Source organism: Equus caballus, chromosome 7 (assembly GCF_041296265.1).
Source record: "Equus caballus isolate H_3958 breed thoroughbred chromosome 7, TB-T2T, whole genome shotgun sequence".
Taxonomy (NCBI): domain Eukaryota; kingdom Metazoa; phylum Chordata; class Mammalia; order Perissodactyla; family Equidae; genus Equus; species Equus caballus.
The window spans coordinates 76,370,067-76,441,757 of record NC_091690.1 but is presented as its reverse complement, the minus strand read 5'-3'; the positions used below and the strand labels follow the sequence as shown (position 1 = coordinate 76,441,757).

Here is a 71,691-nt window from a genome sequence, read left to right as displayed (position 1 = left end):
TCTTGCTTGCCATGGCCTATGACCGTTTCATTGCCATCTGCACCCCTCTAAGGTACAACTCCATTCTTACTAATTCCCGGATAATGAAGGTAGGACTAGGGGTACTTCTGAGGGGCTTTTTGTCTATTGTGCCCCCAATTCTTCCCCTTTATTGGTTCCCATATTGCCATTCCCATGTTCTTTCCCACGCCTTTTGCCTCCACCAAGATGTCATGAAACTTGCCTGTGCTGATATTACATTTAATCGTGTGTACCCTGTTATTCTGGTGGCTTTGACTTTCTTCCTAGATGCTCTGATTATCCTCTTCTCTTATATCCTAATCCTTAAAACAGTTATGGGCATTGCCTCTAGAGAGGAGCGAACTAAGGCCCTCAACACTTGTGTCTCCCACATTAGCTGTGTCCTAGTCTTTTACATCACTGTGATTGGCTTGACTTTCATCCACAGGTACCACATGTGGTCCATATAACCATGAGCTATGTCTACTTTCTCTTTCCTCCATTCATGAACCCCATTATCTACAGCATCAAGACCAAGCAGATTCGAAGAAGCATTGTTTACCTGTTTTCTGTGTGTAGCAGGGCTTGAGCCTTTATTTCCAAATCTTGAGAGCCCCAGGATTGCTGAGTCTTTCTCATTACTGGAAGAGAACCTTGTTTTTAAACTCAGTCTCTTTTTTCAGACTTAGATAAGATTTTAATTATTACATAAAGCTAGAAGTTGACTTGAGGAGATATATATATACATTCTAATATTACACCTGTGTTAGGATATATATATTACAATAGAATATATAGAGAATTTTGAACACATATTATAATTTATGTAATATGTCATTTTTTCTAATATATATTCTATTATATATTATATATATGTCACATATTCTAATATATATGCCCTATTCTAACCTCACATTTTTTCCTATTGATATTTGAAAAATCCTCCTATTTAGGACAATGTTGCCTCAATTGCATCTACCAAATATTTGACTACTCCTGGCAACTAGATGAATGGCCTTGGGGGATTGGAGCACGAGGCAAAAACACGAGGCAAAAAAAGTCTAATTATTATTTCTTTGCTGAATAAGATTTGCCTTGAGCTAACGTCTGTGCCAATCTTCCTCTGTTTTGTATGTGGGTTGCCACCACAACATGGTCGCTGACAAATAGTATATATACATGCCCAGGAATTGAATTTGGGCCACTGAAGTGGAACAATTCTTTTATATATATACTCTATTCCAATATATTCTAATATACATCTCTATGTATTCTATTCTAATAAAGAAGGAATGCCAGTGATCTTGGGGAAAAGGGATAGAGGAAACGAATAAGATGAGGCTTTTCAGGGGCTGGCCCCGTGGCCGAGTGGTTAAGTTCGCGCGCTCCGCTGCAGGCAGCCCAGTGTTTCGTCAGTTCGAATCCTGGGCGCGGACATGGCACTGCTCATCAGACCACGCTGAGGCAGCGTCCCACATGCCACAACTAGAAGAACCCACAACGAAGAATACACAACTATGTACCGGGGGGCTTTGGGGAGAAAAAGGAAAAAATAAAATCTTAAAAAAAAAAAAAAAGATGAGGCTTTTCAGGTCCTGTGTATAAAGGAAGAATATGTACTACTTTAGAATATGTCAAGATAAGTGGACTCAACAGCCTGATTCAAATGCAGTTCATCTGAAGAAAGACATGCAGTTGGAGGTACATTTTATGTATTATATGAAAGGCAATTAGTGAGATATATTTATCATCTTCCCATCTCTATGTTTTGAGTAGAACTGTATTGGAAATGATGTTGCTTTATAAGTAAACAAATCTTGGTGAGGAAAATAAGCAAAATGTGTAGAACTCAAGAAAGCTGACTCCTGAAAATTCAGTTTCCCTTAGTAAATCAAGGTAGTTTATTATTAAAGGGAAACTGATGCAGATTAAAAGCCCAATGGCAACCAATCAATTTCCTATCAGCCAGTTGAAGCCAGATCCCCTGGCAATTCTTTCCTTCTTCCCAATGGCTGCTGAACACCAACATGCTAATTTTTCCTCTTTCCAGCTTTCAATTTTACCTCTTGATGTTTTTCTTCTGCAAAGACTGACTATAGAGTTAGATATCATCTCCTGTTTCTGTCTCCCCTCTCTTGCTTCTCACATAAAAGAACTCAGGGTTTATTCTTTCCATGAAATTTTTCTGCCAATCAGGGCATAAAACCTAATATTCTGCTGTGATGGATTAGTTTCTTCCTTTAACTTTCTTCAGTATCTTGTAAGTCTTTATGGTGTTCATTTTGACTGAACCATAGGCTACTATCTGTTATTAATGTTATAAGTAATGGTAATTAACTTACTCATCTGCTGTTAGTTCTGTGTTACTGTATGGAGCTACTCTAGGTATGGACTTGTGACCTAAAAAGCTATATTCATTGCTCCTTGAAGACTGCTGTTTCTTCCTATTTCTAAGTTGGTTCTTCTAGTTGGACCTCCTTCCAACAACCTATTTTCTGATTGAAAGCTTATGTGCAGAGCCTAGGAAAGAATTAGTCCAGTCTAGATTTTCTCTGCCTCACTTAAGAAACTTTCCATACTGATATCATGTCCAGTCAGTGAGCACTCTAAGAATATTCCAACATGGATGTTGAGTAGCAATGAAAAGCCAGAGAATCTGCGATGTGAAAATGCCATTTATAAGATTTACTGTATTATTTAGAAATATATATAAGAAACAGAATTTTCAAGTTAGAGAAACTGATCTTTGTTCTTTTAAGTTAATTAAGAATATTGGAATAATATTGGGGTGACATTCAGAATTATTTGCAAAGTATCAGGAAATAAAGCATCTCCCGTGGAACAAGTAGTAGATGTCCATCAATTCTCTCTTGGCAGAAACAGGAATGGGATCTATTGCTACAGCTATGAATCCTAGTGCTAAGGACACCACTGTCACAACTTCCATTCTTTACATTTTATTCTTTACTTTTTATATCACTTTTTAACCAAGCTATAGAATTCAATTTACTTTTTTTATTGTTCTTGAATCAAGTTATAGAATCTAAATGTTGGAGCCTGGATAACACCGTGCCCTGGATTTGGGACTTGGGGTGAGCAAAAATTCATCCTTTTAGCCTCTGTAGCAGGAAAGAACTAATAAAAAACTAAATGTAAATAATGAAGTGTTCCTTTAAATTAAGAGGGATATTTGGATACTGGACAGCTCAAAACTAACAAATGTCTACCCTTGAAGGATTCAGTCATTGTGCAACCGGTTAGTGATGGTTATTGGGAAGTTGGGCCTGAGAGTTCCATTCGTTGTCATTTTGGTTGTCTTTCTCAATGTACTGCTTATTTTATGTTTCTAAAGTTGGCATATTGAGTGTACTTCATTTTGGGACATTATAATTAACTTTGCCCTTTGGTTTGAAATGCACATCATTCTAGAATATGAACTACATACAGGGAGCTTGCATCCCTACTGACAACTACACGGATGTCAATAAACATAAAAAAATAAAAGAGAAGAAAAAATTGGTTATCTTAAAATTTTAAGCAAGCAGTGCAACGTATTACTTTATTTCCCAAGAAATCTTTAGAAGGGGATTTCAGTGCTATTCACTGATTGTTACAGGAAGACAGACCACAACATTAAATGTATCGTGCAAGTTTAGAGGCAATGTGCTAAAAAAGAAATTCAGGCAAAAACTCAGGTATGATACAGAATTCAGAAAAAGAAATAGAGGTATCTAAATGTAAAAAAGAAGAAGTAATGGGATCAAGTTGAGAACCCAAATTTATTCACGCAGTGGCAAGGGATTCTAGAATATGCTATTACACTGTATTGATCTTTAGACAGCCTGTGTCAATTCTCAAAAATAGATGAAAAAAATAGAATCCATACTGAAAATTGCTAGTTTTTTAAAATAAATGCACATGTATAGATTTTAATTTGAAATAAAATTCGTAACATGAGCATTCTTTTTTATAATTCCTTGCTTTGAAAATCTTTTCAACTAGTAAACTAATATTTACCCACTGATCTAGTTATAAATAAGGATATTTACAGTGCAATTTAACAGTGTTTGCCCAAACATGTGCAGCTTCCAGACAAGTCGCTTAGTCTTCATTCTCACCATGAGCTCTACCATCCAGTTTGCCAAACCTAAGACCTTCCTATACAGAACACCCTGAGTCAGAACTTACACAAATGAAGGAATCATGCCTATGTTTTCCTCCTGAGGAATTATCAAGTGAGAACAGTTCATTATCATGAGTTCAGCCATGGCAGTAACTGGGTTTCCCCACCAGCTTATGATCTTGCCAAGGATGACTGCCTGCCATTCTATAAACCTCCAAAGCTGTTAATGCAGTTGTTGAAAAAAAAAATAAACAATTTTATTTGTGTGATGCAGCTAGGGCTGACATTTAATTCATGACAAACTTTAATTTCTCACAGTCATTGCAAACATCCTATCTCTGTGTTATTCCAAGAACTTTATGTCGATTAATTTGTTGCATTGTCATGCCTACTCAGCAGTTCTTGAGAAGGGACAAAAAACTTTATGCAACACACAGCTTTCAAGCATCCTGTTTACGCACAGAGAATTTGGCAATTATTTGACAATTCTGATTTACAAGTGAAAAGTGATAGTTTTAGACATTTAATAATTTAAACACGGCCATGAAGAAGTTGCAGTTTTTCTTTCTTTTCCTTTTATTTTTTCCCCAAATCTGAAAAATATACTTTTACCCCCACATATTCAAACATTTTGTTAAACCTCTCAAAAGCTCTTTTCTCTGAGTCTCTTCCCCTTCTCCTTCCTTCATGGATGGTTTGTGGGCATGGGCATCACTCTGCGTGCACGTGTGTATATGTAGGTGTTGGGGTGGGGTGTACCCAGAAACACTCTCTAGCTATGTGATCCTCTCCAGGCCTCATCTCTCCTTTTGGTTAGCATACTGTACAATTGACTTGTTCAGGATGCAGAACAGTTCCAAACTTCTTCATACTACCTTTTATATTTGTACATCCTACCCCAACCCCTGTCAATCAAAGGTCTGTTTTTTATCATTATAGTTCTGTCTTTTCACAAATGTCATACAATAAAAATCAAACACTTTGTAACGTTTTGTGATTAACTTCTTTCACATAACATAATGACTTTAAGATTCATCTAAGTTGTTGTGTTTATCTATTGTTCATTCCTCTTTAATGGTTGAGTTGTATTTCTCATACGGATGTTCCATTACATGGATGAGAGTTGTTTTCCTGCCATTTCCTAATAATTTTCAGTTGGTTCCTGTTAGCCTCCACTTATGTTCCACTTTGACGTCCCTATATTACATCTATCATTCTCCCTTTTTCTTTATTCTCTGTCCATCTTGTGAACACTCCCTCATGAGACATTCTCCTCAACCACTCTCTTTATCTGACTTTTTACTGATTCTCCTTGTTGCATTCGCCGGCGTTGACTCCTCTGATAGCCCACCCAAGTCTCTTGACATCATTATCAAATGTTGTCACTGTTAAACAGCTGGATCCAAAAGTATTGTGGACAGATGGGTCCGGGGAACAAAAACAGCAAGATGAATTGTCATAGGGGTAATCACATAAGATTCAACTCCATAACTTCAAGCAGGAGATACAGATCTTTCTCTAAGGTGGCTTGAAAAGCAAGAAAATGCAGCATATTTATCAGAAGCATTTGGGAACATAGAAAAGATGGTCAATTCACACTGCCAGGGACAGACAAGAGAGAGTTAACTAATATGAAGGGACTTTAAAGGAGAAAATATACCAGAAATTCCCTTTCCATATCACCTTATTGTGTTGTCATGATGGACTAGATGAATGCAACAAATAAATTTTAAAAGATAATTTTTATCTTGGTTATGTTTTAATCTAAATCTGTCTTTGAGTGCTGAAAATGTATCCATTAACCTATTGTTAAATATGAATTAAAGTAGGAATCTATAAATACAAAAGAACTGGAGAGCGTGAAACAGAAAAAAGATGACAAAGAAATCATGATCATAAATAGGAGCTGGGAAGAGATCAGAACAACTGAAATTTATGTAAAGAAAATGAAATGGGTAGAAAACATCTGTATAAAAGTGGTATTTTGAGGAAAAATAATACTTCATATTCTGAGTTTTTTACATAAAATAGCTAAAATCTATTGCAGGAAGTTACAAGGAGGTAAATTTTTAGATCAATATTGGAAGGACATTTTCAACAATCAGAGCTGTACACTAATGGACCAGGCTTTCTTATATATTACTGTCCACTATAAATGCCCCAGAAAAAGTAGCAAAATAATTTATTAGCATTTTAAATACCCAGGTAAAAAGTAGAAGATTGTACAAAGCCTCTAAATTTTCTATGAACTCTAAGACTCAAATTACTCATTACTAACTTACCTGAAAATGTTGTATATAAATGCATATGTCATACTCCAGTCAAAAATCAGTGCATATTACTGGAGATTTCCCATTTGTAACTTTGTTCTTTCTGTTTCTTTTAGCAATAGCCCCTGTTTTTGATCTACCTGATAAAAATCACATCCTTTTCCAAAGTCTATGTCAAATGAATAAGCACAATGTGTTTACTCTTTTAAATTTCCATTAAACTTTATTTCTATCGAAGGCCTTGATTCCTCTTTGTAATGTACATATACTCCAAATGATTATTACAAAGAGTACTTATCCATGAAAACTAGGACCTAGACTTCTGTACACTTCTAGACTAACCACATTTTGGTATATGTGGGAAGAAGAAAGCATTTTCTCACATCCACGGATGAGTTAACCAATAGAACTACATGTCTGCCCACTGGCGCATGGCTCCCACAAGCTCTGGGTCAGAACTCTCCTTGGCATACTGCTGGTCACCACACGGATATAGAAGGGTTGGCTTCTCTTGAAAAGATCTTACTTTTGTCATGCTGCTCTCTGGAAGGGATTAACCTTCTCTCCTTTATCAGGGAAAGACCCAGGTTTAACTCTTGGGGATATAATCTCATTCTTTATTCCCACCTGTACACATAAATGATCATCTTGTCTTTGCTGCAACTCCCCACACCCTCAACATACACACCAGGATAATTCAGAGGTAATACTGATAACACTACTAATAATAGTAATAACGATACAATTATTATGGCTGACACCATGCTCAAGGCACTGCTCATATATTAACTCATTTACTATTCACAGTAACTCTGAGAGTCATGTGCTATTGTACTGCCCTTTTCACAGATCGGAAGACTGAAGCACAGAGACGCAAGGTAATGTCCCAAGATCAAGCACCTAGTAAATAGCAGAAAGGAAAATTCAACCCAGTCTGTTTGGCTTCAGAATATATGCTCTTAACTATTATACAATAATAAGACATGACAAAACATTTTTCAAGCCTAAATTGTTTATTCTGGAATAAGATATAATAGTTTCAGATGAGAGAGGTTAGATTCACCTAAATATTATGGAGTTTGGCAACATTTTGACACTCCAGGGCTTATTTTCACTGCTTAAGTATAATAAATATATGCTCCATTATGCCTTTGATTTTATTATCAAGAGTCCTGCTGTTTTTGGATGTAAGGTTTTGAGGTAATGCTAATTACTACTGACTAGTATGGCAGAAACAATGTGGATCAGGGAAATCTATGTATGAAACCAGGGGCCAACTTGCTTTAACTATACTTACTCAGTTGCCTGTTTGCAAAAGTAGTTGGATAATGCATTACTAACACCCGCCCTGTAGATAACATCTCTGCCACTTGAGTCACCATGGTAACTGGTGCTTGACTTTTTAGGGAACTGAGGGTGGACTCCTTGTCCAGTTCAGGATGGTTAAGGCAACCGACTCACCAACTAGGCCTGCGTGGATGACCGATAGGTGATCCTTTGTTGTCAAGGAGCTGAAAACCCCACTTCCAGATCATGGTAATGCTGCTATTTTATGAACATGCATCCTGTGAAGAGCCATGAAGCTCAACTACGCTTGCGCAGATCATCAACTACCTCACTTCTCCTTACCTCCAATCATCTATTACTACACTTCAGACCACCCTACCCTTTTATCTCATTCTCCTCACTTGGATGCCTGTGAATTAAGCCCTTTTGCTGCTGCAAACTCGTTGTCTCAGTGATTGGTATAATCGTGCAGTAGGCAAGATGGACCTGGTTCACTTACGTGTGCTCCTCTATCTATTCCCTCAGCCATTGCAATTAAGTTGGCCATGTGACTGGTTCAGGCTAAGAGAATGTGAAGATAATTATATCTCCTTGGCCAAGCCAAGGGTGTCTTCTCATGAGGCTCTCTCTCTCTCCTTCCATGTGGCAGGAAGTAAAGGATTCTGAGATGGTGAATTCAAATGCCAGAAAGAATCTGGATTCCTGTGCCTCTGCTTGGAGGAGAGCACCCAGGAGAACTAACTAAGAACCAGCATCTGACTGTGACATGAGCAATAAATAAACCCAAATTGTATGAGAAACTGCCTAAAATTAATGAAGCACATGTTTCTACTGGTGCACATTTGAGTTTATTGGTGTCTTATTTGTTTACTTCTACTCCAATTCTGTTTTCTGTTACAGTGCCCTTTCAAATTCTCATCTCATGGACTGAGATAAAGTGACTATCAGTTCCAGACCTCCAGAATTTTATAAAGATTTTCTTAATTCACTCTTCCAAATTTGCCCATTTGCTCAAGTTCTCCTAGATTGATCATCAATCAGGAGTTGTATGGAATCATTGAGAATTTTTTAAATCCATGCCTCTGACATTTTAACTATGATCCAGATTTATGAGTTGATTTATGATAAAAGATGTTAGTCTCTGCAATATGCCTTTATCAGTCGTGCTCATGGTGACTAACACCAAGAACCTCTACCTCATCCTCACAGACATCCCTAGCTCTCCCTGCCTTGATCCCTATGCTCTTCCATTATCTCTACACTGTTCCCATGGGCAGCATTGCCATCCTGGCCAACATCTGGAAAGAAAACTTCCTTGGTGAGCTTAGTTTCTCTCCATGTTTGTTCAGATGGATCTGGTCTTTACTGTCACCATCCTTTCCACAGTGATGAGATCCTCTGTTTCAATGCCTCAGAGTTTAGCTTTTAATCTAATGCCCAATTACGCTTCCTCCCTAGATTTTCTTTTATGGAATCCTCTATACTGACAGCCAAATCCTTCGGCTACTATGTGGATATCTGTTACTACCTGTGTTACGCCTCCATCTTCATTAACAAAGTCATCAGCATTGTTGGCTTCATAATAATACTTTTTTATGTGCTACCTGTCCTCTTCTACTATTCCAGATCAAATGGCTTTTAACTTCTTGTTCCCACCATCCCTCTCATTCCTTTGGCCTCCTTCTTGACGTGATCCACTTAGTCTGTGCTTATGGCTGGACTGATAAGTGGTATGGGTTTATGCTAGTGTTGCTCATCATAATATGGGGTCCATTGTTGATTATTCTTCCCTATGCACTGATCTAGAGAAGTGTTCAGTCATTTTACTATTTGTGGAAAATGTCTGTACACTTTCTAGTTCACTCTGCTGTAGCAATTTCAGTTTAGACCTGTAAGCATGAGAATGCCTTCTTCTCTGATTTAGTGTCTCACAGCCTGTTGGCCCACACTCAGTACAATCTGAATGATCACTATGAAAGAGAATGTCAGCGGTGATTACAATGGAAATAAATGAATGACTTCAATCAAAATATTATTTTTTCTTTTATTGCTTTATTATATTCTTGACACATATCTGGAAGAACTCTTTAGAAAAGTAGGCTGCAGCTGTTGCTGTGACCACTAGAGGGAAGGAGATGCCTATGTAGTTAACAGACCAAGATGGGTGGAGCCTCAAATGAGGAAAGTGTTGAAGGGATCTTTTGATTGAAGGTGCGAGCCCCCATCTTACAGAGACAGGGCAACTGGGTACTCTTCCCAGTTTCCCTTTTTCCCAGTTATATCTCCTGAGAAAATATATACACTTTCCCCCCTATTTCTGATAAAGTCAAGGATAGTAAAACATCATCACCTTGGATTTTCAAAATGTCACAGACTTTCAAAATGATTTTAGATATTAGTCTGTCTTTATTCATCCCAAGATTGCAGAAAGTATAATATTAACTTCAATTTAGTGTAATAGAAAGAGTTTTTCAAGAGTAAAGAAGCAACTACTGAATCTCTTTTCCCATCTCTCTGGCCTTCTTTTCTCCCTTCCCTCCTTCCTTCCGTCCGTCTCCACCACCCCCATCCTCATATAGCAGACATATATTCTGGAAGGATTTGCAGCAAATAGCTAAGGCTGGTTTCCTCTAGGAAGGAAAATGAGAGTATGAAGCTAGAGTTACATGGGATTTTTCAATTTTTAGTTTGTATTGTGAGAGTATTCAATAATATAAATCAATTTTCTAGCTATATCATGTTTGGATATTTCCTTAAATATCCAGAGTTGTACTTTACTAACTTGGGAAAGGGAGATAAACACTTGCTGTACAGTGTATTAATGATTAAGTGAGATAATGCATGTGAACCCCGGGTCAGTAACTTACATACAGAAGGTTCTTAAAAATAAATATTAAAAGGTAACATTTATAGGGTTCTTACTTTATGCTAGGCACTATAATAAGTCCAGTGATGCATTGAATCATTAAGGTTTAATTTAAACACTAGAATGCAGATGTTGTTATCCCAAATTCATACTGGAGACCTCCAGACTCATAGAAGTTAATTAAATTGCCCAATGTCAGATGTATGTTCCAAAGACTGAACTCAGACTGCACTTTGTCTAATTTTAGATACTTCTCTCCTAAACTTGACACTATTCTGCTATTTTAGGAATCATTATTCTCTGCGTATTATTAGAGGGCAGGATCTACTCCCCCAAAACAGCCTCTAAATTAAGCTAAGCAATTGATGCAGACTTGCAGGATAGTCTGGAGACCGCAGGGGGGCAGCAGAGTGGTACATCCAGTTTAGTTCCACCAGCAAAAACCCAAACTCACACACACACACAGACATAGCTCTGAGCACTTACATACTATACTACATGCTAGGCTTTTGTTTATATTTATGAATGAATAAATAGATAGATAGATGATTAGATAGATACAGCAAATGCTTGCCTTCATGATTGTCTCCGTATCCTGTTTAAAATGTGCCTCTCCCAGATCTGAGATACCTGGCCTTGTTTAATTCATCAATGGCTACCTTAGATTCTGATGTCAAAGGCAGCCAAAAGATTTGAAGAACAATTTCTGACCCACAACTCATATGTTGTAGATGATTAGGCTAAAAATGTTCAGGAGCATTTTAAAAATATTCAGGGAATGGACACTAAAATCTCCTCTTTTCCCTGAATCTGAGGTCCCAGCTTCTCAACATTTTCAGTCCTTCTCCTACTGCAGGAGGCCTCAGTGGCAGTCAGGAGAGTTGAACTTGGTAGACAAAGGAGAGAAGTATGTCAAGCCCGAAAGTCACAGCCCCAGACTTCTCAACGCTTCTCTCAACATGAAGGTAGGGAGGGGTCACTTCTCTGAGGGCTTCCGGGAACAGGGTAAGGACTTGCTTGCACCTTTTGTAGGAGAACATCCCCATTATGCAGGCAAGATTCACCTCCAAGCAGTGTCCTTTTGGGATCACTAGTTCTCTGTAGAGATTTCCAGCTAAACAGGCCCTGTAGGACCTCAGACTACACACTCCAACCTAGTCCCCACAGCTGGAAAACCCAAGCTCCTGGTTTTGATTTCAGCTCTTTTTGATTACAAAACATTGAATTCCTACCTTAATCCTAACCCTACCCTTGTCACTTGTTTGGAACATTAACTATGCATTGTCAACCATCTACTATCCCTCAGGCGGGGTCAGAAATTAGTAAGTGAAACACTCTGCAATACCTCTTCTTGATTTTCTAGCATGTGTCGGGAATAGGACTAGGTGTTATATATACATTATCGCAACAATTTGGTTAGTTTTATAATATTTATATTATTGCTAAGACACTGAGGCCTAGAGATGATAGCTTTTATTTTCTGAACTGCAATGGCTTTGTCTTTTTTTCACCATAATGTAAGTTTCCCAGACACTAACAATAAAAAGCCATTGTGAATTCACACAAACACAACAGAATTGTTCTGAAGTTAAATCTACTGTCAATGTATGGGAAAAAAAAACACATACATTTTTCCACTGAGCCATTGAAGCAAGAGAGACAGTAAAAAATTGAAAGAGTAAATTTCTCAATGATTCCTTTACTATGATGCAAAGATAAGCATATGAACCAAGAAGGACGCATATTGTCCATAACTGGTGTTTGGGGCAAGATGAGGGTTTGGATGGGATGGTGTATAGTGCAATGAGCTTGCCAACACTTTTAGAGCAGAGAGCTCTCTGGGGCTCAGGCACACAAAAGGGAGTGCAGGGTATACATAGATCTCTGTGTATTGTTCCTTTTCTTCTGAGGAGAATAGTCATAGCCCGAGTTTATGGGCTATGAGCCCTTTCTCCTCTCTCCTACTCAGAATCCAGGTCAGAATGATAATGGTTTGTCCCGCCCCTGTGCAAGGCTGACTCACTCCAAGGCCCAGATGTGGGAGGGGGCCCTGTCAGGGCTCTGATAGCACTATCTGTAAGACCAGGACCCAAGAGGGGCCACCTCTCCTTCCCAGCCCCTGAGCAGAGTTTGCTTATTTATGTATTTGAATGATATATTTATTTTCAAAGAAATAACTAGGCCCCCGCCCAGCTTTTACTGTAGCATGGAAACTACCTAAGGTATTTTAGATTCCTTCTGTTCCTTCTCTCAGCATGAGCACAGTAAGGAGCAAAGGAGCTCAGTGCCAAGTGCACTGGACAACAAGTCAGGAGTTTTGAGTCCTAGTCCGGGCATTTCCATGACAAATTAAATCATACTGAGAAAGTCCCCACCCTGAGCTTCAGTTTCCTGCCCTGTAAACGGTAGTCTAAAAAAAAAGGTCCTTTTTCCAACACAGAGTTTCTGTTGATTAAATTCATGAGCTCTCTCAACTCCTAAACCAGGAATGTCATTGAACCCAATACTCCTCAGCTGACTAGACATCCCCAAGTCCTCTCATTCAGCAATGAAATTCCCTTCTTTAACAGGTCCACTGGATACGGATGAGTGGGTGCTGGCTCATGTGTGGAGAAGCAAGGATGTCCCTCTCCCTTCTGTTCTTATACACCCCTAGGAAAGAACTTGACCCCCTCCCCACATAGCCACTCTACTAACTCATTTCAGAGATTCAAACCCTTTGCTGCAGGGAAGTCTCAGGCAGTAGAGAGCAGTGGTTAAGAGCAAGGAATCTGGAGCCTGACTGCCCAACTGCTGGCAACTCAGCACCTCTTACTAGCTGTGTTACTCAGGTCTCTCATCTGTAAAATGGGGTTTTAACATCCTCATGGGATTGTCGTGGCATTGAGTGAGTTAATATATGCAAAGAGGTTAAAGTAGTGCCTTATATATGCTAAGTACTCTAGAAGTGTGTTCTATTTTTATTACGTCTGACTGCAATCACTCTCGCTAGAGCCAAAAACTATTTTTATTCTGCACTTTCCATCAGTTTACTTATAACAATAATAATAAAAATAACTGACATTTATTGAAGGCTTCTTTATGCACTAGGCACTGTAGTAAGTACTTTACATAACATATGTCATTTAACTTATTTCTCTGTGGTCAGGAGCGAGTACACCAAATGAGAAGTGATCACTATCTTCAGTTCAATGCTTGGCTTTGTGAATTCAAGGACTATGGCTCTATGGGTCACTGTTATGTCTCCAGCACTTGTTACAAAGCATGCAGTTTGTGTTTAATAAACATATGAATGCTCCAATATGAAAAGGTTGTCTTCTGGAACAGAGATTTGAGTTATACTATGTGACAGGGTTAGAAGATTTTCATTTACGTAAGCACTTGGTACATATTAAGCTAACAAAAACAAGGGCTCAGTGGAAAAGCCATAAGCTCCATGTATGAATATGACAGGGGTGTTTCAGAGGAGATTTCCACCCTAAGTAGAAGGTTGGTCTTGAATTCCTAGACTCGCATGGCTCTGCGAAGGCCTGAGCTGTTATATCTTATTATCTGCTCCCCCATCTTTACACAGGGATGAACACATGTGACAGAGGGTCTCCTCATACTTCTTGATTGGATGAATCAGATCATCAAGTGGATGTGTTGAGGTAAATGGGGAAGCAGCGCAAGAAAGAGTTCTGAGTGAAGTGGAAAACACAATGCTCCCTTACCATTCAGGGCTCCAGTAGAAAGGAGTTCAGGGCTTTGTGAAGCCTGGCCTAAAATCAGGAGCACCGTAGGATGTGAAGAGGAAAGAGGCCCAGATCCTACATGGAAGAGTTTTCCTTCATGTGAGAGGAGCCTCTTGCCTCAAACCTCCAGAACCCCTCTCTTTGATGTGCCCTATTAGAATCTCCTCACCTCCCTCCAGAAACTATTCTCCCACAGTCTGTGCCCCTCTTAGTCAAAGCGGTTCCCCATGGGGAAACCCTCCCAGCATCCAGAGTCTAGTCCTCAGATTCCTCAGCTTCCAGGAGGCCCTGGATCCAGTTGTCTGGTGTTCCTTCCTTGGCTCCTGCCATTGACCTTGATCCTCCTTCCCCCCCACCCCCCGAACCTTGCTGAGGTGATCCATTTGGTGAGTGTGGCTCCTTCAAGAAATACCTCACTTTTTAATGGCTTATACCCAAATCCCACTCTAATATCTGGAATCACTGTAAAGAAGTAGGGGAATCACTAAGAGTAAGAGAGAATGAAGAGGAATGAAAAAACTTGGAAGTGAGTAGGAGAGCTGCAGGAGAAGAGGCATGGGATTAATGGGTGATAAAATCCACTAGTATTTATTGAGAACTTTTATATTCTCAAGTTTAATCGATTAAGCTACTGCTTTGCAGATAGGGTGTCATATTTCCTTTCATCCTCATACTAACTCCACAAGATAGATACAATTATTTTTATCCCTGTTTTTGGATTGACAAGACTAAGCTCAGAGAAGTCAAGGCATTTGCCTGAGGTCAGACATGCAAGAGGTGACACTGGTTCTTGGACACAAGTCAGACTCTAAATCTGCTGCTCAGAAGCCCTTGGCTGCACTACTGTAAACATTAGATGGATGGGCCTAGGAAAGCAGGGGAACTGGGCTGTAGATAAAGGAGGCAAGAATGGAGAAGTCAATGACTATAACTTTGGGAGCGGGAGTCTATTAGGGCTTGGACTTCAGTGAACATTGACTCAGCAAACCCGAGGTCCCCAAAGGGACTTTGGGAGCTGGTGTGCAAGATGTGTCTATCAGAGGTCACAGAGAGGGCAGGGCCAGAGCTAGCTGTCAGCTATCAGGGCCCAGAAGTGTTATAGGTCTGTAGACTTAGATACGTGGTCAGGTCAGGCTGTCGGCTCGGGGTGGAGACCATGACTCTTAGGGGAGATAGACTGTGAGTCCAGGGATGAACATGGAAAGGGTAGAGAGACCCAGCACAGCAGCATTTTACATTCTACTACCACGTGAGACCCACCCCCCCCACCTCCTCTACTAGGGGCACATGGCTTGACTCCTCTGAGCTCAGTCTCGTCATCTATAAAATAAGGGTAAAAACTGTATCTATCTCATGGGATCACTATGAGGATCAAAAGAAATGCACACTGTCTGGGCCAGTGACAGCAATTCAGGCCAGAGATCCCTAGGGACCAGAGGTCTCAAAGTAGCAGGTGATTTCTAAAACATAACACCAATCACTCTTAAATATATAGGGGCAGTCTCAAAGCCCAATGTTTAATTTAGCAATGGCCTGGGATGTTGTGCAACAAGATCCTTTCCTCCCTCAGTAAGATCATCTTCCCAGGTACTGTGGTCCAAGGCCAGAGCTCAGCTTTAAGGGCTGAAACACCCACAGATGAAAACAGTTGACAGCAACTTTGCTGTTTAAGAAAATTCCACTTCATTGGGAACTTGCACAATGAAGCATGAGAGCTCTACTAAGAATCAGACCAGGAGTTGAGCAGGAGACAGGATGATTAAGGTACTAGAGACCTCAGGAGATACCCTTGAAGAAAAAGAGGGGATTTGGACTAGAGGAAAATGAAAAGGGCTGGGAATTAATACTTACTGAAATCCTTCCATATGTCAGGTGCCATTTTAGGATGTTTAAATAATCTTATTTAATCTACTAGTTTTATGAAATGTATATTATTGAATATATTGCAATTCATGCCAATGGTAAGTAAGATCTCGAGTATTTAGTATATTCTAAGATATAATTTAACTTCATTATGTAAATTAACTTAGTGTATCCTCATACCAATACTCAGAAGTGGATTCACGTCTCTTACTGATGAGGAGATTAAGGCACAGAAAATATAAGAAAATTTCTCGAAGGCACACATTTAACAAGCAGCCAATTTATGATTTGAGCCCAGGTGGTCTGGGCTATCCTACTGTCTACATTCCACTGTCTCTCTTAAAGTGTGGAGGACTTGATGGTCAAAGAGATTAAATAACCTGTTCAAGCTCACCAAGCTAGTAAGTAGTGACGCTAGGATGTAAGTCCAGTTTGCTGCTGCTGAAGACCGTGCTCTTTCCCCAACAAAACACCAACATAGAAATCCACTGTGGACCCAAGAAATAGAATTAGGTACCCCCACCACCTACTCCCCACTTTCACACCTTGCAGACTGGAAACCAGAGTTCAAGCCACAGTTGCAGACCATATTTCCTTAACATGGTTGCATCTCCTTAGGAAAGTTTGAGAGAGAAAGAAGTAAAGAAAAATTTGGAAACAAGTTCAGAAGAAAAAGAGGATCTAGCCAATTATGGAGATTGTAGGATTACAGATTATAGGTTCTGGATTATGTGTTCCTGAGAACACCGGAGGCCTCTGTGTGCCCAAATAACATCTTAACCCCTTGCCCAAGCTGCAAGTTTGGCTAAGTAAGAGGGTGTTCGTGTATTATATTCTTCAGTTACTCCTCAGGCCTAACCTGCTTCCTCTGTCTTTACCCTGGAGTAACTTGGAAATTCACTGCCCCCAAAACATATGTATATATGTCGATGTGAGTGTGTGTGACATTCGAACTAGTGCCAAGCACTGAGGATGCTAAACCATGCCAGGAATAGTGCTGTGGTGATGAGTTAGGAATATAGAAAATGAGAAGAAATTCTGCAAGTTCCCTGCACCTCCCTTTGCTGAGCCTGACAAGAGTTCTCCCAAATTTTACCAGTGTAAGACATGTTCTATATGTTACCTTCTCCAAAATCAGTTTGGTCTTCACACTGTCTTTCTCATCTGCAAGCAGAATGGAAGAACTAAGCATCAATCCTATAGAAGTCCCTAGAGCATCTGTTTTGGGCTGAGCTCTCCTGCTTTCTTTATCTCAAAAATCAGCCATCAATGTTTCTTCTTCTAAGCCAAAACTTAAGGTCTTACCTGGGGAGACTCTCAGTGGTTAAAGGTAGACTAGGGAGAAGGGCACAAGGACAGGGACAAAGATGAAAAGGGTGGAAGCACGAGAGGTTCAGAGACGGAGAAGGTAGACCAGAAATTGCACCATTATGGCTTTTTGCCTAAATATCTCCCATAGAATTGTTTTGGGAGGTAGGAATAGTGTTTCAAAATAAACTGAATCTGCTGTCAACATTTAAAATCAAGAAATGCCAAGCACAAAAAGAAAAAATTAGCATGATCTCACTTGCATGTGGGATCTAAAAAGTGGAAAACAGAATGAGAGAGTAGAACAGTGGTTACTGGGGTGGGGAGGTGGAGGAATGAGGAGATGAAGGTCAAAGGGTACAAAGTTGCAGTTATTTAGGATGAATAAGTCTGGAGATCTAATGTACAGTATGATGACTATAATTAGTGATACAGTGTTGATCACTGGCAATTTTCTAAAAGAGTAGATTCCACGTGCTCTCATAACACACAAAATAATGGTAACTCCAAGAAAAAGCTATGTTAATAAGCCTTACTGTAGTAATCACTTCACTATGAGTGTGTATATCAAATCATCATGATATACACCTTAAATATATATAATTTTTATTAAAAAAATACAGGGAAAATACCTCAAAATATCTGTATTTCTGATCATTCCTTGAAAGTAAGATGTGACCCTATTAGTTATATGCATATACTTATAATATTATAACAGTTAATATATAGTAAGGACATACTATGTCTCTATCTCCTTATGCAATAAACAAATTAATCCTCATAGCAACGCTATGAACTAAGTCATATTGTCACCCTACATTTCAGAGACATGGAGACATTAAGCAACTTGCCGAACATTACACAGGAAGTAGGTAGTGTTGGGGTCACTGAGCCCACCCCAATCCCTTATGGCAAGATTTGGCTAAAGTGCTGACTGTGCTATTTTATTGGAAATGGGCTTGTATTCATTGCAGGCCCTACCTGACACCTGGTTCCTTTATGTGATTTGTCTGACTCCAGAGGGCTTATGAAACCTCTGATGTAGAAGAGAGCAGGAAGGGAGGGCTTATTGTAATGTGTGATGAGGTCTCCTTCCCTGACCATGCACCAGTGAGACTCCTCTCTAAGACCAAATCATTCGGGCACACTATATTTTAGCTAGTTTCATACCCCTTGTCTGAAAGGAGATGAAGAACAAATATTCTCAACTGTGAAAAATCCATTTTCATCTCTCAAGACCCAGCTTACATTTCCTTAATTCTGTAAAACCTTTCGATTTCTTCCTTATTTTCTAAAAAGAACCGCACTTAGAGACTCATAATTTTTCCCTCCTATATATATCTCTATTAAGTATGAAAAATATTGTATTATAATTAACTATTATTTTAACTAGGACTTCTGGAAGGCAAGATACATGTCTTATTCTTATTTATGATTCAAGCACTGAAATTAGTGTCTAGCACATAGCAGATACTCCAAAAATATTTGCTGGATGACTACATGTTCTACAAGACCAACTCTCTCTATCCCCTCCATCCTCTTCATCTCTGATTAAATAAGTTTCAGGTTTCCATTAATTCATATTCCATTTTTGTCTAAGCCTCCCTTGCTACCTTTCTGTAGTCTAAGCATAGACATTTTTGCCAGAACCCCAGTCTAAGTCAGTGTCCTGCCTCCTATTTTCTTGATCTGCATAGCCTTCTAGGCCAGGGTCTGGCCCCAGGACAGCCGTGCTGAATCATGCTGAGTCATACTGAGGCTTAGGGTGTGTGGCCAGATGTTTTCAGCCTTGAGTGATGACTGCTATCTGGGTCCCCAGCAGGAGACTTATGGGACAGATGGCAAGAAAAGGAGAAGTTGACTGCCTAACTGTAACTCCACCCTGACCAGCATTATGAAGAGAAGGGAACCCTGAGGCAGGACGTAACATTTCCTAGAATATATTTCCTTTTGATTTAAAAGATTATCTCTGTTTTTCTCAACAGCTGCCCTGGAATGATAGTCATTATTCATCAAATATTTGTCTTGCAGTTTGTTTCTCATACCTAGAAGTGGAAAAAACATCGCTTGTCAGTACATGTCTGTAAATTTTTAGTTCATAAAATATATAGCCATTAATCAAATGCTATCAGAGTAATTTGAAGCATAGGACCATTGTGAGTAAGCTTCTTGACCTTTTCTCATGTACCGTATAACCAGGGCAGAATCTTAGTTTCCTCCTGACTATAAAGATGTGGCAGGGCTGGATGGCTAAAGGATTCCTCCAGCTCTCACCATCCCAAGATTCTACATACTGAACACCTACTTTGCACAGAGTCCTGTATTCATGTACTGAGACATGGGTATGGAAGAAGAAGGCATGAAATAGGGGAAAAGGAAGTCACTATTCACCATTTTAGGGAATCTCAAGACATCTAGGTGACAAGGGGCCTGTGCTCTTGGAGGGCACATGCTCACATGCTGGGTCAGTTCTGACTGGGGATGCCACTTGGGAGCCCTCAACTTAAGAAAATATCTCAGGCCAGTCTTGGTGCTGCCACTCTTATTGGGAAAATGTAGACATCTCTAAGACTGATAGGGAGGAAATGTTCCTTTAGGAGGGCCAGCAGGGTTTCCATGTGTTGATAACTGTTGAGGACTGCAAAAGGATGGAAACCATGAGACAGTGCCCGGGGAGAGAAAAAGCAGGAGGTTAAGAGATCAGAAGAATGACTCTGAAGTAAGCCTACAGGAGTTAATGGCAGCAAAACAATGTTTCAGAAATGTGAAATGACTTGAGGAGTTATACAATTGGGAAAAAAAGGTTTAAAAAGAGGCAGATAGATTTGCTCAACTGAGCCATGAGGAATTTTCAGATGATCATTTGGTTCATTTACTACATTGAGCTTATAGAGCTCAGGAGCTATGCTGGTTCTGGATTCCCAGGGCCTATTACAGACCCTAGTACACACGTGGCATAGTTTCTGGTATTCGTTGGTGAATGAGTGGCCTCTTGTAAGTCTATGTGGCTGTGATAGGAAAACAGAGAGATTAAGTGATTTTGCGTTACAACTTCCTTCTTGATTCAAGTGTAGGAATCAGAGACAGGATACATAATAGCATGTTTAAAGTAAATGAAGACTTTAAGAAAGGAAATCTACCTAAAGAATGTTTATAAAAGCAATAGAATACAGAGACAGTGTTGTGTATAATAACTGCGAGAGAGTCTGGAATAGGAGCCATTTAAATCACAAAGTAATGAAAAAATGTGAAAAAGAAAGAAAACGGGGCATGTAATTATAGAGACCAGTATGGTTTGGATTGGGAGAGGTGCTTAAAAGAATGATGTTGGGCCAAACTTGAAAGCTGTGAATAAAGAATCAGAGAATTGTTCATTCCTTCATAGCATGAGTAAAGAGATACAGCTTCATGGTTCAGAGCAATGTGTTTAGGAGTCAGACAGACACTTTTGGTTTTTGTTTTTCTTGGGAAATTTAAAGAATCTCTTAGAGCCTTTTGTCATACATAAAATGAGAGTAGTAATTACTTTATCACCTATTTGTTGTGATGACTATGGTATATTGCTTATAAACTACTTAAAAGTGCCTGAAACATCACATACTCAAGAAATGATACCGTTGTTATTGCTATCATCACTGGTATGTGCCAGGCAATACACTAGAGATGCAGAGAGAAATAGCACAGGACTAGAAATTCTATGAATCCCCCTATGGGCATCAAATGAATTATATAACTAGAATTAGGAGGAAAGAGGCTGAAGGTGGATTCAGGAGCCAATTTGAGAAGACATTTTCATTCCATGCCAAAGTATTTCAATATTACTCTATAAGCAAAGAGTAAAGAGATGAAGATTAGAGATTTGAAGCTGAAGAATAAGATCACATCTGTGGAAAAGAAAGATAATTTGGGTAGCAAAAAACAGTTGGACAAGAGTCATTCATTCATTCAGCAAACATATCCAGAGTACTGTTCTGTAACAGAATCTGTGATAGACTCTAGTTTACTAATGTGAATAAACGCAAATAAAACACTGTCACTAGACTAAAGAATTCATGCATTCTGGCAGCAGGTAGTCATTCAGGTAAACAGATGATTTTTACTGCAAAATAATAAACACTGTGATGGAGAAATAGACATGGAAGCAAGTCATTCTGCCAATATTTATTGACCAAAGAAATAAATGAGTGATGATCAATGATAGCAAGAAGTTGAAGAGAGGAAGCTAGTAGGTGATTGCAATAGCAGGTATTAGAAATGACGGGGTTCTGAACCAGAACCAGAAGAAGGAAAGAGGCCCTACTTCATCAAGGCCCAAGGTCTGTGGAAAATCTGTGCACAAGGTGTGCGGAGGGCTAGGAGAAAATCAGATGAGAACGTAGGCACTTGGGGTGGCAGCTACAATTCAGTCTTGGGCAGAAAGTTTAGAACTCATAGAAATTCAAGATTCAGAGGCAAGGAAGTCCTGAAGAATAATGATTCTGAGCCAGACAAAGTTAGTTTTTCTTACAGAAATTATTCAAACTGTGGGGAATTCAGGCTCTAAAATTTATAAAGAAATTACTCAACCTGTTAATAACTCAGACCCTAAAATTTACCCATCTTAAAATATACTAGTTTCATATTCATCAAGGAACTGGCAGCATTTTTTGGTTTGTTTGTTTTGCTTTGTCTGTTTATTTGCTAATATATCCCCATACCCTTGAACACTGGGTCAGAGCAGGCGATCAGCGAATATTTGTTGAATGACTGATGTGGTTCTGAAGGCCACAGTGTAAAAGGTAAGCCTTGGCCAATAGTGACAGAAGCTACATCACCTTCTGAGGAAATGCATTCCTAGTTTATTCTCTTAGCAAAAATATAAATGGAAGAACTTTTCTAACTGTTCAGACGTCTGCCTTTGCCCAATGCCCACAATGTTTCATCTGCATGCCTCTTTTGGTGTAGATCAATGCCTGTAGCTGAATTATCTGATAAGCTTCTGTTCACTCCTAACTCTATGGTCTTCTTGACCATCTTATCTTTCTCAGCACAGCCCCAGAATAGCTGGGTCTTAATCAAGGGCTCAGATCACAATTTTATACAATTCCCTAGGAAATCTTACTATAGATCTCCAGAATTGTCAGAGGAATGTGGTTTATAGAAATGTCTGCAGAGATGAAACTTATTTAGGACATACACATGGAACTATAGTAAACCAGAAGAAAAAGAGGTCATGTGCTGTATAGGGGCCTAAAAAAGGGAAGATTCCAAAGAAGTGTTGGAGAAACATGTGTAATTGTTTCTGATTCTTCCCTGTTTTAAGGAATGTTTCTTGGTATTCTGGACCTGGCCAGTCATCTGAAAAGTTTCCCTGGAAATTCTAATATGACACTTCCATCGTGCCTCTGACATTTATTCTTCCTTCACTAGGCCACCTCTCCAACCCCAGGCCTCGGAGCTGGCTCACAATCTATAATGTCTCCGCTGAACTTCAGCAACTGTCTCCTGACCATTATTTCAGCCTGCATTGTCTGTTCCTACCAACACCCACGAGAATTATCATTTTGTGCTGGGTCTGGAAACTATGTAGATGGTTCTAAGCAAAAGGATTGTGTCTTGTCTATTTCTCTCTCAAACACAGTTCTCAGCACAATGGGTAAGGTACAGTAGGTAATCACATGTTCGTTGAATTAAATTCTATCTTTCTTATTCCATTTGACACACAGAGTAACTCATCAGGGAAATAGGTGCGCCCATAGGAAGGAGGTGCTCTGGAGTGTGACTGGGTATTTAGAGGAAGAGAATGGCGGGCCAGACCTCCTTACATAGTACAGAGGCCTCAGCATAAACACTCCAATCCTTCACCGCACAGAATGCTTTTCTGTCTGATCTTTCTCTGACTCATCACATAGTTTTCCCTCCTCAAAGAAAATGTGAGTTTCTCAGCTAGAAAGTGACAGCTTATGGCCTCTGATCAGGCCCAAGAGATATTAGTTGACGTCACTTTGGCTAAAGTTCTGATGTGTGAACAAACTCCAGAGATAGTTTCTGATTTTTTTAATCTACTCATCCCCACTCCCCACTTGAAATCAAGAATTCTGAGACAGTAACTATCATGAACAAAGGCCTTGACAAAACTCAACATAGAGATTCTCCTTGACCAGCTTCAAAATCCTCACATTGACATATACTCACACTCAGAAATTAGCCTCCATGAGAGTGTACAAATATGCATACACACAAATTGCACAAACTCCACATTCTTTTAGAAAATCCATTAGGCTTTAGCTTAAAAATTTATTTAAATGTTGACCCCTTGCTACCACCTCCATTGCTACCACTTTGGTCTAAGCCATTATGATTTCCACTTAAACTATTCCTGAAGACTCCTAACTGATCTTTCTGCATCTGCCACTCCCCCTCTATAGCTTCTTCCCAACATAGTAGCCAAAGTAATCTTTTAAAAATATAAATCACATATGGTAAACTCTTTGTCCAAAACCCTCTGATAGTTTTCTATATTACTCATAGTAAAGCCAAAATCGTTACAATTTTCTACAATAACAGCAATTGCTAATGTTTATGGTGGCACATATACATATATAGATGTATATTTATATATAGGTATGTGTATATGTATACAAATATAGGTATGTATACACGCAGATATAATTATAATATGTATATTATATAGGTGTACATGTGTGTGTATAAATACATATATATTTATTTTATATGCATGTTTTTTCTTACAATTCTATGATATGGGTATTATTATTGTCCCAAATTTTATAGATTAGTGCCACTGTGACCATATCTTCTTCTAGTCTCTCCCTCACTTAATCTGCGCCTACTTTGGCTTTATTGTGATTCCCTGAAAATTCTAAGCACTCCCACTTTAGGATATTTATATTTGCAATTTCCTCTGCTTTCAACATTTAATCACAGTTCCATCTGAATTGCTTGCTCAGCATCGATTGGTAGGCACCCTTTCAAGTGTGCCGTCACTGCCACACTGTTTAATGTAGCAATGCCCATCCACCCTTCTCCTCATCACACTCTATCCTTCATCCCAAGGGTTCTTTTCCTCCATAGTGCTTCACATCATTTGGCATACACTATATATTTTACTTGCTTATTTATTTTTTGTCTATCCTCCCACTATCAACTCCATGAAAACAAGGACTTTGTTTTCTCACTTCTGAACACTTTTGCAGCGTTGAATTAATGAATAGCCAAACACACACACAACTATAAGTAAAAAGACATATACACGTACATCCAATGATACACACATACAAAGAAATCAGCGGAGTAATCTTGGAAATGTTAAGGCCGATGAGAGTTAGTCCTCAGCAGGCAGGACCTTAAATGGATTATTGAATTGCAGGATGTGGCTAACTTGTTTTACAGGTTGAGTTTGGCTCTTGAAGGCTTATTCTGGCCAAAATAAAAGGCACACAACTAAAATAGAAACCAGAGTGCTTATTTACTAATTTACATTGAGATCTATAACTGGAATACTGGTGTCCTTGTGAACAATCAATTCTTTCCTTATATCAGTCAGGCAAAAGTAGAGGAAACAAACTGTACCAGGGTAGGTAGCTGGATGCCAAGCGACCATCTTACAAATGGGGTTGGATATGACTTGTTCATCCATCTTCACGGAAGGATAGCCCTGAGCTGGACATAAATGTTATATGAGGTTCAAAACGTCTCTGGATTCTAAGCTAAGAAAATCTTTCCTTTTACTGTACTTTCTTCATTGACCAACTCTCTAATGATTAACAATCTTTTTTTTAATACATCAGAACATTCCATAAGATTATAGTCAGGAGCTTCTGGTTTGGCAGTCATTCTGTCTCTTTCAAGTGACTTTGAGTGTTTCTTTTTTGGCACTAAATTTATTTTTAATCTCAGTTGGATTTAGAGAATGTAATTTATTCCCATGTCTTCCTAAGCCTTGCAAATTATCTACTCAGTGTAGCCTTCATATTTTGACAATATTCACATATTTATAACCATATATACACACATATATATGTGTGTGTATATATTATATATTATATATATATATATGTGTATATATATATTACACAGAGCATATTTATCAGTCATTTCTGAGCAGTTAACCATGCAGGACTCTCAAACACCAACCGTAATCTCTTCTACTTGTCTACTTGTGTAAGAACCAAGAATGGGGTCTTTGAAGGCAGTAAGAGAAGCACTTTGGTTCTCACTGTCTTTAGTTTGTCCCCTCCCTTGCCACAGCTCTGTGTAGTCCTGAGTCCTTATCTATGCCCACAGTTTCTGACCCCACCCAGCTATCACCAGCCCAAGTCCCCAGGATGAGAAAAACACTGGATCTGCCTGCCTGTGTTGATTAAAACAAAGTAAAATATATGCTCCCAAAACCCCAGGGAAGAAATGAATAGAGAAAGAGACAAACTCAGAGAAGAAGAAGGAGAAGGAGGTGGAGGAGGAAGAAGAGGAACAGGAGGAGCAGAAGAAGAAGAAGAAGAAGATGACAAAAACAAACAGATGCAGGAAAAGACTGGTGACATTAGGGCCTGAATGAGGCTACAATGCAGATTACAGCTACATTAGCTTCTTGGTGAGAAGCCTAAGAGGTGTTCCATTCCCTCACAGAGGCCTCAGATTCAATAAGATAGGGGTTGTGGGAATTTGGTTTCAGAAAGAAGCCTTCTGGGGCTAGAACTAGCAAGACCTAAAAGGGGTTAGGGGCAGGAGAAATTATGAACTGCCCCCACTAGGTCAAACAAAATGAAAGGACCTGGTTTCTTATAATTCCTCATGGTTGATGATCTTGTTAATGGATGAGGTCTAACCATAACCATTACTGCTTCCTTTTAAGCCCTGCTTACTGATCAAACCTCAAATTTATCCTTTTCCAGGGAGAGGCAATTTTTTTTTTTTATTCAGGAAATATGCTTCACTATAGCTTCAATACTGAATATCCAATATACTGCAAATAGCATGCCTAGGCGAAAAAGAAAAAAAAAGAACTCATTAACTTCTTTGTAGAGTTCAAATGTCACTAAGTCAAGGACTTCTCAATTTTCTGTCAGCAGAGGTTGAAACTTGGCATAGAATTGGATCTTTTCCATGATTTCTGGATGCAAAATTCTAAGCCCTAGTTAAGAGTCCCATTTGAATCAGCCCTGGGTAGAAATTTGAATATTGAATTTATGTATGCTTTGGAGGTACAGCATTTGAACAAAGTTTATAAATTACTACTTGAGTTAAATCTTGGGTAAGAGCTATGAGATATGGACCAATGACTTATGGTAGTACAGTAAACTGAAGGGAGGGGAGATTATAAAGCACTGGCTCTAATAATGGTGTCATTCCTTCTCACTATTCCACAGTACTTTTTTAGTCTTGTTCTTAGTTCACAGAATACTTTAGGTAATAACATTTTAAAAACAAAACAAAAAAAACAGAAAAAAAACCAGGAATTTCTCAGAATTTTAATCATGAAAATAAAGTGAAGGAAACTTTACTTAAGGTCAATAAGCATCACGGAAACCAAGAAAGCAAATTACATTCCATTAGAAAATGGGAAATTTATGACGTTTCTAAGTTGCTAGATTCAAGCTTTAACCTTCAAGGTCCATCTTGTACAAAAGCGTTTAATGACTGGCTGTTTCTGACTTTCCATTTCTTCTTCCCAATAAAGATTGCTCTTGCTTAATTAGCATTCACACATATCTCTGGCTATGGCTTAAGCACAGTGGTGTCAGAGGTCAGTTAAGCCATCAATGTTCATGCTGTGAGCTGGCAACTGAAAGAAGTTACTCTGAGAATAAGACCCAGCTGTGGTTCAGACTCACCTACACCCTTTGTGAGAGATGATGCAGAGGCATGGCGTATTGAAAGCTGTCGTATAGCTTGACTACTAGTTGTGGTCTATTCTCTCATTCTTTGCAATTATAGCAGAAAATGTTCATTGGCTTCCTGTATGGCAGCCACAAGAATTTCATGTTCCTTGTGGCATCCAATTTATTCTAGGCTAATGCAACACGTAATAGAACCTTTGATCCAACCTATTTCCGCTATGAGACTATAAATTCAGATGCATAATGGAAGCAGACGAACTTATAGCCTCTAGTCAAGAATCCTAAGCAGTGTTTTGTACCCTCAGTGGCTTATAAACCCTGTTTATAATTTTATTATTTTAAAATCAAAAACAAAATAATTCATTTGTGCTGAAGAATAATTTTTGAAGTAATTTTTCTCTGATAATATTACGAAAAACAAGCAGTGAGGTAAAGACTCATTTTACATACCAAAAATGTAATTTACATAATTCTCCATGCTAGTGGCACCTAAAGATAATAGAGTATTTTTTTAAGGCATGAGCTTTTTAATTTTTTTTTTGTGAGGAAGATTGGCCCTGAGCTAACAACTGTTGCTCATCTTCCTCTATTTTCTTCTTTTTTCTCCCCAAAGCCCCGGTACATAGTTGTATACCCTAGTTATAAGTCCTTCTACCACAGCACAAACCACAGCATGGTTTGATGAGCAGTCTGTAGGTCTGCACCCAGGATCTGAACCGGTGAACCCCCGGCCACCAAAGCTGAGAGTGCAAACCTAACCACTACGTCACTGGGCTGGCCCCCAATAATACAGTATTTGATTCATAGGATTAGTATACATGTAATAAATTAGCAACAAGATCTAAGAAAATATTTGATTTTTCCCTGCTGAAAAGAGGCATCTTATGGGGCCAGCCCAGTGGCGCAGCAGTTAGGTTCACATGTTCCCCTTCTCGGTGGCCCAGGGTTCACTGGTTCAGATCCCGGGTGTGGACATGGCACTGCTTGGCAAAAGGCATTCTGTGGTAGGTGTCCCACATATAAAATAGAGGAAGATGAGCACGGATGTTAGCTCCGGGCCAGTCTTCCTCAGCAAAATGAGGAAGATTGGCAGTAGTTAGCTCAGGGCCAATCTTCCTCAAAAAAAAAGAGGCATCTTACATTTCTTAAAATCCAGCACAGAACTTACAAAAGTATACGTGCTACAGGGTACCCTGAGAGGCAGGAATTCAACTGTATCAAGTTTTGGAATTTCTTTTTAAATATCCTCTTTTATTTAAATACCTTAAAATCAATGTTTTTTCATTTTATTACTTTTTAATTTTATAGATAAGAAATGAATGTTCTTGCTGTTTATGTTTTCTGACCATTTAATTTTTCTGATCTATCCTGGATAACAGTGTCAGTTATCTCTCTAAACTTTAGGTTTTTCTTCCAGGAAAGGGAGACATTAACCATGGTATTTCATAAGAGAAATAAATAAAATACTTCCAAATGAGCAACTGAGATAATTTAGCTTGGATCAACAAGCACCTAAGCAATAATAAGACTATACTGAACCTACTCGACTACAGAATCAGAAGTCATGAGCCGGCCGGCCCCATGGCAGAGTGGTTACGTTCGTGCACTCCACTGTGGCGGCCCAGGGTTTTGCTGGTTCAGACCCTGGGCACAGACATGGCACCACTCGTCAGGCAATGTTGAGACAGCGTCCCACGTGCCACAACTAGAAGGACCCACTACTAAAATATACAACTATGTACTGCGGGGACTTGGGGATAAAAAGCAGAAAGAAAAAACAAAAAAGAAGATTGGCAACAGTTGTCAGCTCAGGTGCCAATCTTAAAAAAAAAAAAAAGAAAACCAAAAAACCTCTTAAAAAAAATAAACGAAGTCATAAGCGTTGTACTGAGCTACAGACATACTACCTTCCAACCCTGTAACCTTTCCTGAAGCCTTTTCGCATACCTGGAGTGATAAGAGAGCAAGTGATGGGCGAGGTCCTTGGAGTCAGGCCAGCTCTGTTCCCAAAGACCATTACTAGAAAGAAGAGATATGTGCCATGCAATGAGTGTGAGAGAGGAGGAGGAGGGTCAACCCCATACCCTAACTCCAAGAGAAGACTGGTGTCTACACTGAATTGGAAGCAGAATGAGACATACTCAGAGTGTCTGCTTCAGGGAGAGACTTGTTTCCCAAACTCTTGGTCTGGAGAAACCTGTTACTTATTCCCTGTGTTTTGCTAATGTCTGATCCTCATACCCAAGGTCTAAGGAATAGCTCACTCACCTTACTCTGTGGATTTATAGAAAATTTGCCTTGGAAACTTACAGCCCTATCTCTATCGAATAAAAAACTCTTATTCACCTACGGACTATTCTTCACTGAATAGTCTGCTGTTTCTTATCCATTCATTGGTCTTCTACTTCAGTGATCAAATATCTCCTCTCTCTACCTAGAATCCCCCCATCATAGGCTATATTCTAGCCCAGAATGTCTTTCCTGTCTTTCTTAAGGGGAAAAAAGCTAAGAAACACTTGTGAAGGCCACAGTCAGGAACACTTGTTACTAAAGACTGAGATTTAATTATACAATTACAGAATGCTTCTCCTCCACCATTCCTTACCACCATATCAACACAACTCTAGTATAACAGATTGCAACTGAAAAAGTTGTCAGGAGCAGAATCTATTTCATGATGATACTTTAGAGAAGCCAAAGACAACAGGGGCATCAAAAAACAAGGGTACTAGAGGAATTTGAAGCCTCTGGCACCTATGACTACAGCAAACATTAAACATCTTCCAACTTCTAGCTTCAATAACATATCATCTATTCCTCAGTTTGATCACAAGTCCTGGTTTTAAATAATTTCAGACTCCTCAGCAGTCTCACTGGAGTAAAGAAGTATAAATAGGACATAAGATCAAGAAGAGCGGTCAGACCAATGTTCCCATAGTAGCTAGTTTCCTCTGTAGTCACTGAGAAATGGACAGAGAGAGGGTTTCCTAGAAGCACAGGATGGTAGCTTATTCTGTCTGTCCTCTCTGTGAAATTAACCTTGGGTATTGTACTTTGGAATTGAGTTCTTAGTCCCATTGTGAATTCCTTGCTATTCTGTTCAGCTGCCTGAAGTAACCATGTGTGTGTTTTCTCTCCCCTGGAAAACTAAGATCTAAATGTTTGTTTATAATCCACTCTTTCAAGAGAGTTAGAAATGGCAGAGATTCTATGTCAACAATTGTACCTTTTATCTTGATCCTGTTCTTGTCCCGGTCAACATTTTTAACCCAAATATTAAAGCTGTTTTGACTAAAACTCTTTATCTTGGGTTTACCTCTGCTGTTTAGATCTTTCTTGGAGAAGGAGAATGGGGGAGATGGGTGTCTTCTTGGAGGATGACATGGTGAGAGACAAGAGTGACAAAAGGGAAGGAATGGAAAATTGTTTTGAGGATGGAGGAGGAGCTAACAAAGGAAGGGTGTCTCAGGAACCAACACACATTATCACAAACTCAGAACACATTCTTCATTACTGACCCTTTCCTGGCCTGACTCCACCCCTGAGGGACACATCTTAGTCTTGACCAATGACTTCAAAGTACTAGGGGGAACCAGGGGCCAGAAGTTCACCAGTAAAGAATAAAAGGCCACACCATACAGCAGCAGCACATACCTGCTTCTGACACCTCTGTGATCACCTGTAAGCTCCCAGACCTGACATCATGGTGCATTTTACTGCTGAGGAGAAGGCTGCCATCACTAACGCGTGGGGCAAAGTGAATGTGGAAGAAGCTGGAGGCGAGGCTCTTGGCAGGTAGGAACTGGGTTTCAACACATGAGAGAGGATGATAAATATAAACCTGGCAAATTGACTAGGAAAATCCTCAAGATTTTTGAGAGTCTCTGATTTTCCTTCTGCTATGCCCCGTCTCATAGGCTCTTGGTTGTCTATCCCTGGACCCAGAGGTTTTTTGACAACTTTGGCAACCTGTCCTCTTCCTCTGCCATAATGGGCAATCCCAAAGTCAAGGCCCATGGCAAGAAGGTGCTGACCTCTTTTGGAGATGCTGTTAAGAACATGGACAACCTCAAGGCTGCCTTTGCTAAGCTGAGTGAGCTGCACTGTGACAAGCTGCATGTGGATCCTGAGAACTTCAGGGTGAGTTCAGGAAATGTTCATGTTCATGTGCTCTTTTTTGCTTTTTAGTTTGGGATAATAATGGAAGTTGAGCCTTTGGTTGGAAAGACTAACAAAGATCTCAGATATCATGGGTCTCACTTGGTGTTATGAGGGCAGACCTCAAGTGGGCATCACTGAGAACTCCTAGATTCAGGACTAGTGATAGTAAAGGGATACTAGCAGCCTGAGTTTACTTAAAACTTTTCAAGAATTGTTGTCAGAACTGGACTTGTTTATCCTATAGAATATCAGAGCATAGCTGACTTGTTCAAAGAGGAATGGAATTTGACTTTTGATAGATGAAGGCCTATCTCAAAGAAGGAGAAATGCCTTATTTTATGTGGTTCTTATGACTGAAGTTTAGGAAGAGATTTGGGGAAAAAAAATTCTGGACAGATTATCTCAGAGAAAAATAAAAAAAAATTTCTCTAAAGGATACTAAATTACCTGTCAATAAATTACCTGTCAAGTAGGAGGAAGCTTGTTATTGCATTGGTTAGAGACGTTAAACTCACTCTGAGAACCCATGCAGCCCTGAAATCCTATGATTACAGGAATTAGATAATTGGTAAATGAGAAAGGAAGGGAGAGAGGCAAGTCAAAATGATGAAATGAGAGGGAGGGTGGAGCCATAAGTAGGCAGAATGTTGAATGGAAAGGTCATGCATATTAAATGGAATTGAGGGACTAGAGTATGTGAGTTATTTGGATAGGCATAACCCTTGGAGCAGGTTAAGGTGCAGAGTTGGCAGGGAGTGGAGGTCTTAGCCATTTTTCCTGCAATTTCTGGGGGAAATTTCTACTCAACACACCTATTTGTCATTTTGTCTTTCACCTAACAGCTCCTGGGCAATGTGCTGGTGATTATCCTGGCTTCTCATTTTGGCAAGGAATTCACCCCTGATGTGCAGGCTGCTTGGCAGAAGCTGGTGTCTGGTGTCGCCAATGCTCTGGCCCACAAGTACCACTGAATCCTCTTTCCACCTCATCAGTGCCCCTTCGTGTCCCCAGTGCCTTCCTTCTGCACAAGGGGACTGGGATGTGGCCTTGAGAGCACAGCTTCTGTGTAATAAAGTGCATTCCATTCAGTAATCAGAAATTAACATTGTGTCTTCTCCATCTTTTATTCTTGTATTAAAGGAGAAAACGTTCATTGGTTGAAGGTTGGGGAGATACATAGGAAGTAACAAGGGCTCCTTTGAGAAGTTTGCGGGGATTCATTAAGGAAGATGGGCATTATGGGAGGATTCCAGAGGGACTGGGGGGATGCCAAGATAGGGAAGAAGTTTCCTGGGGTGCAGCAAGGTTTATTTAAGTGGGTAGGGGCTTTGGGGGCAGTGTGGCACACACTTACTGGAGAGGGGAAGGAAGGAGGTGGTGAGCAGTGCCTGAGGAAAAACAAAGTAGATTTGTGGGGCATATCTGAATTCAGTTTAAAAAAAAAAGCTTTGTAGGGATCTAAGTTCTAGGCTAGGGTTATTATTTCAATTTGCTCTAATGTACATTTTTAATCAGATAGCTTGTCATAGCTCTTGTAAGACTGAATGGGAGATAAGAGGATAAGTTGAGAAATAGCCGGGAGCTTTCTGGAGAAAGTCTCCATGAAGCAACAATAGCCTGCTCTTTCTTGAAGGGTTTCGCTGTCTCACTGGGGAGCCAAGGTTAAGACAAATGAAATCATTGTGCATTATCTACTGATTGAATGTGTCATGTATTAAAACAAAATTAGAGTTAGGATAATGTGTAAATTTTGTGGGAAAAATGACCAAGACTGCTTATAGCAGATAAGATATTAACAAAGGTTCATAGTCTAAAGCCAGCAAGTTAGGGCTTAGTGACTTGCATGAGCATAGGTCTCCAGGAGTAGAGGAGAGAGTAAGATATAGGTAGAGTATTAGAAAAGACTAGACAAGGCAAGACCTTGAATAGAAAAATAGAAAGAAGTATTGCTATACTATTGGCAAGAGTAAACAATAAATATTCTTAGAACATTACATGACTCAAGGAATAAGATTTGGGGGGAAAGTAATTTGCTTAATACACACAAAATGAATTTAAAATTGCAGAGACTAGATGTGGATGCTAATTCAGGGGAACAGACATAATGGCCCAAACCCAAAAAGAGCAGCGAGGTCTGCAAAAAGTGAAGGATGAACAAATGTAAAGTGAGGAGGATATGATATCTGATTGGCCGGGGTGGATGAAAAGGAAGGAGGTGGTTGTGAATGGCTGAAAGACACCAGCCTGGGTGAATCTAACAGGAAGAGGCTATGCACTGACCTGGGGATCCTCATGTAGGAGTGACAATAAGTGAATCATTCTTGAGGAAGTTATGCTTGGTTGCCAAAGGGCCTTGATTCAAACTCTCATATCAAGGCTTGAGACCTTCACGCTTTACAAGTTAGTGTCGTATCTTGGCAAATTTAACTCTATTAGGCATTTTATTGCTTCCACATATTCATCAGAATTTGTCCTGTGACTTACCTTCTAATTTGGCTTTATGTTTCCACAATAGAGATGAGAGACCACTGATTATCGTAGTTGCAGGCTGTCAACAGTACTGATCTCTCTGAGGCCTGTAGCCTCTCATTATGTTCTCAAGAGAGGCTGCTCATGGCACTAAATATTTTCACTCACTCAGTCAGTCAGTCAGTCAACAAATGAGAGCAATGTGCATTTTTAATCAATCGATCTCTTTTTATCTTTCTTGCCCATCAATTATTATTCTGGCTCTGAATGTCAAAGGGTCAAGAATGGTGGATGATGGAGTTGTGGGCAGAAGACACATTCTTTATCCTTTGCAGATCTAGATTTAGATCTGGATTTTGCCAATCTGAGACGACTGAATTGAAAACAACTTTATAATTAACACACATGCACACGCACATGCATACATGCAGGTCTGGATCACTCAGAACTTTCATAGATGAAAGAATGCCTAATTATTGTCTATAGGCAATAAAATCCACCTGAACAAAACAATGTTGTGATGAACAAGATATTCTTGCAATATTAATCTATCTAAGAGTATAGAGAGTTTAAAGATTATCTCATTATCAGGATTAAAATCTTGTACCAGCTTCTTACTCTCTACCACTGAGGATAAATTCTAAGTTACTAGGTTTATGCTTTCTCTCAGCAATATTTCCTGTCATTCTTACCTTTACCATTTGCACATCAACTACCCTAGTCCATTGTTCATATCTCTAGCATACTGAAGGTCTGTTCTACCTTTGTCAGAGGTTTGGATTCACTGGTCCAACTTTCAGACTTTCTATCCCAATATCTTCCCATGGCAGATTCCTTCTTTTCATTCTGGACCCAGTTGAAATACTGTCCCCTTAGAGAGACTATTCCAGATGTAATTGTGTCCCTCTCATTAAATCCAGATATTAATTTTCTTCATAGCAAATGATAACTGAAATTATTTCGTTGATGAGTTTACTTATTTATTTTATGTATCTTCCACTTTCAAATTATGAATCTTAAGAGGGAAATTTTCTTCTCCGTCTCATTTACCTTAAATCTCCAGTACTTAGAACAATTGTGACACATAGTTATTAAACAACAGTTATTGAATGAATGCTTGAGAACACATGGGAATCAATGTTTGAGAAACAAAGAGAGAGCTTTTGTAAAGAAATAGCTTCATAAGTGAGAATTTAGGTAATGTTAGGAACAATGACATGGGAAAAATGGAACGGTGAAACAGCTAAGGCTTTGGAAGATATTGCCTCAAAAGCGTAAGAGGGAAGCAAAAGTTACAGATGACCTTTGGATCACTGTCTGCATTTCTGGAAAAATGGGGAGCTTGTTTGCAGACAAGAGGCGTCATAGAAATCCATTAGTCTGAGGAGGAGTAATTAAGACTCACTCACTTGGTAAGATATTCAGAGGCTTGGGAACCAGCTTCTGAGTCATTCTCCAAGGTCAAGTTCTATAAACCCAATAAGATTATCAAATGTAGTCAAAGATCTCTGTACACTCACCTCACAGGCCTCCTATTATAAAGTCTCTAACCTGGGTTCCCCTCAGCCTCTTTACCCTACACCTTCATACCGGTAAAAATGTGCCGTGCGTACCCTTATGTTGTGAGGTCACAAATTATTATAGCTATAAGTAGAAAATGACAACAGATGTCTTGATGAATCTCATTCTCCTTCACTTTTACTCATCCCTATCAAAGAACATATATAGGCTTTACATGAAATCATGAAACTGAAAGGATGTCATCTATACTATTATAATTTCAGGCAACCTGATAAGTTAGAGGATAAACTAGTTTAAAGATAGAGGCACCCCGTAATAAAATACACAAAAACTTCTTAATCTGCTTTTTAATGTGATCTTCAGGTCTGGCCACAAGGGCAAATAATCAAGCCAGATTTCCAAAGCTCAGGCCTGACAATTTGGCAAGGTCTCAGTGGGTTTTCTGTCTGTGCTTGAAATTGCCCCCTCTTTGCCTTCATTTCATCGATCTCTTAAAGAGAATCTTCTCGGTTTGGCCTCAAATGTCATCCCTTTTTCACATTAAATCTTCCCCATTTCCCTAAGAACTGATAACAGCCCCTCAACTATATCAAGCGTGGTAGACTGAAAGCATTAGTTCTCTCATAGCAGAAATTCAGCTCTCATCTATTGGGATGAGCTCTTTAGGTTTTAGAGTACCCCATAAGTACACATGGTGGTACATTCTTAAATGTCATTTTTTAAGGATTTACGCCAGAAGAGAAACCAACAAACCAGTTTCCTGGAGCTCTAAATTCAGGAGTGATGGACTAAGAGAAAAAAATAAATAAATGATTCCCTCTCCCACTGGAAGTGTGCCCTGTCTAGTCCCATAAATGCTTGTTTGAGATGCATGAGACCAAAGAACTTTAGGTTACAGGAGCAGTAGTGTGTGGAATATCATCGATGAAGATTGTCTCTGCCTGTTAGGTATGAGGAAAAATGAAACACAGCAAAGGAGTGTACATCCAGCACACACCAGAGATAACTTCCTTAATCTGCAGCCCATGCCATGAAATAATCTACTACTCAACTACTCTCTGTATTGAACATATGAGCACCCTTCTCCTCCTACACCTAAACAACTCTATTTTCTGACACAAATTGGTGGATACATGGAATCTGCCACAGACTATTGTCCAATGACTCAGAAGAAATATCTTTTTCCCAAATAAATACACTGACTATTAAATGGATTAAAAAATATGGGAGTAACATTCAATTCTGCCTTAACTTACCTAGTTTTTCTTATCCTGCTTCCTTTTGATGTTGAATAGAAATATTTATTTCTATTATAAAAAGCATTAAATTATGCACCCAATGTAATCTCAAGAGAATTGGGAACCAAGAAGGGCTGTGGCTTCTTTGATATGAAGACTGGCTGAACAACAAATTTTCACAACTCTTCACCAAATGCCCAAGACATTTATAATTTCTACCCTTTTCAGTTCTAATCTATGCCTCATCATCAGCCTTCATGTCGTTGCAAGATAGTGGTGGTTGGAACCTTGAGATGTAAATTGCATACTAGATGGAGGGGGGAGAATGAGGTATACGAGCAAAGAAAAGAAAGAAGTGAAGGTTCAAATTGAGCACGAATGGTAGAGTCTTTCTGAGAGAGCCTCCCAACAGTATCAGAGACACAAATGCCCATCTTCCAGACTATACTTTGTCCAAACCCCACACACGGTGGTGACTACCCACTCTTGACCAATAGTCTCATTTCATTGGGAGAAGCAAGAGATGGGCACCAGAGATGAAGAATAAAAGACCACACAAAGAAGAAACAGCACAGACTTGTTTCTGGCTCATCTGTGATTGCCGGAAAGCTCCCAGACACCATGGTGCATTTTATTGCAGAGGAGATGGCTGCTGTTGCTTGCCTGAGGGCCAAGGTGAACATGGAGGCAGTCTGAGGTGAAATCCTGGGAAGGTAGCCACTGCAAGCCAGGGCAGGGGGCAAAAACAAAAGAAAGAAATGTTGCTGAAAGAGGGATTGGTCAGGTTTCTTATATACTCACAGGTTTCTTACATACTGACTTCCCACCTGGTCTGTAATTGTGATAATCTCATAGGTTCCTGGTCATCTACTCGTTGACTCAGAGTTTCTTTGACAATTTTGGCAGCTTATCCTCTCACTCTGCAATAATGGGCAACCCCAGGATTAAGGCTCATGGCAAGAAGGAGCTAACCTCCTTTGGAAGTGGTGTTAAGCACGTGGATGACCCCAAGGGCACCTTTGCTCAGCTGAGTGAGCTGCACTGTGGCAAGCTGCATGTGGATCCTGAGAACTTCAGATGGAGTTCTAGGTGAGCTTGTGCTTTGTTCTTTCACCCTAGGTTTCTGTACCATGGTTACTTTTGATAATAGAGGCAGTTACCTATTGTGAAGTAGGGGTTAGCTGTGGGATATATTTTGGTGATGGGATTGATTTTGAGAATTTTATTGTTGTAAATGCCATAGCTAAGATTATACAGAACATAAATCAAGGGTAGTGAAAGGCCACTTGCATTTGATATTTCTGAAAAACATCTTGTGAAGAGTGTCGGCTGAAACTGAGCTAAGTGGCCCAGGGAATGTTAAGTTTGGGGAGAGAGAAGAACATCTTGCCTTTGGTAACTAAAAATTTCTGCGAAAATTGATGCATACCTTGTGGCATAATTCTGGAATTTAGAACAAGACCAACCAGGACAAAGTAAGGACAAGTTTTTAAAGAGGATTTTTTCCCCTGAGCAATGATAACGTGCCCTTGTACACATCACACAGGGTTCTTTTTCACATGAGCGTTCAGGAAAATTGTATGCATGTAATGACTGGGATATATACTATTCCACAAGGCCCTGGTCATATTATGGTCTTACTTTTGGAAAAGATAAACAGAAAACAATCCATAACAATGTTCTGGGGTCATGAGTTGGTAGGGCAAAGAAGAGAACAGAACACGATAGGAGAGACAGGGCTTGGAGTCATATTAAGGTCAATATCAAGCCCATAATGATATCCTTTTGCAGACATGTGGCCCTGAACATTGCTCAAACTTTGATCAGGAAGAAAACGTGCCTTATATCTCTTTGCTCAGGCCAGCTTGAGGCCTTTTGTTCACCATATTCTGTTTACTGTTTATCCCTGCTCTCTCTCCAGCTCCTAGGCAACATGATATTGATTGTCTTGGCAATCCACTTCAGCAAGGAATTTATCCCACAAATGCAGGCTGCCTGGGAGAAGCTGACCACAGGTGTAGCTAATGCTCTGGCCCCCCGCAAGTACCACTGAGTTCCCTGCCCAACTATGCTGGTGCCTATTGGAGGGCCCTGTGTCCTAAGAGTCCATCTCCTCAAGATGGAGGGACAGTCCCCTGCCTCCGGACTTAACTTCTAAATGATAAAAATAAGATTAACTCTGTTCTTTAGGAAATGTCCTTGTCTTGTTACCTCTGCCTTCATCTTTTGTGTCTACTCAAAAGAAAGAACACCATGAGCACCGAGGGCTTTGGAGAAAGGGTGTATGAACAGGACAAAAAAGAGATTCTTGTGAGATTGAATAAGACAATGCAAAGCTTGTGAGTAGCTTCAACAGGGTCAGTGCAACCATGTCTTTGAAGAAATTCTGAGAATGGAGGGACTCATGACAGCTGTAAGAGCCTTGTTGATGTGAGGTAGGATATGTTGACTCAAAGTACGGGTTCTATATAGATTTTTATCTGTATAAACTAAGGGTAGAGCTCAGTTTGAGGTTATAGTTAATTTTATTTAATGTAAGAAACAGTTTTTGATCAGCTATACTGGGGTGAAACGGGCTTCCTAGATTACAAGTCGTGGACGCTTGCCTGACCTTTCCCCAGTGTTGCCAATTGCACTAATGGGGAGCCATCTCTAAGATATAAGAAACCACTTCCTTGATTTGAATCTGAGCGTCACATGCTGACTCTATGACCAGAGATATATTACTAAATACCTTAAGCCCTCATTCCCATATCCCGTTTGTCAAAGATTATTTTGTGAGAAGTAAATAAATTAATACATATAAGATCTTTACTACACCACCTGGAACACAATAAGCTCTCTTCTCCCTCTCTAAATATAGATAATTTATTTTCTAAATAATTTCTGTCTTTTAATGGTAGTAATAATATTCTCTATATCCTGTACCTATATACATGTATACACGTACTCCTAATGATAGTGTTTTCATTTTATATTTAGTTATAAGTATAGCTATCATTATTGAAACCAATTTAGCTTTAGTGGCAATAAAAGGACATTTTGTGAGGAAATGTCAAATTCAAAGCCTGAATTTCAGGAATCAGCATACCAGATCCAGATGGAAAAGAAGAGACCAGTCCTTTAAAAACAGAAAAATGGTATCACCAATTTGGAAAGCAGTTGGAGAGACCAGGTTATAAAGGGAAGGATGTTAGTGTTACATGCAATAGGAACAAGTCAAAATTATTGCACAGGAGAAGGAACATGAATAAAGAATTTTAGGAAAATTGACACATGTTGGTGCATAACCGGTCTGAGAAGATAGAGTCTAGCCTTGGGTATGGGACCAGGAGCTTGCTGTGATTATAAAGAAGAGATTGGGTAAAGGACTAGACTTTGACAAGAGCAGTGAGACTAAGATTTTAAAAAATCTTTAGAAAAAGACAGTTAGGGCAAAGATTCAGCAAGACTTGTAAACTGATTGATAGTTAGTGAGGAAGTCACAGATGATAGCCAGGTTTTTTCTCTGCTGAGTAAGAAGAAGGAAATCTATTGACAGAGTAAAAAATGCCTAGACGTCCCATCGTTGGAGCTGGAAATGAGGACAGCCACTTTTGTGGCAATCATTTCAAACTCCAGGGCATTTAAGAAGTCTCTGGAATACTCGAATTAACTCAAGAAATAGTTGATAAGTTTTAAGAAGACTTCATCTCACTTCTATGCCCATTCCACTGATCTTAAGTACTAAAATGTTTTCCTCAGAATCTTTCCCATATGTGTCCACCACAAAGAGTTCTAATATTACATTCTTGGATGGGAGCACATAGGACAATGACTGCTACAATTCAACAGTGTCTGGAGTTTCTTTAACATTTTCATGAGTCACTCAATGATTAGTAACTCACTAGGCAGAATAAATAGGAGTTACTTGTGTACAATTAGCATCCATTCACTCACCCACTTAACATACATTAATAGAGCTCCTCCTGTAAGCAATTATGGTGTCCAACGTCTTCAAATCCCGTATTTGTCCTATTCCCTGCTTATTTTAGACATCAATCTATTTTCTAAATTAAAAGAAAGCAAGATGCCTTCTTTGCCTGTGTTATTTATTACTCTTTTCACACCTGAGCAATCTCTCACCTCCATATACCTTTCTTTTATGCTACCCTCATGGGTTAGTTGTAAACATCTTAGACACACACAGGCCTTCAGGACTAGGGTATTTAATATTTGCATAGGATTTAATATTTATCAATAGTCTATAAAGCCACTTGAGAAAAAGTGTTTAGCAATGAACAAGATATTCTTGCAATATTCATCTAGATAAGAGTACAAATGGAGTATCAATGGTTTCATTATCATGATTAAAATTCTCTAATAGCTTCTCGCTTCTCACCTCTGAAATGATCTTAAAGAGACTAAGCAGGTGCTACTTCTTTAACATCATCTCTGGCCATTCTCTTCTTTACTATTTACATATCAACCTGATTAACATACTATTTATCTCTCTAACATACTAAGTATACATATGTATATGTACGTGTTGTGTGTGTGTGTGTGTAAATATGTGTGCTTTCCTGCCTTAGAGTATTGCATTTGCTATTCCAACTTCCAGAAACTTTTTTCTTAATATCTTCCCATAGCAGACATCTTCATGTCATTGTGGCTCCAGTTCAAATATTACCCCCTTAAAGAGATCATTGCTTACATAGTTGTGTCCCACACACAAGATATTTATTTTCTTCATACCAAATAATAATACATGAAATTATTTTGCTGATTGATTTACTTATTATTTCTATGTATCTCTCACACTATAGAATATAGTCCCCTGTGAGAGGCTTCCTTTTCTGAATTGTTTATCTTAAATCACCAGTACGTAGAACAATTGATGCTTTATAGTAACTCAATATATTTGTTGAAAGAATATTTGAAAACATCTTATTTTACTTTTGTGAGGAATCAACTTTGTAGGTGAGAATTTAGACAATGTCAAAAGGAGGGACATGAGAAGAATGGAAGTGTGGAAGAACTTCTGACAAGGAGGGATAAGCCTCTGCAAAACGTTGCCTTGAAAGCAAAGAGAAAAGCAGTTGTTACATGGGTAACTTCTTAACCTGCATTTTTATTTGATCTGCAAGTATCTAGTCTCAGGGGCAAATTATCAAATCAGATTTCTGAAACTTCAGAACTCCTGATCAGATAACATCTGAGATCATGCATCACTCTTAGAGGAAAAAAAAGTATGAATCTGACTCTCTTACATTGGAAGTGTGTCCTGTCAAAAACTGTAGTGAATTAGAGATAAAGTTATCTATGGTGCAGTGATGGCCCAGCTGTGACAGTGTGTAGACAATTAGTAAAAGAATATAGAACCTCTGCCCCTTTAGAGTTGTTTTTCAAGCACCCAAGAGAAAGCAAAGGAGATGCCTCCTGATGTTAGTTCTTGGACTAAGACCAGCTGAAAAGCAGACCCAGCATTTATCAGACATACCTCTTTCAAGTCCACACTACCCACCAGGAGCTTTCTACCATTGTCTTCACTAAGATGGAAGTGCTACACCACGCCAAAACCCTGGGGCGCCAGGCAGAACACACACTGGTGCAGTGGGAAATACTCATAGACTGTGGTAGACACAAATGCAGAGATAAACAACTTTTTCCAGACAAGCAGACATGGTTTGCTTTACAAAGGCACATAGATAATGAGATAACTGTCCAGTCTCCTATATTTTATTGCCTAATACTACTCTATTCCTGCGCTTAAACTGATTTTTTTAAGGGATTCATTTCTCCCAGGTTATTGTGAACCAAAGGGATCATGGGCAAAATTTGACTCACAGAGAAGTCTATTCACAGATCAGTTTATCACTTCTCCATGGAAATCACTCCTAACTGAATGAGACCTATTTGGAATCTATCATAGTTTCTGTAGTGGTAACCAAGAAACCCTCAATCTCTGAATTTTCCAGATTCCTACCCTTGGATCAGCTTAAATCTAAAAGCACATCTGGAGATAGTGACAAGAATTGTAAGGAAGGTTGGCAAAAAGTACTAGTTTTCCATGGTGTGGTGGAGAGGGAGAGTAGCTAAAAAACAGAGAGAATAGGGAAATTTTGCATAATTGAGTTGAACAGGGAAATGGTATAAAAACACATATTCATCAAGGGGTCTCCAAGACGCTATCACAGATGCAAATTACCATAGTAACAGTTCTCTGTCTAAATACCACAACAGTATTCAGAGTCCAGCCTTGATCAATAGCCTCACAAAATCAGGCAAAGCAAGGGGTCAGTGACTCAGTGATAACGAAAAAAAGACCACACACTCCAGCTGCAGGAAATACCTATTTTTGACACATCTGTGATTACCAGCAAGCTCCCAGAGCAGACACCATAGTTCACATTAAAGCTGAAGAGAAGGATATAATCACAAGCCTGTGGGGCAAAGAGAATATGGGAGAGGTTGGAGACTAGGCCCTGAGCAGATAGGTTCTTGGGGCCAGGACAGAGGAAGAAGGGAAAGAAGATGACCCCGGCAGAAGTCCAGGTCAGTTCTCAAGTCCTGTGATGAGCTCTAACTTCATATCTGCTATAATCCCATCGCATGGTCTCTATTCCAGGATACAGCGGTTCTTTGACAACTTTAGTAACATTCCTTTGCCTCTGCTATCATGAGAAACTCCCAGTGAAGTTTCATGGCAAGAAGATGTTGACTTTCTTAGGAAAAGCTGTAAGGAACCTGGATGATCTCAACGGCACCTTTGTCCAACTGAGGGAGCTGCACTTTGATATGCTGCAAGTAGATCTTGAGAACTTCAGGGTGAAGCCAGAAGACGCTCATCCCCTCTTACTTTTAGCATTAGGACAACTTAGACAACTGAGCACTGATCTGACTATAACCAAAGACAGCTGTGGGAGGTGAAGTATTTGAAAACACTTGAGTTGGGAGGAAAGCAACTCTAGAGCACTGAACTAAGATCAAGTGGTAATGTATTAGGGCCTAAGGAGTGCTTCTAGAAGTCTAGAGCTAGAGAAACTTGTTTGCACTCTATTGGCTTTCAGAAGAGACTTATACAGAAGTGAGGAAAAATGTCTCGTGGTAATTGTCATTGTATGAAAGAAAGTTTGCCTTTACTTTTTATTTTTCACTTTTTCCTTCCTGGAGGCATAGAAAAGATGGTGAAGGAGATATATCTTTGCAGGCATATGTTGGCTCTGTATAAAGAAGGGACCTAGAGTTCAAAATATATTGCTAAGGTTGTTTATATATTGGCTGGGAATTTCTACAAACTTGCTTCTAGTGACCTATTTCAAACTTACCTCCTAAAAATCCAGAAGTGGGGAAAAGTGTCTCTGAGGAAGAGAAACAGCTAGACTATGTGGCCTGGAAGGGATACGGAAAGAAAGCTATGAGGTTTTGTTTTTCGGGACATAAAATATGGTGTTGGTGGTAGGAAGAAAATAGAAAGAGTGAAATCATGACTAAGCATTACTCCAGCAAGGGGAACAAATTAGTGGTGTTTAGTGACTAGACAAGACTCCAGACTTTGAGGAAAGTTGACCTCAGCTTGATTCTAAATAGGAGTTGGGTGGCCAGACACCTGGAGGCCAGTCTGGAGCTCTCTGCTCATTGTACAAATCTATTATCTGTTTCAATCTCTACAGCTTCTGAAAAATATATTAATGATTGTCTTGACAAATCATTTTGAGACGAAATTCACTCACCAGGTTAGACTGCCTGGCAGAAGATGGTGACTGGATTGGCTAATATCCTGGCCCACAAGTATCACTGAAGCCCTTGCTCACAGTGTAGAGTCACCAGGAACAGATTTATTTTTCAGTTAATAATAATATCAATAGTAATAATAATAATAATGTTCTGTTAAGAATTCTATAATTGTCTTCAGTTCTACTTTTCTCATGTGCTATTAAGTACGTGAGAACCCCAGGGATTTTATGTTGGACTGCGTGTGTGTGAGCTTCTAATTCAATTTTTGTATGAAGTACAGATTTTGACAAGAAAATAAAACAACAGTGCAATAAAAGGAATATACAACTGGGGCATTCACTTTAGATGAACATATACTTGAGAGTTCTTCAAGTTAAATTCAAAGACATGGGAGAGTTCTGGTGGGAGACAGAAGGTGTCATGGGACATGAACTCCTCAGAAACAGAAAATTATGTGGGCCTGAGTGAAGGCTTCAGTGAAGGCAAAGGATTCGGATGGAGGTAGAGTACCAATATAGGGATTCTACAGAGGGAAATCAACCCATATCTTAAGAAGTAAGGTCCAGGTAGGGATTGTAATTCCATTCTACTTATAAGAATACATCTTCTAAAAGCAGCTGGTTTGTCACAAGCCCTTGTGAGGATAGATTAAGAACAGGAGGGTTTGGAGGTCAGAGCAAGGGATAGCTCCTTTCAAAGTCAGCTCTGAAGAACTGATTCTGGACTTTATTAAAGAGCTTTATGGTTTAAACAATGAGAGCTGCCTAGGAATGTTTAAATAATTGCACACAGTCGAGAGAGACAATGCCTAAGTGTGCAGATTAGCTACGGCATTTCAAGGAAGAGAGATCATTGTAAACTGAACCAGAAGAGGCTCAGAAGCCAGCCCAGAGCAACGGAGTAGCACTGTGAGATCAAAAGGAGAAGGAAAGAAATTGCATTGAGTAGCTGGGGAGAAGAGATCATAAGAGTTTCTGTATGACTGGAAGTTCATACTGGTTTATAGGCAAGAGTGTAATGTGATGGAAAGGAAAGTAAGGAAGATTAGCCTGGCTGTGGTGCTGAGCAGATTAGCGATCATGCTAATGTGAGGTGTACAAATCCCTGCTGGTTTCTCATGCCTTAGAATAAAACACTCACTCTACTCTCATGTACCCAAATAAGAACTGGGCCCATCTCTCCAACTCTGCTTCCTCCTATTCTCTTAACATATTTTCTCCAACCTTGTAATGCCTTTCTCTAAACGAAATTCCAAGTTTATTTTTTGTCTCTTTTTCCTTTCTCTGCAGAGTCAGAGTTTTGCACTAGTCTTTCCTACTTCTAGGAACTTGTTTCTACAAACTACTTATGCCTGGCTCCATCTTGTTATTAAGGTCCCACTTCAAATGTAACTTTCTTCAGGATATCTCTCTTTATATTATTTTTCTGTAGTCACTTGCTACCATATCATCAGATGCATTTTCTTCCTGTCATATGACACCATCTGAAATTCTTATTCATTAATTTTTTAATTATTGGTGTTGGTCTCCTTTTTCCACCAGAATGTGAGTATCATGAGACTAGATAGGCTGTTTTGTTCATCCAAGATGCCCAGCGTTTAAAACAATGCATGGCATGAGTGGCCTCAATAAACATATCTTTTCAATATGTGATGAATTAATGGAAAACTGTTAGATATCTGTTATGATGATCTAGCATTGATGTGATAATCATCCAGATGCCAGTGGGAGGAGTGTGCATGGAAATAAATTGGAAGTGTGGAACAGCCATGAGCAAGAAAGAATCAAAAAGTCTTGGGAAATGATTGTCTACAGAGGGTGAGAGAAAAGCCGGCATTAGAGGTAGCTGCCAGAATCACTCTCTGGTTTGCTGGAAAGATGGGGGGCTATTCACCAACATTCAGAGTTGCAAATGTCCCTGAGTCAGAGAGATTGCAGTGTGCTCACACCCTGTTGAATGTGTGCATTAGGGCCATTGGAGAGCATGAGCCCTGAGCCATCCCCTCAGGCCAGCACCACAACTGAGTGTAACTGGGATTCCTATCTGTGCTCAGTTTCCTCTCCTTTCTTTTATTTCGTTGACCTCTTCTCTTGAAGCAAATCCTTTTGGGACTGATTCAAACTCTTGTCTTTATATTTCTGTACCAAAGTGCTCACATCAACCAAGTTTGGGACTGAGAGTTCACAGATAATTGAGTCTGTCATGATAAACTAGCTTCCAGCAGATTCACAATTCTTATCTGAGTCTTACATTTAAGTCTTTTCCAAGCTGAATACATAAAATTCTCTCATTATATCAAATGGACAGAAAGGATTTCTTTTCTAATAACAGAAATTCAGCTCTATAATATTGGATTGAACTCTTTAAATTTTAGAGTTCCTCTGTAAATATACATGGGGATTATTTGTTAAACTCTATATATACCTTTGTTTTGAAAATGGATATCTGGGAGAAAGAAAGAAAACAGCTTCCTGGAGCTCAAAATGCAGGAACAATACACTCTGAGAGAAAAATATAAAAGAAACCATTCCCTCTCCCATTGGAAGTGTGTGCTGTCTAGTCCTGTACATGCTTGTTTGAAATGCCTGAGACTAAAGTGACTTAGGTCACAGCAGCAATAGTGTGTGGAATACTGTTAGTGAAGATTGTCTGATTAGACCTGAGGAAAAATTGAACATAGCAAGGAGTGTGCTTCCAGCATACTCTTCATTGAACCCAAGAATGGCTATTTTCCCCAATACTTAATTGTGTATTCTTTGACACAAATGAGTAGATACTTGATATTGGCCAGAGACTCTTGTCCATATAGTCAGAATGAAAATAATTTGATTAGACATGTGCATGTATTATCAACAGAACCCAACAATAATGAAGCAATGCTCAATTCTTCTCTAAATTACTCATTTCTTACCTATATTGTTTCCAAACTGATGCTAGATTGAGGTCTTTTTTTCCATTTACAAGAACTATAAAATCATGAGCCCAATCTGAACTTTAGAAAAATTGGTAGCAAAGAAGAGCTGTGGCTTCTTCTATACCCAGGTGAACAACAAAATGATGTCGTGTAAGCACCTGACACAATGCCCAATAGATTTATAATTCTTACCTCTTCTAATTCTAGTTATGTCTCATGGTCAACGTACAGGTCACTTCACGGGTAGCTGTGGTGGGGAGGTTGAGAGACGAATTGCATAATAGATGGTAAGGGAGAGGACAGCAGAATCCCCCTGATAAAGATATCCATTCCTATCAGAGACACAAATGTCCATCTTGCTGACCCTCCCTTGTCAAGACCCCACCCCTGCTGGTGACAACCCAACCTTGACCAATAGTCTTATTTCATTTGGAGAAGAGAGGACTTTCTGGCCAGAGAAGAGGAATAAAAGAGCACAGAAAGAAGAGGCAGCACAGACTTGTTTCTGGCTCATCTGTGATCACCAGAAAGCTCCCAGACACCATGGTGCATTTTACTGCAGAGGAGAAGACTGCTATTGCTAGCTTGTGGGCCAAAGTGGATGTGGAGGCAGCCGGAGGCGAGATCCTGGGAAGGTAGGCACTGGAGGCCTGGGCAGGGGGAAAAAAGTGTTCCTGAAAGAGGGATTGGTCAGGTTTCTTACATATGCTGACTTCCTGTCTGGTCTGTGACTATGATTATCTCATAGGCTCCTAATTGTCTACCCTTGGACCCAGAGGTTCTTTGACAATTTTGGCAACTTATCCTCTGATTCTGCAATAATGGGCAACCCCAGGGTCAAGGCTCATGGCAGGAAAGTGCTGATCTCCTTTGGAAATGCTATTAAGCACATGGATGACCTCAAGGGCACCTTTGCTCAGCTGAGTGAGCTGCACTGTGACAAGCTTCATGTGGATCCTGAGAACTTCAGGGTAAGTTCTGGGCCAGCTTGTGCTTTGTTCTTTCATTATAGATACTTTTGCTTTGGATATCTTTGGAGACATAGACACTTAAGTCTTGTCCTATACAGGTATTTTGGGGAGGTAACATTTTAGAGAAGGACTTGATTTGGCTATTTAGGTTGTTCCAAAGATCACGGTAGGTAAGCCCATGTAGAGTCATTACTTTGACCAGTGCAGGCCACTGGCTTTCAGATATTTCTAAAAGGATACATGTTGTGAAGAGCATTAGCTGAAATTGAGCTAAATATTTTTGGCTTCGAGAATACAAATTGAGCCAGGGAGAAGGACACCTTGCCTTTGGAAATTGAAATTTTCCATAAGAATTAATGAATATATTTCTGCACAGTTCCTGAGTTTAAAACCAGAATTAAGCAGGGCAAAGTAAGAGCAATTTTTTCAATGGATGCCTGTGGCTCCCCCAAACCCCGCCCCTTAGCAGTGATTAAATGTTCTTGTGTACACGTCACAGGATTCTTTGTCATACGACTGTCCAAACAATTTGAATGTATGTAACATCTGGGTACTTAGACTACATATATTAAGGCTCCTTGTAGTACTATAATCCTACTTTTAAAAAAGAAAAAGGGTCTCCAAAGGAGAGAAGAAATACATAGCAATGTTCTGGGGTCATGAGTTGACAGGACAAATGAGAGAAGGGGAGAACACAATGGGAGGCACAGGGCTGAGAGTCATATAGAAACCAATGACAAGGCATAATGGAGCTCTTTTGTGGGAGCATGACCCTGAAGTTGTTCAAACTCTTATTAGGAAGGAAATAAGTGTCATATCTTTTTGCTGCAAGGTCAGTTTGAGGCCTTCTTTTCACCATGTGCTGTTTTCTTTTTTATCCCTACTCTTTCCCCAGCTGCTAGGCAACATGATACCGATTGTCTTGGCAATACACTTCAGCAATGAATTTACCCCACAGATGCAGGCTGCCTGGGAGAAGCTGACCATGGGTGTGGCTAATGCTCTGGCCCACAAGTATCACTGAGTTGCCTGTCCAACTTTCTTGGTGCCTACTGGAGGGCCCAGTGTTCCAAGAGTCCATCTCCTGAAGGCTGGGGGACAGTGCCTTGCCTCCAGACTTAACTTCTATATGATACAAATAAAGTAAAAAATTTGTTCTATAAGAACTAGCCTTGTCTTCTCTGTCTTTTCCTTTATATTGATTGAGCTAAAAGAAAGCACTCAGATTGGAATAGGAGTATCAGGGATTGGGAGTTTGGGGTGAGTAGAGAAGAGACTCTTGCAAGATTCTGTAATATAAGAGTGGCTTCCATAAAGTAGTTACTCCTTGGAAGAGAGAGTAGATCTTCAGGTGGACAATGTCTCTAGAAAAAGGGAGGGAATGGAGGTACTCTTGAGACATACAAGAAGACTATTGATACTGAATAGGGGCATGGTAGGAGTCAGAGTATGGGACCTGGATAAGCTGTTATTTCTATAAACTCAGAATAGAGCTCTTTTTTGGGTTATAGTTCACTTCTATTTAATATAAGAAACATATTTTTATCAGCTATAATGCAATAAAGATGACCCAGAGACCCAGTCCAAGGTCATGCTCTAAACTTTTCTCTCACGTCTTCAATGGTATTAATGGAAGCGCCCTCCCTAAGGCAAAGAAACTGACTGCCTTGGTTTGAATCTGTACTTCACCGGCTAGCTCTGCGGCATGGAGCATATTTCTAATTACATTAAGACTTTGGAGATAAAGTGCCGTTTATGTGGGAAAATGACAAATTCAGGAATCAGTATGCCAAGTGAAAGGAACAAAAGAGAAATTTGCCCTTTAAGAGCAGTGGGGTGGTATAAAACTAGAGAATCTTCTAAAGAGACCAGAAAAAGCAGGAAAACAAGATATTGTTACAACAAAAAGAACCAGTGAATTTCTTGAGAGACATAATGAACATAATGAACAGGGAATTTTAGGGAAATTGTGGCTATAGAACTGACAAGACAGGGTCTAACTTGGATATAGCCATGGAGGTTTGCCACGATTGTAGTGAAGTGATGGGCAAAGAACTGAACTTGTCAGGAGCAATGAAACTAAGAATAAATTAAGCAAGGAACCATTGAGACAAAGATTCTTTAGGACTTATAACATAGTGAAGCAGAGAGTAGAGAAGTCACAGATGATAGCCAGCTTCCTTGTCTGGTGAGTAAAAAGTTGGAAATCTATCAACAGAATAGAACAGGCCTACAGGTCTCTTGTTTGAAGCAGGCAAGGAGCACAGCCACTTTTGTGGTAATCACTTCAAATTCTTGTACCTAAGTCCCTGGGATAGAAGCAAAAGGCCAGGGCTTTGGGATTAACAGATAAAGATCAAATTACAGCCCCATCCCTTTGAAAAGTTTAGTTAATGTTTTTCACAATTAATTTTCTCCCTTGTAAAATGGGATAATGATTCCTATCTCACAAATGTTTCAAGGTTTCAAGGAGATATTTGTAAAGTGTGTTGTCTGTCATTCTTGAAAAGGTCGAGGTCGTGGTTTATGCAATGCACTAGGATCTGTTCCTCTGTGCTCTGATACACTGTGTATTCTTGACCTGATTCTATTCTTTCTGAGTTCCTGATCCATGTATCTAAATTTTTGCTTAATATCCCATTTTGGATTGCCCAAGAGTGCATCAAATACAACATGTCCAACACTAAACTCCTGTTCTTTTCCTAACTTGGCCCTCTTCCTGTGTTCCCCATCTCAGTGACTACACATCACCCAGTGCTCAAGCCAGAAAAGAGATATGGTGTTTTTACTGCTGCCCTACTCCAATGTCATTCTATTTGTCTCTCTTATGTCTGCTCTAAAGTTCATTTATACACTGAAGTCAGAATAATTTTTGAAAAATACAAATTAAATCATGCCACTACCTTCCTTGAATTTTTTGATAGTTTTTCTTGGCTCTCAGGTTAAAGAATAATAAGCTTCCTACATATAACACTCTCCTTGTGACCTGAATCTTAGTCACACTGTCCATCTTTCTATATATGAATCATGTAGCTTGAATTATTGTCTCTGGTTGCTTTTAAACAACATTACATTGTACAATTCATCTGTATTGCTGTATGTAAAGCAGTAATTTATTCTTTTCCTTACTTTGTTGTATTTAATTCTTTTACTTTACCATAATTTACCTATTCCACTAAATGAGGAACTGTTAAGTTGCTACAAGTTCGTGATTCGTATGCATATTGATGTTTCAAGCATTCCTCTGTGCATCTTTGCACACACACAAGTATGCCTTTCTTTATATCCAGAAGTATAACTGCTAGCTCGTAGGTTTTTCATATAATCTGCTTTAGTAGATACCAACAAATATTTGCCAAAGCAATTATGCTATTTTATACTCTCACCAGCAGAGTATGAGAGTTTTGCTGATCTATATCCTTGTCAAATTTTGGAGTTGTCAATCTCTCCTCTCCTCTTCTTTATATTCTTTTCCCTCTTCCTTCCCTTCCATTCCATTCTCTCCCCTTCTGTCAATCCCTTCCTCCCTCTCTCTCTCCCTCCTTTCCTTCCTTTCTTCCTTCTAGCTATGCTTGTGGGTTACATGTGTATGTCATTTTAGCACTATTTTGTATTGAGAAAAGAGTGAAATTCCTTTTGAATCTTCTTTCCAGGATGTAACTTCACTTTTTTCCAGAGGACATAGCTGTGGAAATTTCTGCTCTTGCTTTTTCCCAGAAACCCTGTCAGACTTAATCTGGCTGAGTAATGTAAATCTTCCTTGTAATTCCACCTCATTCGTTATTTAGTCACGTCATAGTTTTAAACGATTATGTTATAGGTATCAGATATTTTTCTATATCTCTCGTTGAATTATTCCCATTATAATCCATGTTCCCCAAAACTATTTTAGTAGCTGATAAAGAGACAATACTAATTATTTTTCATTCTTTTAGTGAACAGTTATTTCAATGAAGGAAGGGAGAAAAGGAATTTTATGACCAGAAATATTTACCCAAAGAAGAAGAAAGTTAAAACTATGTGAAAATATTTATCTATTCCAACCATTTATAAATACCTTTAGAGGCAAAGAGAAGCTCCATATAAAACCAACTTGATAAAATTTCTGCTTTCTAGGTCTTAGTTTTCTTAACTATAAAGTGAAAGAATTGGATAAGTTAAACTCTAAGGTACATTCCACTATATCAGACTAAAACATCTATGCATAAATGAGAGTAGGAGCATATTTATAGAAGGAACTCCTAAAGGAAATGAGATCAAGAGACAAGTAGAGTGAAAGCAGAGTTTCTGAGTCAAGACACATGAGATCTAGAACAGCCAATCTCAGGACCAGCTGAAGGCAACTAAGGAAAGAGGATGTATCTTATATTCTCACAAATCAATGAATTTCTGTTATTTCCTTGGATAATATACTCCCCAGAGAAGGGAGGACAGAAGCCAGGGGTGGGCATAAAAGGAACAACAGCGTCAGTGACTGCCTACATTTGCTTCTGATGCAACCATGTTCTCCAGCAACCACAAAACCAGACACCATGGTGCAACTGAGTGGTGAGGAGAAGACAGCCATCCTGGCCCTGTGGGGCAAGGTGAACGAGGAAGAAATTGGTGGTGAAGCCCTGGGCAGGGTGGTATCCAGGTTATAAGCAACTTATGGAGAGTAGTAGAAGCTGGGCATGTAGAGATAAAGCAGTCCCCTGGGTTTCTTACAGGCACTGACTCCCTCTGTCTCTTGTGCTGTTCTCACCTCTTAGGCTGCTGATTGTCTATCCATGGACTCAGAGGTTCTTTGACTCCTTTGGGCATCTGACCACTTCTGCTGCTGTTACAGGCAACCCCAGGGTGAAGGCCCATGGTAAGAAGGTGCTACACTCCTTTGGTGAGGGCGTGCATCATCTTGACAACCTCAAGGACACCTTTGCTCAGCTGAGTGAGTTGCACTGTGACAAGCTGCACTTGGATCCTGAGAACTTCATCGTGAATCTAGGAGATGTTCTCCATTTTTCTACTCACTTTCTAGTCTTTTGCTGGTTATTTTACCTACATTTTCTTACTCCACATTCCTTTTTACTTTTGTGTATGTCACCATTTGATGCTTTTCAAAATTTATGCAGTTTTATATATTTTTTCAATATTCCATATCATTTCCCTTCTCACAACCTTCCTTGTTTTTATCAAGCTCTTTCTTTAACGTCTTTTCTTTTACCTCTCTCTCTTTTTTACCCCTAACTTCCTTTTCCTTACTCAGTACCGAATGTATGCATACCAGCTCTCATCTGCTACTTCTATGCTTGGAAAAACCCTTCTGTGTCTCCATATGGGGATTGGAAAGGCTCCTCAAAGAAGAAAGCCACAAGATGTTGTTCTAGGGTTATAGGTCACTTCAAAATTGAAGGATAATTGGAAAATTATAGAGTCAAGATTCAATGGAAAGGAAAGTGGATGAAATACCAAAAGTAGGGAAATGGGGCAGCAGTTGTTGCTAAAAGACAGCCCATCCTCACACTAATTAATCCATTAATTAGCATATATAATATATAAATATGTTATGTGTATATCTAATTATCCATCGATCTATCATCTATCTATCTATATGGAATACATACATATATGTTTACTCCTTTATGCTCTTGGGGACAGTCTGAGGATCAGTTTGGGCTGAGCGTGGGCAGAAGAAAATGATCCTTGGTTCAGTTTCTCAGAAACCAAGCTTGATTTCTCTGTTAATCATGTGTATATGTCTATCTACCTCTCCCCCACAGCTCCTGGGGAACGTGCTGGATGTTGTGCTGGCTTACCACTTTGGCAAGGAATTCACCCCTGAGTTGCAGGCTTCCTATCAGAAGGCAGTGTCTGGTGGGGCCCATGCCCTGGCTCACGAGTACCACTGAGATCCTGATCTGCTTCCTGGTGACCACAGGAAGACCCTATTTCCCTAGTGTATTTTCTGGATTTAGGGAAATAATGCCCTCCCTCAAGGGTATGGCTTCTGCCTAATAAAGAACTTTCATCTCAAATTCCTGATTCATTTAATTCATTAATTAATTATTATTTTTTTTTCTCAGGGGGTATGGGAAAGTCCCTCAGGATCTACAGATAGGAAGTTTTTGTGTCTTATACCAAGGTGTCAAGGGAAATGAGAAAAGGAAGGGGATGACACACAGTCACAATACTTCTACCACCAAAACATAGGAATTGTTAAGAAGGTTGGAAATATAGAGAGGATACCAGTATTACAGGGGCTCTATGGGAGACCACAAAACTAGGATGTAGTTTTTGAGTGAATTCTCTGATCCATTTCCAACAACTACTCAAAAAATAGCGTTCTTAATTAGAGATATTATGATTGCTCAAGACACTGTTGTGTTTCCTTTTTCATGCTTCCCTGGCCTGCGTATTGTAGCCCGGAATACTACACTCCATCAAGTGTTCCTGCTTTAAGAAATAACCTCCCTTTCTCACTTGCCCCAAAACATCTCCCAAATTAATTGCTGACCCTCTCCCATTTCAGGCACAGTTCAGTGCTCCCATATCACTTGTGACCTCTTTTGACTTTGGCCTCAAAGAACTTTCCAATATTGCCAATATTGCCCAATGAAATCTTTCCAAACTCTCCTCCTCTACCCATTTTTCACATTTCTTTATCTGTCACACTCATGCTGTATAAACATTTTTGCCTATTTTATACTATCCTACATGACTACTGAGCATTGTAAAGTTTTCCCATAGGCAGTAAATAAATATTTATTAAATGAAATAGTCAGTGAATGAATGAGTGATTCTTCCTTGTCTTAGAACTCCTGGGACTAGAGGACAGTCTCAACAATAGTCGATTGCATAAAGTTCCTTTGGTGTTAATGCTACAATATACAACAAAGAATCATGCAGGAAAGTAAAGCACTGATCAATCATTTGCTTTCGGATGGTAGGTAGTAAAACATCTTTGAGAATTATTTTTGTCATAAGTAAAATTAGAAGGATTTCTAGAACCTTCTAATTTGTATGCATTTCTTTAAATCTATATCATGTTCCTGTTGATTAATTTTAGACTTACTTGACTACCTGAAGCAGGACCTGCTACTTTGTTCTGTATACATGCACTTCCATAATAACTTGCCTGTTCTACCAGGGTGTAGACAACACATTAGAGTTTACTGTTTCACCACTAGGTGTTGAATTGCCTTAGGGCAGATGCTTTTTTATATTCATTTTTTTTTCTCTGTAGGTCATTGTACCAAGAACTGAGAAGTCTTTATATGTGAACAAGATCTTTAAGAACCATAGTCTCACAACTTAGAAGCAAAGTCACCTTAGAGAAATTTTAGGAAGATTACATTTACACTCCTGACTACAGAAAAGTCCTCCTAAGAATCAGATAATAGGAGAAGAAGAGACTTTCAGAAAATTTGAAAGAGGGTAAGAGAGATTGTGGGTTTCATAAACTGGAAAGGGGGAAATAAACTAAGCTTCTTCCTTCTAAATAGTTACGAGAAGAATAAAAATATATGAAGACTCAATGTACTCTCTTTTGTTCCTTCACCTCTAGAGCTGGCCAGTGATTCTAGAGAAGAAATTGGCCCTAAAAATCCCAATACTGGAGAACTCAAGAGAACGTCACCTGGATGGGACGTGCATCAAGCCCAAACAATTACTGCATACCAGGCACTGCTGTCTCCACACTGGGAGTGAGGAGGTCATGGGGTGGAAAGAGACTTGGCAGCTTGTTGTTATATTCTCATTCTTTGTTAGAGTAGAGCTTCTGTAAAAGTCTAGGAATGGAATTAATGCCTTAAGACTTGATTTTAATTTTACTTGATAATTTACCCAATGGTTATTTCAATTTCTTCCCTATCATGTTGCTTTATAGACTGTGTTCAGTACGTTTGAATGAAGATGGTGTATGTGTGTGAAAGAGAGAAAGATGGGAAGGGAAAGGAGGCAGAGAGAGAGAGAGAGGGGAGGAGAGGAAAGGGGAAGGGAAGAGAGAAGAAGAGAGAAATAAAATGAACAAAAGAATTGTGGGTAAGCTTCCATAATCATTTTAAAATAATTTAATTTAATTTAATATCAAGGGAATTTAGCATGATATTCTAGATTATCCATCTCTGGAGCCTCAGAGCAGTGCCCTGGAGATTTGGCTTTACGAATTAATACCTTACACATTTGTAAAGGGTGTCTAAACTGAAGCCAAGATTCTGCCTGTAAAGATGTACGGTTTCAAATTTAACTTGGAAAAGACTGCTGCTTTACTCTCCATAAATCAGCACCATGGCCCACTTAGTGAGGTACACAAAAGCTAATTATGAGTGAAAATCTGAGCTGAATGGAGGAAATATTAATGTGGGAGTTGTTCTGTAAGAGTTAGAATATACTTGTCAAAGTTATGGCTATACTAACTTCATTGCTTTTTAGAAAGAAATATGACTTTTTTAAAAGTGAGTAAGTATCCTATTGTTAAACTATTTTGTGTGTATGTACTTTTCTCTATAAGTTTTACTCTTTCTGGAGCATGTTTATTTTATTTAATTTTATTAATTCAATTTAATGATATTTTAATTTTGAAAGGATGTTAAACTGAAGGAACCAAGAGATTGTGCATCTGGGAGAGAAGAGTAAAAAATAACTGAGCTCGGGGCCGGCTCCATGGCCTAGTGGTTAAGTTCGCACGCTCTGCTGTGGTGGCCCAGGATTCGGATCCTGGGCGCGGACGTGGCACGGCTCGTCAGGTCACATTGAGGTGGCGTCCCACATCCCACAACTAGAAGGACCTGAAACTAAGATATACAACTATGTATGGGGGCGGGGTTGGGGAGATAAAGCAGGAAAAAAAAAAAAAACAGCATTTCCTAAAAAAGAAAAAATAACTGAGCTCAACACAGGAAGATATAAATTAAATTGTTGAAATGATCTACTTAAGGAATTTAGCATTGAACACTACAGCATGTTCAAGGGTGTCCTATTTGAGTGCAATTTTTGAAACAAATGACAAAACCACACCCCTCTGGATGAATGTCATGACTCTCTTGAAGGAAATTAATGCTCACCCTCTTAATTATACTCAGACCAGGCCCATCCTGGTATAGAACATTAGAAATTAGGTAAAGTAAACAGACTGGAACAAAGGAAAAAAGAAAACTTCTGTCTCTCTCTTGCAGACTTGTAGGGTGTTGTGTGTATGTATGTGTGTGTGTGTGTTGAATGTTCAGAGGGGCTCGAATCAAAGCAGAACAGACATCCTGGTACCTTTCACAGGGTGGAAGTAACCTCACAATGATGAAGATGGCAGTGGGCCTAAGAAGCTTTCCAGAACCTTTGAATGCTGACCTGCGTTTGAGCCTAAGGCTCTGAACATGACCACATTTATCATTATTCATTCTTCCTTATTTTATCTGGTATGTCTGAGCTTTTCATGTCTTATTACAGCTTACAGCTTTGTCCTTGCGGGGTCATGGGAAATAGAAGGAAAAGTCTGTTTCATTCTTCAGTCATGCTAAGGAGCAACAGTAAGAGAGAACAGCAGCTCCTGTCGTGAAGCCGGGATGAGGGTAGTTGCAGCAGTTGCCAATACAAAATACTGGTGCCTGGGTCATTCATGGCAAAAGAGGTTTAACAAGACTCAACAGAGGACTTCAGGGGAACAACTTCTGATCACAAGAAATGGCAGAGCAAGTCTTTAAGTAGATGCTAATTTCTGTCAATCAAAATGGCATATGTAGCCCTGACAATTTGACTCTTTGCAGGAAATTATAAATGTATTCTATACCATTTAGTAAGGTCTGGGAATTTGCCATGACACAGAGTTCCTGCAAAAGACATGTGCAAACTTCCCCAGTAGACCTGCTTTTATATGCATATGCCTGCCCTCTGATATCAGGGGTGTGAAATGGGGTCTTGAAAACAGTCGGAATGTAAAATAATGATAAGGCTAATAGCGGTTTAAACTTAATAAAATGAAACTCAGACTCTAAAGGTCAAGCGAAATCTTTTTTTTTTTTTTTTTAACATTTAAAACATTTGAAAGGCCTCTTTTCCTAGAAGCCAACTTGAAAAATCTTTTCCCAGAGATAGACCAATAGTAAGACCCTCTTTGCTTCAGGATTTTAAAGAAGAATGAATATAAATGGAAAATATTTAAATTCTGTCTATTTTGCCCATGTGATCTTTTAGGGGCATATAATTCTGATATAATCTCCAGGCGGCAGAAAAGAACCAAGCCTTTCCTACATGTCTGAGAATAATTAGACTAAGTTTTTTCACAAGTACTTCACGTGGCTTGTTACAAGTAAACAGGGTGAGGAATTTTTATTTATCCAGCAATGATGGAGAAAGCGTTTTGGAGAATGAAGCAGTGGAAGTGGGAATTTTATGATTTTCTTTAGAAACAGAGAAGTCCTTTTCTTCTGGTTCACCTAAAAAGGTTTTTGTGGTTAACGTTTCAGACTCTTACTGCTGACAGGATGAGAGACTTCTGTTAAGTATTTGTTGCCGGTGATGGCAAGAGAGAGAGGAAGATGGTTCTAGACATCAGGGGGCTTGAGTCAGGAGAAGACTCTAGGGTAGGAGAAACACGGTAAGTAGAAAATGCATGGTCATTTCCCTAGTGAAACATAGTGGGAACTCAGGAAGGGGGATGATGCAGGAGGTGGAGATGACGGAAAGTTGGGAAAATAACTATTAGCGCCCTCAGGGAAATCTGAGATCCTATGCTGAACTCTGAAATGCTTGCTGCTTTTGCTCTTTTCATTGCATATTTCAGTGGCAAGGAGCAGAACTCTACACCTGAAGTTAACAGAATTGATTACACAGGGGGATAAAGAGGAATGTTGGAAAAACCGTAGAGATAGAAGTGTAAATTTTAATACAGGAGGGTTTAAACAAATAAACAAAAATACCAAAAATATAGAGAGAAAATGAGATTATGAGTGATGAATTTGAGTCAAAGAAATGATTATACAAACAGCATTCTTAGTAGCCTGGGAGGAAAAAAAAATAATCTGGGACAAGACTGGAATATTTTTCCACTTTCCTATCTCTCCTTTTTAGTCACAGAGAAGCTTCTCTGTTCTCCCAGACACTTTCCCAGATCAGTCCAGGAAGAAGTAAGTTTCACATCCCTGGTTACTCTTTGAAAACATTGCTTTCTTTAGGATTCCTAACAATTTGGGTTGTAACTACTTTTCACCTATAGGTATTTCTTACTTCATTGAGAGATCACTCTGTTTTCCCCAAAACCTAATAGAGTAATTATTTCACAGACAAGTCTTGATAGATATTTATTCTATTTTTCAGTCATCATTTATTTGGTCATATGACTAAATTAAGGAAAAAATGTATGAATATTTGTTTTCTTACCAGGAGGGTTTAATCCAAACCAAGAGAAGGAAGATATACTTAGAAGAGGGGAGGAGGTCTCATTCATGATGTCTTTGTAACTATTTTGCATATTCTGAAGACTCAGGAGGAGATCCATCCATAGACTCCTAAGTTACTTACCACAGCAGGTAAATCTTTTCCATTTGCTGGACCTCAGATTCTTCATCTGTGTAATACAAAAATTGAGGATGCAATCTCTCAAAGCTTACCAGGCTGTGATTCTAAAACTACGTGCAAGTAAATTTGCTGAGGAGGACAATTATAATAGCATTTCTACGGCTGGGATGGGATCTGGAGACACCTAGAGAGAGAGCTGAGGTTCCGAAGTCAGACTTATAAGACACTGCTAGAAATGCCTAGGACAGGTATGGCTGTCATCTCTCAGGCCTCACCCTGGAGAACCACACCCTGGCTTTGGCCAATCTGCTCACAGGAGAAGGGAGGGCATAAACCAGGGTTGGGCATAAAAAGAAGAGCAGGGCCAGCTACTGCTTACACTTGCTTCTGACACAACCGTGTTCTCTAGCAACCACACAACCAGACACCATGGTGCAACTGAGTGGTGAAGAGAAGGCAGCTGTCTTGGCCCTGTGGGACAAGGTGAATGAGGAAGAAGTTGGTGGTGAAGCCCTGGGCAGGTTAGTATCCAGGATACAAGCAGCTTAAGGAGAGTCGTAGAAGCTGGGTATGTGAATATACGACCGTCTCCTGGGTTTCTGACAGGTACTGACTGCCTCTGTCTCTTGTGCTGTTTAAAACCTCTTAGGCTGCTGGTTGTCTACCCATGGACTCAGAGGTTCTTTGACTCCTTTGGGGATCTGTCCAATCCTGGTGCTGTGATGGGCAACCCCAAGGTGAAGGCCCACGGCAAGAAAGTGCTACACTCCTTTGGTGAGGGCGTGCATCATCTTGACAACCTCAAGGGCACCTTTGCTGCGCTGAGTGAGCTGCACTGTGACAAGCTGCACGTGGATCCTGAGAACTTCAGGGTGAGTCTCTGTGACCCTCAATTTCTCCTTTGCCTTCCTCTTTTTGGTCAAGCTCATGTAATGAGGAGAGGACATGAAAGTCAGGCTGCAGTTCAGAATGTGAAGAGATGTTGTGGTTGCATCACTGCGGACTCCGGAGGAACATTTAAGTTCTTTTATTTTCTTTGCTCAAAACCCTTGTTTCTGCTGGTTCATTCTTGTTTTCCTCTTTTTGGTCTCTGCAATATCTTCTCATTGTATTTTTAATTAAATTTTTTGAGTGTTTAATTAAAAACAACTTTCTTCTTTGAATCTACTTTCTTTTTAAAAAAAAAATTCATCTAATACTTTCTTTCCCTTGTCTCTAACTCTTTCTTTCAAAGCAAAAAGGATAACATGTATTATTGCTTCCTTTCATGGTTCTAAAGAATAACATAACAAGTTCTGGGTTAAGGCAGAAAGGGAGAGACATTTTTAAGTATAAATTCAGGTTGTTATTAGCGGATTCACATAAATAGTAACATCCAAGATTCAGCTATTTTCCTGCTTATATTCTAGGGCACAGCTTTGGATAAGATTGGAATATTCTGAGCCCAAGCTGCTTCCCTCTGCTAACCATGCCCCCTCTTTTTTCTCTTCCCCACAGCTCCTGGGCAACGTGCTGGTTGTTGTGCTGGCTCGCCACTTTGGCAAGGATTTCACCCCAGAGTTGCAGGCTTCCTATCAAAAGGTGGTGGCTGGTGTGGCCAATGCACTGGCCCACAAATACCACTGAGCTCCCTTTCATGCTTTCCGAGAAAGGCCTCTTTGTGCCCAAAGTCCAACAATTAAACGTGGGGATGTTATGAAAGGCTTTGAGATCCTGGCTTCTGCCTAATAAACAACATGTATTTTCATTGCACTGGTGTATTCAATTATTTCTGCGTCTCTCACTCAGATGGGCACATGGGAGGGTAAAGCATTTAAGTCATAAAGAAATGAGTAGCTACGTCAGACCAACTATATATCTCGGACTCGATAAAAAAAGAGGTTGTAAATAGTTAACATATGTAGGAAACAGACACTGGTGCCTATTTTTATTTTCCCTCCAAAAAGGATTCAAATTCAGGCTTGATTTGGGGGTTAGATTTTTGCTATGCTTTTATTTATTTTAAATAGCTTGCCCTATAAATGTCTTCTCTCTCTTCGGTTGCCCTCATAGCACTAAGCCGACTAAGTTCTTCTGCCTAAAGGCACCCCTGCTTCTCCAAGATTTCCTTTACATGTTTTACTGTCCCCATTGCCCTAATGCCATCACTGATACCCTAGTTCCCTGTTACCTTATAGAGATCTGCTTGAAGGAGGAAAAGCAAGGGGAGGTAGTCTTGCTGCCTCTTCCTTGAGCCTTTCACAGTCCGCACCGGAAGGAAGGGGCTGCTAATATTGTGATAAGTATAGGACTGAGGGGAATGTAGAAAAGGGTTTTCTGTGGCTTGATATTCACTGCTGTTTTATAATTGTTTCATGGGCTTACAACAAATGAGAGCCCATTCTCCTCAGGAGGCTTTAGCATTCACATTCAGAAAGTGATTGGAAATCTGCTCTCTTCCTTATCCTGCCTCTGCTGGATTCTCTGCCTTTGTAGTCACTAGCATAGTGTTACCATGAGCAACACATCCTAATTTCACTTTCTCATTCAACAGCCACTTGAGTGGATTCTAGATTCTGAAAATACGATATGAATTTCAAGCGGTGCTTGTCTCCTCCTGCACCCCAATTCTGAATCTAGTTAGGAAGATCTGAAAGTAATGTATCTAACAAGCCACTATAAGGCTCTATGAGTTCAGAGGGTGAAGCCTTCCATATGAAACGAATGATAAAGATAAGCATATACTTGTCAGAAAGAGAAGGAAAAAGAAAAATGCAAAACAGAAAGGGAAATAGCATCTGCCAAACTGCTGATGAATAATGTGTTTGGTATTCTGAGAATTCCAAGTAGGTAGGAAAGGCAATTGAAGCAAAACTACCTGCAAGGGAATCAGATAGAATAGGATTGGAAAGGATAGGATAGAATAGAATAGAATAGAATAGAACAGAACAGAACAGAACAGAATAGAATAGAATAGAATAGAATATGAGCATTTTTGAACACTGTGGAGGACATATTTAAAATTAAAAATCCATAAACAGGGAAATACAATTCAGCCATTACGCATGAGATGCTTGTTCTAAGGATTTACAAGTGAGATGGGATAATATAGCACGTTAGAACATACGCTTTGAAATCAGGCCCTGGATTGAAAACAAACTTACCACTTATTAGCTCCGACCTTGTGAAAATCACTTATGTTTCCTCCACCTTGTTTTTCTTGCCTGTAAAGTACCCAAAGATATACAGCTTTCTTGCGGTGTGACTGTAAAGACTAAAAGAGTTAAAGAGTACAAAAAAGTTTATTGCAACATATGGTACTTCACAATGCCTGACGCATGCTCAGCAAATGTAATCTAAATAGTGTTTTTGTTATAATTATTATGAATAATAAAGGTGGAAGTGGTGTCATTAATATTGATGATGATGCCTGAAAGAGTTGTCTAATTAAAGAAAAAACTTTAGTCAGAAATACGATCTTTGGCCACTACCATCCATGTACCCTAACCTCTTATATACAGGAATCTGTGTTATTTGTGGATTATTGGAAAAACTCAGCTGAGTGTATCAGTTAGGATCCAGTTAAAAGACTGAAGTCACACAGAAATTTGTAAAGATAAACTTATCTTTATACACATAAATTAACTGTAACCAGAGATGGAAGAAATGGAAGATTAGTCCATAAGGAGTAAAGAGGACTGAAAATACACGAGTAGAAGATGTAGAGAGCAGTCACTTCTCTTAGTGCTGGAATAAAACAATCAATTAAGGAATAATCTGAGAGAAAGGTCTTTTTCTTGGGACTGACGTCTAAACCACTTGAGAGGCAGCATGCCAAAGATTTGATGGAAGGCTGAACAATTTTTGAAGCTGCAAAACTCCCCAAAGGGAGTTGCATGAGAAGTCATCCACTGGGAGGTGCCATGTCAGCAGCATTTATTGAGAATCTGCTCCCTGGGATGTCAGGGGAAGCCACCCATGTGAAGGAACTTCACCTCAGATCTATGAAACTGCCTGAGGATGTGACAGGAGAAGTGAGTCATGGGGAAATTCCAAAGGAACAGCTCTCTACTACACAGGCACCCGAGAGGATGTCAGAAGGAGCCATTCACAGAGGTGCCGCACTGGCAGCACTCTGCTGCAAAGCCACGTGTGCTACTAGAACCTGGCAGTGCAGAAGCTGAGCACGTTGCCATGGTCTGGTGCTGGAGAGACAGAGATTATTGCAGGATCCTAGATCACACCAGAACTGGGAAGACAATCCTTTTCCTCCTCCAGTGCCTCTCTAGCACACCCTACTGACAAAGCTTAACATTGTGCCAACTGGAAAAGGAGAACTTTTAACAGGGTCTGCCTCTATCACAATAGAATAGGCAATTGAGTGCATTTGGATTTGAGAGGCAATCCAACGACAACTGACACACCTGGCATACAGTAGGCGGTTGTGCCAAAGACCATAAGGTAATAAGCAAGATAAACCCAATTAGAACTGGCAAATGAAAAAGCAGTATTTAAAGGCTTATGGAATCAACGAAAGAAGTAGAGCAGGCTTGACCACTGTGTGGACTAACAATTTTTCCTCTGCATAAGTTTGATATATTTTTCAACTTGTTCAGATGCTGGACCAACAGGAGGGGTGTCTATTTTGTACTCTCATATCCAAACAGAAAGATTGTTTAGATTACTACTACCTTTCTGTCTTGATGATGATGATGATGCTGATTTTGAAATTCAAGCACAGAGTTGAGTTCATTATACTCTTTACTTTGTAGCAGATTTTCAACACCACTCCGAAAATGTTTTATTTTATATTTTCCCCTCTATCCTTCATTTTTACATTATCCCTTTTTATGTACTTAAAAACTGTTCACGTACTCTTGTAAAATACATGATGATTTTATGCATTTTAATTTACACAAATTGTATTTTCCTATAAAATCTCATTTTTGTTTCCTTTTCTCACTCAATTTATTACATGGAAACCCCTGATTGTTTCTCACAGCTGCGAAAACAACATCCATTTATTACATTTCACTTAGCCATTCCTTTTGTGACGAACAGTGAAATTGCCTCCCATTTTCACCAATGTGAACATCAATAAAATGAACATCTTTCCATGCACTCTTTTATAGGAATATTTATAGGGAACCCAAATAGCCTGGGTTGTATAAACATGGATGGCATTGCTTGGTCATAAAATTTACTAATACTTAATTCACAAATATTGGCAGACAGCTTTCAAGAATTGTGTATATAGTTTATATTCCTATTAGCATTTCTTATTCAACACTTAATTTTATTCAACTTTCTAATGTTTTGTTATTATCAGTACAAAGTGACATCACATCTTTTTAAAGTTAGAATTTATCTAATTACTACTTTATTTAAAGATTATTTAATTCACTTCCAGGCAATTCAGTCTTCTCTGTGTGTGAATTACCTACATATATATTTTTTGAAGTTTTAATTGTTGTCCTATCTTTTGATAAATTTCAAGATTACTTTTTAATTGATTTTAAATGTGAAAAGCTTTTGTAGATTGCCATCTCTAGATTAACTCTGTGGTATCTTTCAATTCAAGCATCTCACCTACTAAGCTGAGATGCTTAATTACTCTCTCATTCTTTGTACCTGGAGAACTGGTTTAAGATTTCTTTCTCTGATATTTAAACACAAAGGTTTTCCCCTCTACATTTTGTTGTCAATGTACTTTAACTTTTAGGTTTGTACTCTACTTGAAATTATGTTTTGCATATGAAGGGTGATAGGAATACAGCTTTGCTTTTCTTCAAATAGTGGATGGTTTTTCCAAATGTCATCTACTAATCAATCTAATCTTTTGCTTCCTGATGTCACCCTTGTCACTACTCAGGGTCCTACAGATAATGTGGCTCTATTCTGAACTTGTTCTATGTTCCATTGCTCTGTTTGTTGACTCTTCCACCAGTATCGTAGTTTTTGCTAATATTTCATTATTTTTTAATAATAATTCTGCAGGATGTCTAAACAGCTAATGCGCTCTCTCTAAATTATTCTTTCATGGAAATTAAGAATGGATCTGTATTCTAAACGACAATTTCTTTGAACAATTTAGCTGGTGATCTGAGTGCAATATCCTTGAATTTAGAGACACGTTTGGGGAGAATAGAAACCTTTACTATATTGAGTAGTACTGTCAATGAAGACAGCATGTGTTTCCATTTATCTAGATTTTCCTTTATGTCATTTTGGAAGTTTTTGACCATTTTTGTAAAATATATCACACAAATAAAACACAAGAAAAGGTGCCTCTCAATGGTTACAGTTGCATCATTGATTTCTCAGACACAAACATTTGTTTATTATTTTACCCATTCCCAAGATAATACAATGGACTTAGAACATTTTATCTCCATTTCTCCACTTTCTTATTTATCTTTTTCACATATCGTAAATATTTTGTACAGTTTTAGGCCCTAAATTTCATATTATTATTACTCCAAGCAGTGAAGAAACACTGATAATTACATATTGCATTCATTCATTTTCTTTTGACAAGAAAAATATTTTAAAAGTTCTCTATGTTAAAAATAAAATCCCATGAGTAAAAGATAGAGGAAAATGGCAAAGAAAGTACATTTATAAGATGTGTGACAGAGAAATGGTTAAAATTCCAAAATGCAAATTTCTCGTTCAATGCAAAAAGAAATAAAAATAAACAGAAAACCTTTTAAAAAGGCATGCAAGTATAGTAAATCAGAAATAGCAATTGCTAGTAAACTGTGGACGTTTTTAACTTGGTCAGTTATTTTGAAGTGTATTTTTAAAGAGGATATGTTCTGGTGTACATTATCATCTCATATGCATAATGCTCCATGTTGTCAGAGATGATGGTGGGCGGTCAGCCATTCTCATACATTGCTGCTAGGATCCTAGCAACAGTTAACATTTTTTGAGCACATGTAACACATGATGCTAACCTTTTTACCAAGCAATTTCAGTTCTAGGAATTTATCATATGAAAAAAATATAGAAATATGTGTACGTCTGCATTATTTAAAATTAGTGAGCTACTTAAAATAATCTGAAACTCAATAAGGACTGTAAAACAAACATAACACAACTTTTATGGAAATTTGTAAAACTATTAAAAATAACATTCTTGAAGCATATGTTACTTGTGGACATCATGTTCACAATAAAGTAAAAAATAGGTTAGAAAAGCATATATATATATTAAATGAGTGTATATATGTGTGCACATGTTATCCATACATATACATACACTTATGCATGTATATAAGATACATACACATATGACAGTCACTTTTAAAGCTAACATTCATTGCATTAAGATATTAGAAAAAAGACATAAGTACATTATTGATAGTCATGATATCTTGAAAAGCGGGTATTAGTAAGTTTTGCTACGCAAAGCAGAGGAAATTAAAAATCTTAAATCATAGTAGCTTGCAAAGTACAGGTTTATTTGTAGCTTACCTTGATACCTGTAGCCGCAAGTTGGTTAAGACTCTGTTCTATCTGTCTTATCAGTTCTTGACCCAGACTGGAGGATTGATTCCTATTTGAGATATGCCTTTCTTATGGCAGAGGGAAGAGAAAAAGAGAGCTGGCAGAAACACACAGTGGCTCTTATAGCTTATGCCAGAATGTTGCATATGTCACATGGAATCATACTTCTCTGGCTAAAAAAAGTCACATAGCTAAACCAGGTCAATCAGGAGTGGATGCACATTTTTCACATGGGAAACATTCTAATACAGGAGGCAATAAAAGCAGCAAAGAAAAATGAAAAGTTTCAAACAGCAGCAAAGTCTACCGTGATAGGATTGCAAGTGTTTTGTCTACTTATAATAATTTCCACATTTTCCTAATCGCATATAACCAACAAGTATTAACTTATGACAACAATGAATGATGCATCCAATTTTAATATTGTTTATTTTTTTCTCTTTTTAGCATAAAACAGGATTTTGAAATGATCTATACATGAGACGATACGTACCAGAATGTAGGCTTTGCAGTACGATGAAGAGGAGCAGCATAACCACAGAACACAGGGGACAGCTCATTGGGAGCTGGTCATGAAACAGTAACAAGGAGCAAGGACGTGAAAGAAATAGAGCACTGGCAGATTTTTTGCTTGAGGATGGCAGTCACTTATAGGACAAGGAAGTGAAAAAAAATGGAATGTGTGTGACGGAAAAAGTATGAGATCACTTTTGCATGTGATGAATCTGAGAGGCCTGCAGGATGCTTGTGCTCAGAAGAAAGAATGTGGGAGTCATCAGCATATATGTATGTGATAGCTGAAAGCATGGAGATAGGACTGTTCAGAAAGATAAAAATAAGACCATAGACTAAGCTTTCTCTAAGAATCACATTAAAGGAAAGATTGTCGGTAATAGATACCTGATAAAATGAGACGATAAAATAGTAGGACATAACTTCGGAATAGAAAAAAAAAGGGAGGTGAAAGTAAACTCTTTTCTGATTAAAAATAGCACTTAATGACTTTAAAAAACACTGCAATATAATTGGCATGCTATCCAAGTGTTATAGTCTGGTGCCTGCATGAGTTGGAGCAGGGAAGATTAGAAGTTCATGGGTTTCACAGCAGTCTTTTTTCACATGCCGGCTGCGTTATCTTTTCTTTCAACAATAATCATTCAAGATTTTCTTTATTCTCTGTTTTCACAAGATATCTACAAGACTACCTCACCACTTTTCCATGATATCCATCAGTAAAATGACTGGTAAAAGCCAAGCCTCTATTTTGCTCTACTGTTTAATTTTATTTCTTCCCGTGGCCAAAGCTCCCTTCCATGTGACTTAATGCTGAGACTACTGCTGGCGTGTTGCCTGCTTTGCCCACTTTGTTAAGTTTATTATACACATGTGTATGTATATTTCTACTATCTTACAATCCTCCTGGTTATGTAAAAAAAACCATATTTTTAAATGTTGAAGTTCTCTGGGTTTCCTCCTAGTATTAAAGTTCAATGCATAATCTACACTTTAAAAATGATATCTATAATTAATGCTATCATTCTGAGAATTTTGATGTGGTTCCATGGAATCAAAGGGAGGTGAACATTCGAGTAAGGCAATAGTAGTCTACAAGAGTCAGATACAGCAGAGAGGACAAGTAAGATACAAGAATTAGTCCAGAATGTGTACATTAACTTCAACAGTTACAAATTTATTTGCGGCCATAATGAGAGCAGTTTCAGTAGTTAGGATGGAATCTGGAGTTACAATGCAATATGTCAGTCAATCAAGGGGCCTGGCTCCATGGCCGAGTGGTTAAGTTCGTGCGCACTGCTTTGCGGCCCAGGGTTTCGCTGGTTCGAATCCTGGGCGTGAACATGGCACCGCTCGTCAGGCCATGCTGAGGCGGTGTCCCACATGCCCCAGCTGGGGGAACCCACAACTAAAAATACACAGCTATGTACCAGGGGGCTTTGGGGAGAAAAAGGAAAAGTAAAATCTTTAAAATAAAAAAAAAAAAGTAAATCAAAATTGCTGAAGTAGAGACAAATGAGAAATGAGAAATAGTATGTACTCTTGAGGAAGTTGGAGCAAATGTGTTCTATCTCCCAAGCTTTAAAATATAGCTTCAGACCTACATGGAGAACTAGGAGGAAGATGTAAATGCGGCAGTCTCACTAAGGGAGTTTTGTGGATGATAGCTTCCTTAGTTGAGGATCATGGTATGTGCAGCGACTCTAGCCAGGCATGGCCGGCCAATTCAACATTTCATCAGTTCTGCTGGAAAGGAGACAGCCAGCATACCCACAACCTATCGAAGCCTAATCAATTGCTCAAGAAATGACAATGGAAAAGTATTATAAGCTTGGATCAAATTGAAGTGGCTCTAGTGGGAACCCTGAGGGAAGAAATGACTTTAAATATGAAACCAATAATTAAACTCTATACGCTACTTAGCATGTGGCATACGACCTAGAAATATCCCTTGCTGTCTTGGCTTAGACAGCTGAATTGTCTAAGAGGATTGGGATAGGGAACAGTTGAAGGTACAAGAAAAACATGTCCTTGCTAACAGGTTAAAGTCACCTTTATAAAATGTGGGCTCAGATAATTCCTGCTTAGTCTATGCTATATACACACCTATGAAGCCTGTACCCATTTATTTTGAATGCTAAGATGAGCCCATGTTTTTTGCTTTCAGGTGAAACAGAAGATTTTCAGAGTCTGCCTATTAATTTACACAACTGAAGATTCTTACTAATCAGGGAGATTGGGTGAACAAACCCTAATGCTACAGGTGGGCTCATTACTATTACTCACCCTTCCTGGGTTGAATTGTCATTAATAATAGGCACCAACTTGTTAAGAGGTAGGAGACATCACCCAAAAGATGTACCCATAGATTTCAGTGTAGATAACCACTACAAAGTTGTTACTTTCCGTTCCCTCTGGAAATTGCTTCCTCTTGATCCTTGGGCTCATTTAGTTGGAAACATGTAACCCTCACCAAATTGAAACCTGAGGTTGCATTCAGCACATTGCGATTAAAAGTTCCACATAACTTGCAGACTGTAGAGAATGCAACCAAGTAAATATCATACCAAGAAGCAAACATTATATAAAGTAAATATATCATATCCTACTGTTGAGAATACAACCAAGTAAATATATCTTATCAGAAATAAATGATGAGAATATTATAGAGATTGTTACTGTACTACAGATCATGATTCTGGGAGCAAGTTCCAGCGAAAAGACATGCAAATGCCTTAGGGCCAGAAATTTAAGTCTTCCTGAATAATATAGATTTTTTTTTTAAGTATACAGTAATTCTACACCAAATGGCTGACTTTCTCTGTCAGCAGTGCCAGACTTCAAGCTAATGATATGAGAACAATAGCTATTGCTGCTCTATTCTGGTGAATAGTCAGAAGAATTTGCTTATTCACAAAGCTAGAGTACCAAGGAAAAAAAAAATAAGTAAATTAATTAATATGCAAATAATCTTCATCTAAATACAGAATGGAGATGGATACAAGATGTCCTTCCGTATACATAAATGGGAATCCTTCAAACCTCCATGATCAGAAGGAAGTTAAAAGTGTGCCTTGGTGAAACTTCATTCATCCTCTGAATGAGCTCTTGCCTTTGATATTGATCTGAGTGTTAAGGAGTTTTCACATAGAGAGCATGGAAGAGCAGAGGTCCTATAGGTCTAGATGAAATGAGGACTGGTATTAGCTGATAGATGAAGACATAGAGTAAAGTGGAAAGAAGAGTCATGCAAACAGTCTGAAAGAAAGTGGACTGCATGTGCCTGCATGAGCATCAATACAAAATTGTGGAGTGGGGCAGGCAGAATGTGGATAATCCAGGAGGTCCAAAGAAGGGCCTGAGAATGGAGGTGAAAGACTAACAGTATTAGGTGGTCCAGGTTCTATAACTTGATGATGATTCATTTAGCTGAGTATTCTTTGTAGGCAGGATTGTGCAAAATTATTTAAACTAAAGATGGTTTTATTACAGGAACAAACTATGTGCATAGAAACTTTTCTCTTGTATCACTAGATTTTGCCTCCTACCATCCAAATTCTCAAAGATTCTCTTCTGGTTTTTGCTTCTTTTAATCATTAGCAGCATAACAAATGTAATGTCAAGATTGGGAAACGTTCAGAAAACATTGTTAATGACTGAATCAATAAGCATCACTTACTACTTATTTGGCTGGAGGTATAGTGTCTCCAAGTGATAAATGCCCAGCTTTGGCAAAATGGCGTATTATTTGGCTGTTGTTCTACTCCTGCAGTAGCATTAGCTGGAGGTAGAGAAGGAGGAAACAGAGAGATAGAGTATAGCATGTGTCTATCATATGTAGCAATCATTATTCTTGTTGGAAAATCAAGTAGCGATTATGTTTCTCATGGAAAGGAGTCTTTTACTTTAATAGACATGAA

The 71,691-nt window shown here is 39.0% G+C and overlaps 4 protein-coding genes and 2 pseudogenes across 4 annotated transcripts; all 6 read left to right on the top strand.

The window, feature by feature from the left end:
• The window catches only part of OR51B21P (olfactory receptor family 51 subfamily B member 21, pseudogene), a 923-nt pseudogene extending 334 nt beyond the window's left edge, over positions 1–589 (top strand).
• On the top strand, positions 30,828–32,554 carry LOC100068926 (hemoglobin subunit epsilon). Its single transcript, XM_001504194.5, has 3 exons — positions 30,828–31,085; positions 31,208–31,430; positions 32,294–32,554. Exons 1-3 carry the CDS (start codon positions 30,994–30,996, stop codon positions 32,420–32,422), a joined length of 444 nt encoding a protein of 147 aa, XP_001504244.1. The 5' UTR covers positions 30,828–30,993; the 3' UTR covers positions 32,423–32,554.
• Positions 32,555–37,300: 4,746 nt separating this feature from the next.
• LOC100054209 (hemoglobin subunit epsilon-like) lies at positions 37,301–38,732 on the top strand (annotated as a pseudogene).
• A 9,075-nt stretch (positions 38,733–47,807) lies between these two features.
• On the top strand, positions 47,808–49,385 carry LOC100068895 (hemoglobin subunit epsilon-4). Its single transcript, XM_001504191.4, has 3 exons — positions 47,808–47,944; positions 48,058–48,280; positions 49,176–49,385. The coding sequence occupies exons 1-3, from the start codon at positions 47,853–47,855 to the stop codon at positions 49,302–49,304; spliced, it is 444 nt and encodes a 147-aa protein (XP_001504241.1). The 5' UTR covers positions 47,808–47,852; the 3' UTR covers positions 49,305–49,385.
• A 3,427-nt stretch (positions 49,386–52,812) lies between these two features.
• Positions 52,813–54,276, top strand: LOC100054161 (hemoglobin subunit beta-like). The gene is made up of 3 exons (XM_001504190.2): positions 52,813–52,916; positions 53,032–53,254; positions 54,040–54,276. The coding sequence occupies exons 1-3, from the start codon at positions 52,813–52,815 to the stop codon at positions 54,166–54,168; spliced, it is 456 nt and encodes a 151-aa protein (XP_001504240.1). The 3' UTR covers positions 54,169–54,276.
• Positions 54,277–60,196: 5,920 nt separating this feature from the next.
• On the top strand, positions 60,197–61,393 carry HBB (hemoglobin, beta). Its single transcript, NM_001164018.1, has 3 exons — positions 60,197–60,288; positions 60,417–60,639; positions 61,265–61,393. Exons 1-3 carry the CDS (start codon positions 60,197–60,199, stop codon positions 61,391–61,393), a joined length of 444 nt encoding a protein of 147 aa, NP_001157490.1.
• Positions 61,394–71,691: the final 10,298 nt, after the last annotated feature.

What these genes read in the sequence shown, in the direction of transcription:
- LOC100068926 (XM_001504194.5), top strand. Translation starts at nt 30,994, where the DNA reads ATGGTGCATTTTACTGCTGAGGAGAAGGCTGCCATCACTAACGCGTGG. An exon ending in GGAGGCGAGGCTCTTGGCAG is followed by an intron (nt 31,086 to 31,207) that starts GTAGGAACTGGG and finishes CCCGTCTCATAG; the next exon opens with GCTCTTGGTTGTCTATCCCT. An exon ending in TGGATCCTGAGAACTTCAGG is followed by an intron (nt 31,431 to 32,293) that starts GTGAGTTCAGGA and finishes TTCACCTAACAG; the next exon opens with CTCCTGGGCAATGTGCTGGT.
- LOC100068895 (XM_001504191.4), top strand. Translation starts at nt 47,853, where the DNA reads ATGGTGCATTTTACTGCAGAGGAGAAGACTGCTATTGCTAGCTTGTGG. An exon ending in GGAGGCGAGATCCTGGGAAG is followed by an intron (nt 47,945 to 48,057) that starts GTAGGCACTGGA and finishes ATTATCTCATAG; the next exon opens with GCTCCTAATTGTCTACCCTT. An exon ending in TGGATCCTGAGAACTTCAGG is followed by an intron (nt 48,281 to 49,175) that starts GTAAGTTCTGGG and finishes CTCTTTCCCCAG; the next exon opens with CTGCTAGGCAACATGATACC.
- LOC100054161 (XM_001504190.2), top strand. Translation starts at nt 52,813, where the DNA reads ATGGTGCAACTGAGTGGTGAGGAGAAGACAGCCATCCTGGCCCTGTGG. An exon ending in CTGGGCAGGGTGGTATCCAG is followed by an intron (nt 52,917 to 53,031) that starts GTTATAAGCAAC and finishes CTCACCTCTTAG; the next exon opens with GCTGCTGATTGTCTATCCAT. An exon ending in TGGATCCTGAGAACTTCATC is followed by an intron (nt 53,255 to 54,039) that starts GTGAATCTAGGA and finishes TCTCCCCCACAG; the next exon opens with CTCCTGGGGAACGTGCTGGA.
- HBB (NM_001164018.1), top strand. Translation starts at nt 60,197, where the DNA reads ATGGTGCAACTGAGTGGTGAAGAGAAGGCAGCTGTCTTGGCCCTGTGG. An exon ending in GGTGGTGAAGCCCTGGGCAG is followed by an intron (nt 60,289 to 60,416) that starts GTTAGTATCCAG and finishes AAAACCTCTTAG; the next exon opens with GCTGCTGGTTGTCTACCCAT. An exon ending in TGGATCCTGAGAACTTCAGG is followed by an intron (nt 60,640 to 61,264) that starts GTGAGTCTCTGT and finishes TCTTCCCCACAG; the next exon opens with CTCCTGGGCAACGTGCTGGT.